The sequence below is a fragment of the Chelonoidis abingdonii genome, chromosome 5 (genome assembly GCF_003597395.2).
Source record: "Chelonoidis abingdonii isolate Lonesome George chromosome 5, CheloAbing_2.0, whole genome shotgun sequence".
Classification (NCBI taxonomy): domain Eukaryota; kingdom Metazoa; phylum Chordata; order Testudines; family Testudinidae; genus Chelonoidis; species Chelonoidis abingdonii.
In genome coordinates this window covers 83,970,710-84,031,860 of record NC_133773.1, presented here as the reverse complement: position 1 = coordinate 84,031,860, position 61,151 = coordinate 83,970,710, and the positions used below count along the sequence as shown (strand labels likewise).

At 43.4% G+C, this 61,151-nt stretch overlaps 1 protein-coding gene across 4 annotated transcripts; it reads right to left on the bottom strand.

Moving 5' to 3' along the window:
• Positions 1–4,338: 4,338 nt before the first annotated feature.
• Positions 4,339–27,843, bottom strand: TLR3 (toll like receptor 3). 4 transcript variants are annotated; one of them, XM_075066423.1, is made up of 5 exons: positions 27,621–27,843; positions 22,329–22,777; positions 11,837–12,028; positions 7,741–9,569; positions 4,339–7,063 (listed from the first exon to the last, which is right to left on the bottom strand). In XM_075066423.1, exons 2-5 carry the CDS (start codon positions 22,767–22,769, stop codon positions 6,835–6,837), a joined length of 2,691 nt encoding a protein of 896 aa, XP_074922524.1. In that variant the 5' UTR covers positions 22,770–22,777; positions 27,621–27,843; the 3' UTR covers positions 4,339–6,834. The 4 variants fall into 4 exon arrangements, with proteins under 4 accessions (XP_074922524.1, XP_032655078.1, XP_032655079.1 ...); XM_032799187.2 differs by lacking the exon at positions 27,621–27,843 and adding an exon at positions 26,803–27,071; XM_032799188.2 differs by lacking the exon at positions 27,621–27,843 and adding an exon at positions 26,961–27,025.
• Positions 27,844–61,151: the final 33,308 nt, after the last annotated feature.

The following is a 61,151-nucleotide window of genomic DNA, read 5'->3' as shown; positions in this document are numbered from 1 at the left end:
AGGGCCCTCATGGGGGAGGGTAAGAGGACCGGGAAACAGGCCACCGCGGCCTACCGGCGGGTCTGCCTCTTCTGTGACTCTTTACTCACCTACTGGGTAGGTCACGGATTGCTGCGCGGCCTGCCGGAGGCCGTGGGCGTGTCTGCCAGCGAGGATCCCCCCCAGCCCTCCTCATGGCGCTGATCATCTTTCCCACTTTAAACACCCGGGGCTGTAGGATGGGTCTACGCAGGAGCCAGGTGCTCTCCTTCCTCCGGGAGGGGGGGTACTCTGTGGTTTTCCTGCAGGAGACCCATACAGATCTGGCCGCTGAAGCTAGCTGGCGGCTGGAGTGGGGGAACGGGGCCTACTTTAGCCACTTCTCGGTTTGCGTGACTAGAGTGGTGCTGGGGGTCGCCGAGGCTATGCTGGGCCACTTGCTGCACCTCCGGGTCCGCCTGGAGGGGCTTGTGGTTAATCTTGTTAATGTTTACACCCCGACATCGGGCCCGGAGAGGTTGCGTTTTTATCAGCAGGCGTCCGCCTTCCTCGGCTCCCTGGATCCTCGTGAGTGCTTGGTCCTGGGGGGGGACTTTAACACCAACCTCGAGGAACGGGATCACTCGGGGACCGAGCAGTGCCCGTCTGTCACGGACATCCTCCGGGAGATCATCGAACGCCACTCTCTGGTGGACGTTTGGCGCGACCACCACCCGGCCGACGTCTTGACGTTCACCTTCGTCCGGCTGGAGGCCCATCTGTCGTGCCACTCCCGGCTGGACCGCATTTACCTGTCGCATTTCCACCTTTCACGGGCCCATTCCTCCAGCGTTCGGCTGGCCCCCTTTTCCGGATCACTATCTTGCCATCGTGACGGCCTCTCTCTGCGTGGAGAGGCCGGGGCCGGCCTATTGGCACTTAAATAATAGTTTGCTGGAGGATGCGGGCTTCGTGGCGTCCTTCCAGGAGTTCTGGCTGGCCTGGCGAAGGTAGAGGTGCGCCTTTTCCTCGGCACGGCGGTGGTGGGATCTGGGGAAGGGGCACACCAGGCTCTTCTGCTGTAACTACACCCGGGGCACCAGCCGACGGAGGGATGCGGCGATAGAGCAGCTGGAGCGGGAGGTCTTGGAGCTGGAGAGGCGTCTGGCCGCCAGCCCCGAGGATCCATCCCTCTGCGGAGCGTGCCGGGAGAAATGGGAGGAGCTCCGGGCCCTCGAGGACCATTGGGCCCGAGGTGCTTTTGTTCGATCCCGCATCCACCTCCTTCAGGCCAGGGCCTTCTACGCGACTCTTTTCTCCCCGGATCTGACCAATCCTAACGCTTGCAGAGTACTCTGGGACAGACTCCCGACGGTCAGCACGGGCGACCAGGGCCGGCTAGAGTTGCCTCTCACTCTGGCCAAGTTCTCGGAAGCCCTCCGTCGCATGCCCACCAATAAATCTCCGGGCATGGACGGGCTGACCGTGGAGTTCTACCGCGTGTTCTAGGACGTTCTCGGCCCAGACCTGGTCACCGTCTGGGCCGAGTCTTTGCAGAGCGGGGTCCTCCCTCTCTCGTGCAGGCGAGCCGTGCTCGCCTTATTGCCGAAGAGGGGGGACCTCCGCGACTTACGGAATTGGCGTCCCATCTCGCTCCTCAGCACGGACTACAAAATCATGCAAAGGCCATCTCGCTGCGGCTAGGGTCCGTGCTGGCGACGTGGTCCATCCAGACCAGACCTACACCGTCCCGGGCCGCACGATCTTTGATAACTTGTATCTGGTCCGGACCTTCTGGAATAGGGTGTAGGGATGTCTGTCGTTCGCCCTCTTGTCCCTGGATCAGGAGAAGGCGTTCGACAGGATGGATCACGGGTATCTCCTGGGCGCTACTCTGCGAGCGTTCGGCTTCGGACCCTGTTTTGTGGTTTTCTCCAGGTGCTGTACGCTTTCTGTGCGAGTGTCTGGTCAGGCTCAACTGGACCCTGACCGAGCCGGTCAGCTTCGGGGGAGTGCGGCAGGGGTGCCCCCTCTCGGGCCAGCTGTACGCTCTGGCGATCGAGCCCTTCTCTGTCTCCTCCGCGAAGAGTTGACGGGTTGGTGCTTCGGGAGCTGGAGCTGCGGCTGGTCCTGTCGGCGTATACGCTGACGATGTGCTCCTCGTGGTCCAGGACCCGGGCGACTTGGCGCGGGTGGAGCTTGCCAGGCTGTGTACTCGGCAGCCTCCTCCGCCCGGGTCAACTGGGTCAAGAGCTCTGGCTGGTGGTCGGGGACGGGTCAGTGAAGGTGGAGCACAAGCGTGACAGATGTCTTGCGGGCCCTGGAACAGAACTGCTGCAGGATGTGCAGCCGGCTCTCATGGTTGCAGTGAAGGGTGAGGGGCCGAGGGTCCAACGGGCAGGCACTTACACAAAAGCCCAGGCCTGGTGGAAGGTGGGAGGGGCCTCCCATGTGCAGAACCATCAAATAAGCCGAGAGCGCAGAGCGGCTCCCTCGAAGTACGCGCCGGAGACGAGCTGGAGAGCCCCATGCACTGAGCGAGCGTCCGGGACCAGCAGTCCTCCTGTCGGAGCCCAGAGGCCAACCCTGTGCCGCCAAGACCAGCCTCTGGCACCGTGGGAGACCCGCCACCGCACACAAAGCTGGGGATTGTGACAGGCCCGTGAGGAGGGCGCCCCCACGTGCCGCTATGACTGGTCGTTGAAAGAGAGTCCAGTCCGGAAAGTCTGGTAAAACCGAGCCCGAGAGACTCGCGAAGACCCTCGAGAAGGTAAAAGAGCTGCGCGACGAGCCTCGAAGCGCGGAGGAAGGCGTGCGCCAATACCCCACGCCGGACACCGCATCATACAGGAGCATCGCAGGCCTGAGGCGAAGACATGACAGATGAGTAGGCACTTCAGGCCCGCCCCTCCTCACAGCAGTGGAGACCCCTCAGAGACCCCAGCGCATCCGGCCACAAAGAACGCCAGAAAATCGCCGTCGAGGTGCCAGGAAATCCGGGCGGGACCAGGGGTGAGCCGTACCAGAGCAAGGAAAGGACATGATAAGCCCGTGCCCCCCCGAAGGGAGAGGCACCGAGTACCTGCCATTCCGGAGTCCCCTCCCCCACCGCTCCTCACACCTGCCCTCCAAACCTGCAGTGCTCCGGCGAGATGATGCATGGCGGAAAGGTAAACCCGAGATAGAGCAGCGGACCGCGCTCCAGGATGCCTGAGGTGGGGGAGCTCGCCTGCCACCGTCTTGACCCCAGGCCAGGCTCTGACCGTTACCTGGGCGAGGAGGCCCGCGAGTCACACCTGAGGCAACCTCCACCCGCGCCAGTCGCCCGGGTCCTGGACCACAAGGACAATCATGCATCTCGCTCCCTTACCCTTGCGTCCCGCCCCGATACCAAATGGCGGGACCTCCTGCCACTTCTCGAGGGTGAGAAGCCCCGGTGGGCCAGCTTTCACTCTGCCCTGGTCCCGCAGCCCGCCGGGGATGTCAGTTGGCGGCTCCTTCACGGGGCTGTGAGCACGGGCGTGTACTTGGTGTGGTTCACCCCTGTCCCTAACACCTGCCTTTTCTGTGGTGAGAAGGAGACCTTGGCGCACATTTATTTGGAGTGCGTCAGGTTGCAGCCCCTGTTCCGGCTCCTTTTGAATATCTTACTGCGTTTTTGGTTGCACTTTTCCCCTCACCTGCTTATCTATGCACTCCCCATCCCTGGCCCCACGAAGTTGCGGGATCTCTTTATCAGCCTCCTCTTGGCCCTGGCCAAACTAGCCATCTACAACACCAGGGAGAGGAGGTTGGCTGACGGGATTTTCTGCGACTGTGGGGCCTATTTCTGCTCCTCTGTCCATTCACGCATCCGGGCAGAGTTCCTCTGGGCGGCATCTACCGGATCCCTTGACGCCTTCGAGGAGCAGTGGTCGTTGTCCGGGGTCCTCTGCTTGGTGTCCCCATCAGGTTCCCTTCGTTTAGCCCTCTGACCTCACTCTCGATCCTGTTTTTTTCATTAGTTGTCCCACAGAATTACTTGGTGTCCTAGACCTCTGGATCCTCCCCTTAGGCTGGGGGAAGGTCCTTTAGAAGTGGGCGGGCTTTGCCCGCCCACCCGTTGGATACCAATAGGGCCAGACTCCTGCACTTCACTGGTCTGGGTCTGTCACAATATATAACTCAAGGCTGAATTAAATACATCTCAGTGTTAATTGTAAAACCATGAGGATTTGCAAAGCTCCAGTTTGCAACAGCTTACCAAGAAAAATAAATATCAGAAAACTACAAGGAAAAAGAGTTAAAAATCCCATGTAAAGTTGTAACAGGGTTCAAGTCCCACTCCTCTTCCTGGGGCCCGGTTGCTGCCTCCCAATAAGGCTCAAAGAGGCTTCAGGGTTGTGAAACACCCGTGTCTTTATTTATATAAGGTTCTCTCACCACTATCTATATACAAATCTTGCAGGATTAATCCCCTCTGTTACAGACAGATGGGCCGACCCACCTGCTCAATGGTTCCCCCCCCCCCACCTTCTGGCTCCCTCACAACCTTTATAGCTCTTGGCTTGTCAGGCCAGCAGGTGTTGCCAATCCTCAGGCTAGCATCAGGCCTTTTCCATCAGCCCCAATCTTTTCCCCCTGATTGGAGCTGACTGGGAAGGGGCTAATTAGGTGCTTCTGCACCAGCACCCTGCTACATAAGTCAACACATTTCAACCAGAGTCCATTTCTTAGTTCAGGGTTCCTCAAAGGTTCCCCCCTCCCCCCTAACAATCATCAAATTTCAATAGAAAGATTGTGATGTGGACCACCTCCTCTATCATTGGCTATCATACAAGCCACCTCCTTTGCTAGTCATAGCCCCATAGTTTCCCTGTCACAAACAAAGAAATTACACACTTAAATAGGAATGTATTTTTAGCTGCTATTTGATGGAAGCTGGCAGCCGGAGAAGGGGAGCTGACTGATGCTGTCATTCACACTACGATTTATGTGCATGTAAAATGTCATGCAAATCAGGATGCTCTGGTTTTCTTTCATTGGATATAATTGACAAGAATTTTCCTATGTTTAAGTAACAGATTTTTAGGTAAAGTGGCAACCTCTTAAAGAGACATTGCATTTTGAATAGTATATGGTTATGTCTGTACAAAAACACAAAGGCCCAATTTAGTGCACAGCACAACTAGCAGGCTGAATATCAGAGAAAGCCATGGAGACCAAGGCAGAAAGAATCCTCCCCACATGGCTAGGAAGCTGGACTCCTAGCACCACAGAAGGTTTATACTCCTTGCATAGACTTCCATGGTCTAGGCACCCAACACAGCAGAACCATACCAATTTCTCAGTTTATGGGGGACTTCATTATGGGAGAGGGAAGATTTGTCCCTAAAAGTGTTTAGAAGTTTTAGGGGCTGATTCTTCACTGCCTTGCAGTTTGTATAGTCATTTATACCTCTGTCAAATGAGTGTGAAACTTCACCAAATCAGAATAGTAGCCTGGTACAAGGGAGTGGGGAATCAGGGCCTCACTGTTTGATACTGTCAGAGCAATAGCCTGGTTCCTCCATCAAATTCTGTCCTACAGATAGCTGTGAGTGCACTCTAGTCAAGTCACTGGTAAGACTCTCATTTTCCCTTTGACCATTAATTGTACTGTTTACAGAACACATGGTACCAGTATGCCATTCTTATTTAAACACCGTTCTCCAAGTCATTTTAAGTGGAAAAACCAAAAGGTAGGACTAAAAATAAAAAAAAATACATAATATCTAAGAGACACTACAAATACATGCTATACAATAGAACCATCCATACTGCATACATGATACAAAAGATTAAAACAAATCACATTTCATTTCTTTGATCCATATCCGCTCCCACTGAATTGAAGCAAGATTAGACACTGTGGATGATGGCAATAGCAAAATGCCACTCACTTCAGGGGAGCCAGGATGTCCCCTCTTCTCTAATATTATTTGTTTTATATACAAAAAGTTCTGTGTAATCATAATATTTCAGGACTTAGAACTATATGCACTATACTTGTGGCAATTAGGTCCCAATTCTGTGATGTATTGAACTTAATGGGAGTTGAGGGTGCTTAGAACTTTGCAAGGTAAGGTTCTTATACCCAGAAAATGTATTTTGGATAATAGCTATCTGCTACGGAAGCAATATTTATCAGACTGCATCTTCCATTTGAAAAAAAATTAAGGGACTAGAAATATCAATTTACTGTTCTTGAATTTATAGAATACTAAAACATTTCCTTTAGGGATGCCCTAAATTCAAGCTATTTCAGAGGGAAGGTATCTAGATAGAAGACTATTAGAATTAGGAAGCAGGAGAGAAATTCTGGATCCTCACACATTGTTTAAAATTCACCTTAAGCCAGAAGACCTGCACACTGCCCTCTCCAACACTGAAGGAATTAACAAATGAGGTCTACATGTCCAGGTACATACTCCCACTCTAGCATTCATTAGTTTGTATATCTGTATCACATTTCCTCCTTCTTATTCATTTCCTCTCTAAAGTAAACAGTCCTAGTCTTTTCAGCACCCCTTCATGTGGAAATTTACCATGCCGCTACTCATTCTCACCACCCCTTTCTTCACTCTATTTCTGCTCTATTTTAAATAAGCTGATTCTTTAAGATCACAGTTTGAAAGAGTTGTCGGTCCTATTTTTTGTGACCATCATGACCATTTTATGAACTGAGAATACAGGTGAAACAACATAAAGGATAAGAACAATTACCAACTAAAAGCACATAATAGGAAAAATAGAGGAGTTGCTGTGGATTGGTTTAATTTTTCCCCATGAGAACGGTTATCCTTTAGTCAGTCTGAAATGAAGTGTCCTAACAGTTCAATATTATACTTTAGAAATTCAGTGTATGTTGCTGCTAGATTTAAGTGCCATTTTTAATTGCTGATGAAATGCATTGATACGTTCTTTCTGAGCTGGCCAATCCAAGATGCAGCGAGATTTGAACATTCCTCTTCTCAAGCAAAGTGCATGATTCAGTTTGTAATCTGGAATGTCATGAAGAAAGATCAGTATGATGGAATCCCGACTTTGCTCAATAGCTTGCTGGACAGCATGGTACACCTTGAACCTTAAGCAAAAAAATAAGGCAATTAAAAACTGGTGTCTTGAAAGTATAAGCTATATAACTACACAGAGCTTATGAATGATTTAATCAGCTGACTTATGTAGGGATGAGTGACATCAAATAATTTTCTGTGATAGCCCCACAAAGGTCAGTGCCAAATCAGGGCTTTAACTTGTATATGGTTTTTAACATTTAATCTTTATGATAATATTGGTATTACGTAAATAAATCACTCATTTTTTAATTTAACTAAAAAATAATAATTTGCCCTCCAAGAAATTAACGGTCTCAATTTTAGGCTCACTTAGTATACAGTCTTCTTTCTGTCAGGCACCCAAACTGGCAGTGGTAAGACCCTGGCTCAAAAAATGATCTTTGTATGTTAACAACCTCACCAATCACTGTGTTGTCTCAAACATCTATTTTCAGGGAAGATCATCTGAAGGGAAATGATGGTTTGATTGACTAGACAAGGAGGTAGATTATGAGCCAAATTCTGCTTTCAGTTACACTGGGATACATCTGGAGAATCTCCATTAAATGTCAGACAGTTACACTCATGTCACAAAGTGTAATTTGCCCTGGACTTTCTGTTTTGAAGAAAGTAGACCACTGTCTTAGAGATGACTGCATTAAAGATCTGCTGGACAAGTGTTATTCACACACATGCACATACTCACTTTTTGCACCAGGGATCTTTTAAGAGATGTTCAGTGACAACAAAGATAATCTTCCGACTTCTTTTTATACTATTAATAGTGGCTTCAAATTCAGATATGCCTGCTTCAAAGTCTCGTTCCTCTAAACAAAACCTAATTTGAGACTGATCATTTTCTTCCAGAGGAATGAAGTTCTTGGACACCCAATTACTGTCCCTTCTTGCATGAATAACATAGGCATCATAATCAAATTCTTCCTGTTGCCTGTCTATTTCTGTAAAACCAAGTACTCGATTTACTGACACATTCCAGTAAAATACTATCCTCCAGCCTTCAAAATGGATAAGAATAACAATAAAGATGAGGAGCATTATCACAGTGGTGCTTATTATATACAGTAATTTAAAAGGGGCACTATCTTTGCAGGGTGAAATGTCAAAATGCATCACCAGAGTACTATGATACTTAGGTGGGGTGTTGCAAAGGTAATGGGTATCTAATCCAGGTATGTTTGTTTGGGTCACATTAAGCCAATCAACAAACCAGGAGATACTTTCACAGGTGCAGTCAAATGGATTGGAATCCATCTCTAGTTCTTTCAGATTCTTGAAAGCTGTCCCAAACACTTTTTCTTCAACAGATGTTATAAGATTTTTCTGAAGGATCAATGAATTCAGAGATATCTGGTCATCAAACAAAGATGCTGGAAGCAAGTTCAAATTATTTGATCCTAAATCCAGGCTTCTTAATTGAAATAAGCCTTTGAAAACTTGTACTGGTATCTCATCCAAGCCATTAGACTTCAAAGTAAGTATATGCAGGTTAAGAAGATCTTTTAAAAAAAGGACAGGCCCACCTGGATTGGCATGTTTCCAAAGTCGAGCCAAATTATTATGTTGCAAATCCAGAATTTCAAGTTTGTGAAGTCCATCAAACAAATCATCTTTTACATTAGCTAGATTATTGTTGCTGATATCCAGGATGGTTAGATTCCGTAGAGGGTGAAAAGGTGAAGGGGAGAGATCCAGATTGGTACAAGCTACCTTCCGTAGCATCAATTTTTTAAGGCTAGGAACAAAAGCAAATGATTCGCTTGTCAAAGTCAGCCATTTGTTGTAGGAAAGGTAGATATTCTCAATATTTTGCAGACCTTTAAACTCATGACCTGTAAGCACCTGGTTTATTTCATTGAGTCCCAAATCAAGAATTTTTAGGTGTCCCAACCAAGAAAATGCTCCACTTTCTATTTTTGTGATTCTACATTTTGTAAGATTAAGAAACTGCAGAGTAGAATTAGCAAGTGATGAAAATGTTTTATTAGTTATTATTTGTAAGCCATTTGTCCAGTTACATAGACTCAAATATTTCAGATTGTCTAAGCCGGTGAACATATTAGGAGTAATTTCTTGAAAATTATTACTATCTATAAGAAGATACTCTAAATGGCTTAGCCAACGAAAGGAGAAATCATCAATTTTTCTGACACGTGACCTTCTCAGATTCAAATATTTGACACTGGACAATCCATACAATGAATGAGAAGATAAGTGAGAAATCCTATTATCCTCTAGGTGTAAATTCTCTAAGTTTGAAAGCCAGGTAAAAGAGTCATTTTTTATCACGCTCAAATAATTTTTGGAAAGGTTTAAAACTGTGATGTTTGTTGTTTGCAGTCCGTGGAAGGTTGACTTGTAAATACAAGAAAGCTGGACCTGGCTCAGTGACAGATTCTGAATTCTTGTGCCTGATAATTCCAAGCAAAGTTTCTCTGTGAGATTTTCGCCAAGCTTAACGTTGTTCAGCACAAGGCCATACAGATTTCCAATTGCATGTAAACAGCCTGTGTGAAACTAGAAGTGAAGAAAATTAACAATTTTCACATTAAAAGAAAAGAAAATCACCTAAGAAAGTTGTTCCATAAAGCCAAAACCTGGGAAGTTCTTCAAATCACAACCATAGACCAAGAACACAATTTAAATTAACTCATAGATTTTCACTAAATTCCACAGGACCTAACCAAACTTTGTTTTAAAATGTGTTATATTTCTATAGTAATGGTCCAAAACACTGTATAATAGCCTTGAAAATTAATATTTTGCATCAGTAATGAAAAAAACCTACTTTACTTTTACAGTAGATACATGAGAATGATTTGAAATTCTATGTCTAATTCTGATTTAACTCTGAATCTTTAGAGGTAACTTGGAAATATATATAACAAATCTCTCTGCCATGTATTTCCTGTGAGGTTTCATTTACTGATCTATTGTCAAGAAGTGTCAAAATGGCACCAAATGAAAGAGAACATGGACTACTTTGGCAAAAAAAAGAGGGGGGGGGGGGGAAGGGTATTTAGGCCTACAACAGTCAAGATGAACTCAGTCTCTTTTTTGTGGGCACAATATGCACTCATGAAACTAGAGCCCATACATTTGTTTCCACAAAATGAATGGCAGGTACAAATCAGAATATTTGCCCCTCTTCTTGATTCATTATCAAAACTGATGAATGATAGGCACAAGTACTCATTTGTGCCAGTACATGAGCCAGAAAAAACACAGTTTGACTTTCAGAGCTGACAGGGAGGTTGAAGGGAGAGAGACAACAACAAAACCAAACCAATGCCAATTTACTTGTGAAATGAGTACACTTATCCTGAAAGTCAGGGAGAGAAATTTTGAATTCAACAATGCCATTTTTGCAATCACTTTTCAGAGCAGAACCATATTTTAATGCTACATTGATTGGAGTGTGCATGTGTAGTACATAAAACAGCATGCAGGCAGTAAACTTGGACAGAGGACATCCACTTTTTAATCTATTTGTATGTTTTTCCATGTGCTCATTTCCATAGTATCTGAGCACTCTGCATACATGAATGAATTTAGCTTAACACCATCTATGTGAGCAAGGTAAAGGTTAAGAAATGAAGGGACAGACCAATAAACTAGTTTGTCCAAGATACCAGAGGACTGTTCATGGCAGAACTAGAAATAAAACCCAGATGTTGGCAATTCTTGTACAATGCACTGATAACCAGAGTCATTGGAACTTCAGTTAAAAGAGTCAGAGAGGTGATGTGATGCTAGGGAAGATGCCAAGGAGGGGAAAGAAATATGCAGGAGAGAGAAGAAAGGAAGACAAGAAACAGAAAAACAAAAATGGGCAATGGCACACAGGTAAGAAGCCAGGAATGAGAGTGACAGTGAACAAAGGAAGGGCAATGGGGAAGAGAATACATGCAAAGGAGAAAGAGGGAAAGGAAAATTGATGCTTCTTTTCAAGAAAAAACTAGAGAGAAACATGAAAAAAAGACAATATTGTGGGAAAAAAGAAGTTAGTACATTTATTTTTTGTTTTTGTAGTATTTTGCTGCATTTCCCTCGCCGACATCTCTAAGTCTGGGGGTGGGGGAAAGAGATGAAATGGCTATTTTGAGCAATCATAGTACATTAATGTTGCTGTTCTCTAGCTACCACCATTGAATGTATTTTCTTAGGATATATCTACACTACATTTTAAAATCCACAGTAGCAAGTTTCAGAGGCCTAGTCTATAGACTCAAGCTTACAGGCCTTGACCTATGGCACTAAAAACAGCAGTGCAGAAGCTGTGGCTTAGACTGGAGCTCAGCTCTGAAGCCCTCCCCAACCCAACCTTCAGAGTCTGAACCCTTTGTCCACACGTAGCTGTTTTTAGCACAAGTCTACAGACTTGGGCTCCGAGACTCACCGCCACAGGTTTTAAAATGCAGCGTAGATGTACTTTTGGTTATTAATTGTGACAAGATCCTGCTCCCATTTATTTCAGTGGAAGCTAGGTCATGCCCTTTACTACTAGTTAAGACTGAGTGATGACAATATCCCAAATCCCAAATGCTAAAATAAAAGGAAATGAGTAGTTAAGTGCATCAGAAATCTTACTTCACCTACATAATAAACCAACTCACAATATCAAGAATAAAGTAATGTGTATTTTATTACAACAGAACAATATTACCCGACCAAAATGAATACTATTCTTTTAGCAGTCATTGCAAAATAGAAAAATTATGGTCAGATCTTCAGCTGGTGTAAATGATTTATACCAGCTGAGGATGTGGTCTTGTATTTCTTACCTCTTTCAGTGGGTTTGATGATAAGTCAAGCCTATTTAAGGAAGTGTTGCTAAGAAAATCTAGTTCTTCCTTTTTTAACTCAGTGATTTTATTCTCTGACAGCACAAGCTCACGAAGGCTCTCCAACTGTTGGTGGGTTCCTAATTTTGTCGAAAGCAAACGATTATGAGATACATCCAGTATGTTCAAATTCTGGGGGTGGAAAAAACAGATGAAAATACATTAAGAAGTTAGATACCTTTGGAATTATTTTAGCCATTCTGAGGTTAAAAATTGGTCACATTATCACAATTAGAAGAGCAATAGAACAAAAATTGTAACAGGGAGAAACACATACATGGGAAGGCAATAGTCTATCTACATCAGATGTCACCCATTATAGGAATCTTTTAAGCTAGATGACCAACATGGCTGCAGGCTGCCAACCTCCAGTTTCCTGCAGGAGAAAGCCCCCTGACATCACACATAGTGAGCTACCTCCAGCCCCAACCACTGGATGATCTTGATCTGCCATGACATGGTAAAAAGCAAGCTCCTTATTTAAGACTCCTCCTCCTGCAAAGGCCTAAAGGACACCAAACAGTTAGCCCAGGACTTGAATTCTATTCTCTTCACTCCCTCTGAGTGGCCTTAATCCTTTTACTTAGTAAACATTATTTAGTTGCATTTCAACATTCCGATGAGATAAGTAAGTATCTACATTTTACAGAGCAGTTACCTGGAACACAGAGTTTAAGGGGGTTGCTCAGACTTGCCTAACGCAGCCAACCAACGAGAGAAAAGTGTTTAGAACCTACCCATTTGCCCAGTTCTCTTTTGTTCTAAGGCCCTTTTATGCAGCTCCCAGATTGATGCTGAGCTGGTGAAATAGCCCTATGTTCACTCTTATCACAGACCCCCCATGCTATAGTAAGGTGACGTTATGCAGCCAAGTCAGAACAGCAGGAACTAGCACAAAGGAGGCTTAGAACAATTTTGGCATTCCTCACTCTCTCCTGCAGGGCCAGCCCACAACATTTTGTCACCTGAGGTGGGGAGCTCAAATGACGTCTCCATTCCCCCTCACTTGGGCCAAAACTTTGAAAGGTCTCAATTCTGCCTTCTTCCTGTTCTACTCTTCTCATGGTACTGCTCTGCTACCTACCCCAATAAAGGAGATCTAACAACTTAAAATGCCTCATTCAAAAATGTTAAGTAACACTTAACTTTCAAACGCTTGAACAGCAAATGTAACTTTTATTGTCTGCATAGTAAACACCAGCATTTTTTTCTGTTTGAATAATCAAAGTGGTGTTTTCTGTGTCTTCTTGGTTGCAAAGATTTGAACTGCTTCCCGCTGAAGGTTCACAGTCTGGGCCAGCTCATGCTCTATTGAGATGATTGCAAGGCCAACCAGCCTCTCCTGTGTCATTGTGGAGCGTAGATATGTTTTTATTAACTTCAGCTTGGAGAAGCTGCGTTCTCCCCTGGCAACTGTTACAGGAATTGTTAGAAGTATGCGCAGAGCAACAAAAGCATTTGGAAAGAGGGTGGTCATCTTATTTGTGCACATATATTCCAGAACAAGCCTTTGGAGTTAATCCTTTGAAATGTATCTTGAAAGGGCTTTCAGTTCATCACCTAAATCACTCACATCAATATTGCGCATGTCATCATGTGTCATCACTGTCTCTAGTGCCCTGCATTGCTGGTGTAGGTCTTCTTCAGGTATAGTGAGGAGTTTTGGAATATCGTACAACATCCCAAATACACTGCTGTGTTCCTTGAGCTGAACGAAATGTGCTTCAACTGACTGTATTGCACAATCTAGCACCTGGTTAAAGAATTTAACTTTGAATTGTTGTTTGGGGTTTCTTATGGGATTATCCTGAGCCTCGTAATCAAAATGTCTTCTTCAGTGACTCTTATATTCTTGAATGGGTGGGAAAATAGCTTCAGTGTGAAGTTCCTCTGCCAACTTCTGTGCACTCTTCAGAATGTTTTGAAATCCCTCATCTGACCGGTAAGACTGTAGGTATGACTTTGCTTCATTGTTGTTGTTCCATTGCTCCAGATATATCAAGGTCAACACCTTGGAGTCTCTTTGTTGCAAACTGTTGTTTGTAAGCAAAAAACATTATGCAGCATTCCGGGTTTTTGAGTACATAAGCCATGGCCTCTTCGCTTTGTCACCATTGAGGATTTCATGCCAGTAACGTGTTGGATGGAAACTTCTGTTTTCATTGTCTTTGGGGAACATGAAGTTTTCCATTTGCTACAGCCTATGCAGTACAAGGAAGTCTCTCAGGCTACTGCTCAACTGGGTCCACAGTCCTGGATCATCTAGACTTAAGGAACTAAACTCAGAAGCAGCTGTTTCTTGCACCTCCACCACACTCTTTCTGATCTACACTTTTCTTCAGGAATGTGCATGGTTACATCCATTTGAGATGGAGATATGGATGCTGCAGTAGCTGCCAGATCACCTGCACACTAACTGGAAGATCAGGCATCTCCTCATCACTCACATCCTCACTGAGGCCAGAAGGCTCACTGTGAACATTTGTGTCTATGCATCTCAGGAAAGCTCCTTCCTGTTTAGATAGAAAAGCTTCCTTTGCTTGCTTTCTTTTTCTGAATGCTGCCCCAGAGGGGCGTTTTCTTCTTTCACGCATGACTGCTGTTCTATGCCAGCTATAGTGGCTCTCAACACTCAGTTGAAGGGGACAAATAAGCAGGCGGGTAGCAGGGCCTGAGTGAGGGAAGATATCAGCGTCTTAAGGGCCTAACCGGCTCCTACTACTTCAGTTGACTGCCTGTTCTCCTCAAGTGGGTTCAGGGAAGCAGCAGGAAACAAGAAGCTCCCTGAGAAGCTAGTGTTAATCAGTCCAGGCTCCTCGGGTTGCTAGAGAGGTACATAAGAAGCTCCTCCTCCTCTTTTTCCCTGAAGCTCCTGCTGCTTTCTGTTATTCCCCTCTCACCTTTTCTTTTGCCTGCCTATTATGCCTCTTGTGCCCTCCTTCCTCCAGCACAGCACTCCACCATCTCTGTGCATCTAGAGCACAGAGAATGCATGTGCACCAGCAGCAGACACAATTTTCTACATGCTGGGTCCTAATGGCGCTCCCCCCAAGTCTGGCACCTGAGGCGGCCACCTCAGTTTGCCTCATGGTAAGGCCAGCCTTGCTCCCCTGTGCTGCGTCAAACAAATGAAATGGAGAATAAAGTCTTTTGTTTTCTACACAGTAGGCCATAGCTTATAAAAACTATCTGATTTAGTTGGGGATTAGGTCCTGCTTTGAGCAAGAGGCTGGACCAGATGACCTCCTGAGGTCGCTTCCAACCCTGATATTCTAGGATTCTATAAGAACAGCCATACTGGGTCAGACCAAAGATCCATCCAGCCCAGTATTCCGTCTCCTGACAGTGGCCAATGCCAGGTGTCCCAAAGGCAATGAACAGAACAGGTAATAATCAAGTGATCCATCCCCTGTCGCCCATTCCCAGCTTCTGGCAAACAGAGGCTAGGGACACTATCCTGGCTACTAACCATTGATGGATCTATCCTCCATGAACTTATCTAGTTCTTTTTTGAACCCTAGTATAGTCTTGGCCTTCACAACGTTCCTCTGGCAAGAGTTCCACAAGTTGATTGTGCATTGTGTGAAGAATACTTCTCTTTGTTTTTTTTAACCTGCTGCCTATTAATTTCATTTGGTGACCCCTAGTTCTTGTGTTACAAGAGGAGTAAATAACACTTCCTTATTTACCTTCTCCATACCAGTCATGATTTATAGACTTCTATCATATTTCTCTTAGTCGTCTCTTTTCAAGCGAAAAGTCTCAGTCTTATTAATCTCTCCTCATATGGCAGCTGTTCCATACCCCTAATCATTTGTTGCCTTTTGTCTAACTTTCCTATTCCTTACAATCCAATATATATCTTTTTTGAGATGGGGCAACCACACTGCATGCAGTATTCAGATGTGGGCATACCACGGATTTATAGAGAGGCAATATGATATTTTATTCTTATTACAATCTGTTTTTAATGATTCCCAACATCTGTTCGCTTTTTGACTGCTGCTGCACATTGAGTGGATGTTTTCAGAGAACTATCTACAGTGATTCCAAGATCTCTTTCTTGAGTGATAACAGCTAATTTAGACACCATCATTTTATATGTATAGTTGAGATTATGTTTTCCAATATGCATTACTTTGCATTTATCAACATTGAATTTCATCTGCCATTTGTTGCCCAGTCACCCAGTTTTGAGAGACCATTTTGTAGCTCTTTGCAGTCTTGATAACTGTCTTGAGTAATTTTGTATCATCTGCAAATTTTACCACCTCACGTTTACCCCTTTTCCAGATGATTTATGAATATGTTGAAAGGACAAGGCTCAGTGCGGACACCAACTATTTACCTCTCTCCATTCTGAAAACTATCCATTTATTCCTACCCTTTGTTTCCTATATTTTAATCAGTTACCAATCCATGAGAGAACCTTCCCTCTTATCCCATGACAGCTTACTTTGCTTAAGAGCCTTTGGTGAGGGACTTTGTCAAAGGCTTTCTGAAAATTTAAGTATACTATATCCACTGGATCCTCCATTTCTACATGCTTGTTGACCTACTCAAGAATTCTAGTAGATTGGTGAGGCATGATTTCCCTTTACATGTTGACTCTTCCCCAACAAGTTATGTTCATCTATGTGTCTGACAGTTTTGCTCATTACTATAGTTTCAACCAGTTTGCCCATTATTGACGTCAGGCTTACAGGCCTGTAATTGTTGGGATCACCTCTGAAGCCCTTTTAAAAATTGGCATCACATCAGCTATCCTCCAGTCATTTGCTACAGAAGTGGATTTTGATGATAGGTTACAGCCTACAGTTAGTAGTTCTGCACTTTCACATTTGAGTTCCTTCAGAACTCTTGGGTGAATACCATCTGGTCCTGGTGACTTATTACTGTTTAGTTTATCAATTTGTTCCAAAACCTCCTCTAATGACACCTCAATCTGGGACAGTTCCTCAGATTTGTCACCTAAAAAGAATGGTTCAGGTTTGAGAATCTCTCTCACATCCTCAGCCATGAAGACCGATGTAAAGAATTAATTTAGTTTTTTCCACAATGGCCTTAACATCCTTGAGTGCTCCTTTAGCATCTTGATCGTACAGTGGCCCCACTGGTTGTTTAGTAGGCTTCCTGCTTCTGATGTACTCAAAAAGTAATAGCAAAATTTTTTTTGTCTTTAGCTATCTGTTCTTCAAATTCTCTTTTGGCCTTCTAATTATATTTTTACATTTCATTTGCCAGAGTTTATGCTCCTTTCTATTTTCCTCACTAGGATTTAGCTTCCCACTTTTAAAGATGCCTTTTTGCCTCTCACTGCTTCTTCTACTTTGTTGTTTAGCCACGGTGGCACTTTTTTGATTTTCTTACTATGTTTTTTTCATTTGGGGTATACATTTAAGTTGAGCCTCTATTATGGTGTCTTTAAAAAGTTTCCATGCAGCTTGCAGGGGTTTCATTTTTGGCACTGTACCTTTTAATTTCTGTTTAGCCAATATCCTCATTTTTTATAAGTCTCTCTTTCTGAAATTAAATGCTTCAGTGTTGGGTTGCTGTGTTGTTTTGCCCACCATAAGGATGTTAAATTTAATTATATTATGGTCACAATTACCAAGTGGTCCAGCTGTATTCACCTCTTGGACTGGATCCTGTGCCCCACTTAGGACTAAATCAAGAATTGCCTCTCGTCTTGTGGGTTCCAGGACTAGCTGCTCCAAGAATCAGTCATTTAACGTGTCAAGAAACTTTATCTCTGCATTGTGTCCTGAGGTGACATGTAGCCAGACAATATGGGGATAATTGAAATCCTTCATTATTATTACTGAGTTTTTAAATTTTAATAGCCTCTCTAATCTTCCTCATTATTTCACAGTCACTATCACCATCCCGGTCAGGTGGTCGGTAATATATCCCTACTGCTATATTCTTATTATTAGAGCATAGACTTACTATCCATAGAGATTCTATGGTACAGTTTGATTCATTTAAGAATTTTACTTCATTTGATTCACACTTTTTTTCACATATAGAGCCCTTCCCCCACCAGCACAACCTGTTCTGTCCTTCCAATATATTTTGTGGTCAAGTATTACTGTGTCCTACTGACCATCTTAATTCCACCAAGTTTCTGTGATGCCTGTTATATCAAGATCCTCATTTAATATGAGACACTCTAGTTCACCCACCTTATTATTTAGACTTCTAACATTTGTATACAAGCACTTTAAAAACTTGTCACTTTTTAACTGTCTGCCATTACATGATGTAATTGAATGGGACTTTTCTTCATTTGACTGTTTCTCATCAAATCCTACCTGCATTTTATCTTCTCCCATCCTCTCCTCCTTACTAGGATATAGAGTATCTCCATTAGTAGATCCTCCTCTAAGTATATCGCTGTCCAAACCATGTACTGCTCTGCACCTGTCGGCTTTCCCCTAGCCCTTATTTTAAAATCTGCCCTACAATCTTTGTAATTTTAAATGCCAGCAATCTGGTTCCATTTTGGTTTAGGTGGAGCCCATCCTTCCTATATAGGATCCCCCTTTCCCAAAAGTTTCCTCAGTTCCTAATAAATCTAAACCCCTCCCTCTTACCTACAACATTGTCTCATCCATGCATTGAGACCCTGCAGTTCTGCCTGTCTAAGTGGCCCTGCGCGCAGAACTGGAAGCATTTCAGGGAATGCTACCATCAAGGTTCTGGACTTCTATCTCTTACGTAGCAGCCTAAATTTGGCCTCCAGAACCTCTCTCCTTTCCTTCTCTATGTTGTTGGTACTACATGTACCATGACCACGAGTTCCTTCCCAGCACTACACATAAGTCTGTCTAGATGCCTTGAGAGATCCGCAACCTTCGCACCAGGCAGGCAAGTCACCATGCGGTTCTCCCGGTCATCTCAAACCCAGTTATCTATGTTTCTAATGATTGAATCCCCCAAAACTATTACTTGTCTCTTCCTATTAACTGGAGTTCCCTGCCATGGAGAGGTATCTTCAGTGTGTGAGACTACCACAACATCATCTGAAACGAGGGTCCCAACTATGGGATCATTACCCTCTGCTCCAGTTAGATATTCTCCTTCCCTGAGACTTTCATCCTTCTCCGCAGCACAGAGGCTGTCAGACTAGGGGGTGGGACCGTTCTACTGTGTCCCAGAAAGTCTTGTCTCTATACCTCTCTGTCTCCCTTAGCTCTTCCAGTTCAGTCACTCTGGTCTCCAAAGCTTATATATGGTCTCCTTGCACCAAATGCACACTTACACCACCTGCCCACAGGGCAGGTAATCATACATGCTGCATTGGGTACAATAAACTGGACAGCCCCCAGACTTGTGCCTCTAATATCTTTTTACTCCTGCAGCTAGTTTCTTTGTTGTTGTTTTGTTATTATCAGGGGGTTCTTGGCTTTAAGTTTAAAGAACGTTAAGCATATCTAGCCCCCCAGTTCACACTTCCTCCTCTAAAAACTCCCTCGTGAAACTCCGTTAGCTGCTCCTGGTCACTGGCTCCTCTGGACGCTTGGGAGCAGGCTTTTTAAAGTCCTGGTCTTCCTGAGTAGCCCCGCCCCATGGTTAAGGGTTGATGGGTGCTAAAGTGCTTAGGAATCAAAGCCTCGTTAAGAAGCTCTCAGCTTTGCCTAGCAGGCCGCTAGGCTCATCACACACACACACGGTCAGTACACAGTCCCCCAAACAGACAGACACATGGAATAGTTAAGTCAAGCAGCAAGTACACTACATGCACAAACACACACGCTACAGACAACAAACTTACCCAAACCGTAATCACTCATCCTTCACCTGGAGGACTCCCTCGCAAAACTCTCCTTATTGTGTCACTTAGCCCACATGTAAAATGTAGCTAATAATTATTACTCCCTTTTGCTATGTCCTTTGAGATTACAAATGAAGTATTACCACAGTCCTATTTTTATAAGTGGTCAAACAGAGAGACAAAGTAAACTGGGAAGCACTATATGTTAGTACATTAAACATTGGTCTTCACAGTTAGACTTGAATTCTAATAACTTGTATCTTTGGGCAAGCTTGTTAATATTTTTGAGGCTCTATTTCCTCAAATAAAAAATGAGAATTATAATACTATTTTACCAGCCTCACAGTATTAGCTAAGGCTAGACCACGGGTTGGCAACCTGCAGCACGTGTGCCAAAGACGGCACACGAGCCAATTTTTAATGGCACGCTGCTGCTTGCTGCCTGCCAGGGTCCCGGCCCCACTCAGCCCCTCCACCCACTACTCTCTCCTGCAGGGGCAGAAGGCAGAAGCTTGGTCTTGCCAGCAGCCAAGCTCCCCCATCCCCTGCTTCTTCCCCCAGTGTGATGCTTTCCTGCCCCTTCCCCTCCCACTCCCATTCCCTCTCCCTGCTGCCGATCAGCTGATCGCCCTTGCAAGGGGGAAGGGGAGGAGGAGCAGAGTCACAGCATGCTCGCTGCTCTGCGGAGGAGGCAGAGAAGAGGTGGGGATGGACCCTGGGGAAAGGGGTAGAATTGGAGCATATCCCCTCCAGCCCACTGCCCTGAGCACCCCAGTCCTCTGCCCTGACACCCCCCACACACACCCAGCCCTCTGCCCTGACCCATGCACCCCTCCCACACCTCCAGCCCTCTTCTCTGACCCCTGCACTCCCCACACACATTCCCACCCCCACCCTGAGCACCCAACGGGAGCTCCTGCACTCCCCCCCCACACACACATTCCCACTTGCATCCCCAGTCTGGGGTCCCAGCTGTTGGCCCCGCTCAGCCTGCTGCCAGCCCGGGGTCCTGGCTGCCGGCCTCTTGCCAGCTGAGGTCCCGCAGGCCATGCTCAGACCACCGTCGAACTAGGTGAATGGAACCCCAGGCCGGCAGCGGGCTGAGTGGGCCGGCAGCATAAGATCAGCATTTTAATTCAATTTTAAATTAAGCTTCTTAAACATTTTGAAAACCTTGTTTACTTTACATACAACAATAGTTTAGTTATATAATATAGACTTGTAGAGAGACCTTCTAAAAAACATTAAAATGTATGACCGGCATGCGAAACCTTAAGTTAAAGTGAATAAGCAAAGACTCGGCACACCACTTCTGAAAGGTTGCCAACCCCTGGGCTAGAGTGCTTATCTAAATAATCATATATCCCCACACTCTGGGGTAATCACCAAGTAGCATGGGGGAATGCCAGGAGCACAGCCACAGCAATTCTGTGTTCTGGTGATTCTCCAACTGCTAGAAGAGAGCTTAGCTGGTCAGGGTAACCACAACACTCACTTGAGCTGCTGAAGATCGGTTTACTGATAAATAAACTATGGCTACTTTGACAACCGCTCAAGGCAGAAGAATGCTGACAAATTCTAAGCAGATGAAAATGTTGGCTAGCAGCTACAAATTCATATAGGCCTCAAAAGCTCATACAGGCCTGAAAAAGGAAAGAATGTACCTCTCAGCTTGATAAAGAAAGTCACAAATGTGTGTGCTTGGAATATGAAAAGTTGACACACAAAACATACTACTGTCTAGACTTGGCCAAAAAGGAGAAAAACTTGCAGTAAATTTAGGAGATTTTAAGTCATTCTACATTTTGCTGTTTTTCCTATCTGATTTTTCGTTTTCCTCAGGTTGTATTATCTTCTCTTATTTCCACAGGGGCTGAGAGGGAATGATATGGAACCTCAAACTCTGTATCCACCTCACCCACCTCTCCAGAGCTACCCACTTGCCACTCTTCCCCTGTCACAGACCATGGACCCTGTATACAGAGAGGCCTCAGAAGAGGAAGAAGGGGATAGAGGGAAGGACCCCACAGAGGTGGCAGAGACCCCATTCTGCTCTAATCCAGTGGGCCTTGTCTGGAACATTCTTTGGGAAAATAAAAGGGCTAAAGAAGTTAATAGTAACAATAGGTTGCTTCTTCTCCAGAGAATGAAGAAGAGTATATTTAGGCTTAGAAGGTATAGCTATTTATAGGTAAATGTCGATAAACATCAATTTCACTGTACACACAGTGAAATAGTTCCATCAATTATAATAAAAATGTACAGATACACAAAGTAAGAATAATGCTGCTCGAGTTTGATTTAAGATTATTTACCTTGTATATTTTGACATATGATGTTAACAACTTGTGTTTTAACAGTTATAAAGTTTAAATTTTTTGAATATCAACATCTACTGCCATTAAATAATTGTCTGGCCTCACCCATAATTTCCCATAGCTGTGAACATTCAAACTGATAAAAATAATAAAACACTTAAAAATAAACATCAGTATTAGTTGACAAAAATATAAAAATTAAAAATTGGATTTTAAGCGTATTGGACCTTCCCAGATGAGGGACCATGACCTGCTCTGGAGATGCACTGGATTCTAATTCAGTAATTGCTTTTCATTTTCTAAAAGGGAAGAGAAGAAATATTTTTATATATCTTACCTTCAGGTTTTTGAAAGGATTGCTTTTGATCTCTATTATGTTGTACCCTAAATTGAGCTCAGTCAGGCTGGAACAGGAAGCAAAAACACTGTCAGTGAGCTCATGCAACTGATTATGTTGCAGCTTCAAAACTTTCAGTAGGGGCAAAGTTTGGCACAGTTCTGGCTGAAGTTTAGAGAGGGTGTTGGATCCTGCATCCAAGTAAATAAGCTGGCTGTACTTAGTTAAATTTGCAGGTGGTAGTTTATTTAGCTGGTTATGAGAAATGTCCAACGCTGTTATATTAATTGGGAGATCTGAAGGAATTTGTTTCAGCTTTAGATGACTGCAGTCAGCCACTTGATTTCTGATCTTACATTGGTTCTCAGCTGTTACACAAAGCAAGGAGAAACTGAACAGGCTGTAAGACAAGCAGGCCCAGCTGGGAAGGGGATCTCTCATTGTTCTATCTACAAAAGAAAAATGAACACATACAGTACCAGTTATAATCATTTTGATAAAGTATGTACATAAACATTTACTGTAAAGTAAGACAGACTTATAATCAAGTACTCTCACCTATGCTATGTACACTACAACACAATTTGATAATTTTAAATTATCTAAAACATTTAATCCACCTCTCCCATACAGTAGCACTACCTTGTTGAAAAAATTAAATTCAATCACATTCCAAAAAATTAGGTTTTGTTTAAACTTTGTTTTTGTTGTTTAAAGTCTGACTGGAAATGTGTGAACTTTTTTATTTCAATGAAAACGGGGTGTGTTTTTTTTTTAAACACTTATTTAAACTTGGCCCAAAATTAAAATTTTGTAAAATCAAGGTGTCAGAGTGGTACCATCCCTAAAGAAGGAAGAAGCCAGTGTGCCAGTGATTCACCAGCTGCCTCCTAAGTGAAGCTTAAGAGAGGGCACCTAGGTCCTAGAAATAGGAGGTCCTTGAAAGGTCTGTCAGGACAGGTGAGAGTTGCTAGGGTCTGTGAAGGAAGCTTTAGGTAGCTCCTGAAGGTAGGTAAGTAACAAGAGGGGTGAATTCCCAAGCCAAAGACCCAGGACTGGAGAGGGTTGAAGGCCAGAGGGACTTGCTTGTGACTTCTAAGCCAGAAGGTGAAAGGCCAGGGAACAGCAGAGGGTCTTACTGGTGTCTCCATGCCTGGGCAGCTGGGCCCAGATGACCAATGAGAAGGTTAGGGGAAGTGAGGGATGCTACCTTAGTGAGGATGAACTCCCAGCAGAGAGGCTCTGGGGATTCCTCCAAAGAATAGTAGGGTTTAACTTTAGCTAGAAGGGCTAGGGTGACTGTTGTGGTAAAAGGACAGGAGATGACTGAAGAAGAGCCCCTGTGTGGTATGTGTTATGGGGATGGACTACTAGAGCCTATAGGATTTTACTAACTATATCACTGGGTGTGAGAAATGGACTGCTTGGGGCTTTTGCTATAGATTATTTCATTTAGGTTTTAGTAAATTGTCCCCTGCCTGCCCCTGGAGGGGATTAGTGAATCAGAGAAACTTGTGTGGTGTACTAGGGTCTCTGATGGACGAATGCTGAAGTAGGGGTGCCTGTTCTGCTGCAACCTGATGCTGGAGGATGCTTCAGAAGAGGTCACCTTGTCACAGGGGGATTTTTAATAAAACCTAACACCAATTGAAATGTTCCAACACTTTAAATATCACTCTTAAAACAGCTGTTTTTACAAACAAAAAATAAACACTTCTTTGTAGTCTTTGAAACCTCAATCTTAAGAATCCAGTAGTGAAACTGACTAAATTCTCTCTTTCCAAGTTGAGAGAAATATAAAAAGCAAGTCAGTGATGGGTATATTGGATTTTTAACATTTTTCCATTTCCAATATTCTAATGTATTAGTAAGATTTATTTACACTTAGTCTTTTAAACTAAGAATGTTTCTTTAAACATCCCCTTTTGGAACCCAAACATTGCAGCATTGTCCTAACTGCATCAGGATTGGAAAAAGATGCTACTAAGAAACAGATAAATGAAAGTGAAACTAAATAGTCAAAACCTAAGTTAAGAGCACCAGAAAGGGCAAATAAAATGCAGAAGTGGTAACTTTTATCTTTAAATAAAATTCATCTGACTAACCAGTGATGTTACTAGTGATAGAGATAAGAACATTTGTGATCTTGCAAGTATATCAGACCAAATCATGCAATTAGGTAGACCCATGTATCCACAATGATTTTAGGTCCAGATTCAGTAAGGTGCTTAAGCACCTGCCTCACTTTAAACACAAGTAGTCCCATTGGTTTGATTGCTCATGCACTTAGTTACCATGTGCTTGTGTGCCATACTGATTAGGGATTGATTAAAATACATAATGCTTTGTAGAATCAGGGGCTAAATAAAGTCACAGATAGACCTCAGGGCAGAATTTTGTCCATTTAAACACTTTCCAATTTAGAGTGTTTCCAATGCTTTATTAGGATAGGTATTCTGAAGTCATATCTTTTTGATTCTTGTTCTCAATACAACAGAACATTCTTTTTTTAAAAGTCTTTTTGAAAGACTACCAATAAATGGTCAGTTTCTATAGAATATTCAGTTAGTTCATTTGAAGAGATACTATATTAAAAATAAATTTGTTTAAACATGTTAGACAAAGTTGTAGTGGGTTTGTTTGTTTGTTTTTTATAATACAAATAAGTCTTTCAAAAAGGTTTCAGAGTAGCAGCCATGTTAATCTGTATTCGCAAAAAGAACAAGAGTATTTGTGGCACTTTAGAAACTATCAAATTTGTTAGTCTCTAAGGTGCCACAAGTACTCCTGTTCTTTCAAAAAGCAAATTAAGTTACAGGTACAGCTTCTATACCTATGTTCTGCTGCCAAATTGTTTTACAATAATATTTTAAATCTTTCTCTCTCTTGTTGCTCCATGAAAGCTCTGATTTTCTTGAAGTTAAACAAGAATAAGCTCTCATAGATCTTATTACAGGCCTAATTCAATGGAATACTTCTGTGTTTACACTGCTATAAAGGAGAACTTGACCCATTATGACCATTGGTTCAATTAACGTATTGATACATTGTATGAACCATTAACAGATTTTTGCATTGAGTTTTTAAATTCTTCCATTGCCCATATTCCCACCATGTGATATAGCTAAATATTATATATTGTTGGATTATGGACTAATTTAAAATCTACCATAAGTAGACCACACACCTACAGTCCTACTCCTTTAAACAGATATGGTGGGGGACCCTTGAACCCAAGCACAGCTCCATTAAATTGAGTGGGACTTCATGTAATTGCAAGGATCTGACCACAAAGATCCTACTGCAGAATCTGAGCCTGTGTTTGCTGCCAGCCTAACAGAAGTACCATTCTGCTAAGCGCAACACAACTTCTGTTGAATGTGCTATTTCTGCTTTCCTCTGCCCATGTTACATTGTATTTGTTTTTTTTAATTTTTTCATCAGATCTATTATGTAAGAATATATGGTCCCATGTGACAAGAATACATTCTGTATACACACACTGCAGAACACAGCAATCCAGTTGGAATCAAGCCCTTACTTGTGCAAAACAGTCCTTTGATGTCGCTAGCACAGCTCCCTGACTACAGGATTCCGCTTGTACATTTCACAATACCACAAGAAAATGATGATCCTCTTCCTAATAAGACTACAATACAACTCTAAAGATTGCTGTAAGCCCTGTGGAGCACATCCTTATTGCTGTACGTAACCTTTGCTCATGGATGTATCCCCATTATGTAAGGTTACTCTTATAATAAGGGTCTGATCTTGCAAACCCTAACTTCCTCTCCTTTTAAAAATATAGGGTGAAATCCTGGCTCCACTGAAAGCATTGGCAAACTCCCCTGGACTTCAAGAGGATCAGGATTTTAACAAAGCAAACCTCACCAAAATCACCTAACATCCACTCAGTCTGCTCTAGGGCCCAATCCTGCATGGTCATGAGCACCATCTGGAAGGTAGTGAACATTCTCAACTTCCAGTGACATTTAGAACTAAGGATGCTTAGTGCTTCCCAAGCAGCAATTCACATCTTATAGGATTGGCCCCACTGTCTTAAAGATCCCTTGAAACATGATACAGGAGGAAAGTGCATATGCTCTGGGTGTTTACTGCTATAACAAATATGATTTTTTTTAAAGAATAGGTTGAGAGTAGTTTCTCAATTTATTATATTATCTCACAGACTCTTTGGAGATTTGAAAATTTACATTATTTGTATGAAAAATTGAATTATTAGCCATTAACTCTGTGGAGTCAGAGAGAAAAATCAGCATAACACCTGGTGCTAACAAATATAGCGTTTTAAGATTAAAAACTGCATTGCTTATGCATATCCTCATCCGGATTTTTAAGTCTGTAATTGCTGCACACTTGTCAACATTTTATTGCTAACTTCTGTTTATTGAGAACCCACTCTAGTTTTTCCTTCATTTAATGTTGTTAAAAATAGGATTTTTTTTCCACTCACCAGACTCCAGCAGACAATGTCTGCTTTAGGATATAAAGTTCCTCCTTTTTTGGTTTCCCTTCTTTTTTTCTGCTGGCTTGTTCTTAGGAAAGGGGACTTCACCACGATAAACCTTCTAACTAAAATCTGTGTCATACAGTAAAAGCTGAAGAAAGTACCAAAAGGAGAAGCTACACTGTCCTATTTGTAGCTATATAGAATGCTCTCCCTCTTCCCACTTCTCTGATCCTTCATTGTTTGCTTTTAAGAAACTCTTCCTGTTTCAGTGCATCTTGCAAGGTCATTCCATTTAAAGAGACAGCAGCCTCCGTAAGCCTTAATGTTATCCTGGATTCATTTCCAACAACTACTCCAAGACATTAAGCTTATTACTCTTTTCAACCTGCAGTAGTTTCCAATCCCCATTATCTTTCCAAGGTATTTCAAAATTGCCTGGTTTCTTAATCCTTTCTTTTTGCCCTGTTCTCCCTCTCCTTTTGCTCAGTTCTGCTTAATTTTCACATCTTTCCATTAAGAGTGTGTCTGCACTGCACCAGAAAAATGTATACCCTTATTCTGGCAATGTGCAGTTCAGCTAGTGCTGAGTGCTATGCAGACAAGGCACTACCCTGGTCACAACAAGTTTTCATGATAAAACAATAAAAATGCCAGCACCCAGATCACACTAGTGCTTACATGATTGCTAGCACTGGTGCAGCTCCATTGGTGCTGGAATACTAGTTTGCATATTTCCAGTGTAGACAATGCCTTAAGGGGCAGCAGAACAATGTATCCAGCTTCTAAACCTGAACCATGTTAAAAATAAAAGTTGTACTCACATTAAATTTCCAGCTTGATCCCTCAGTTCAGTGAAATAGAAAAGCAATAATTACATCCCCACACTTTAGCCATTTACAAACTTTCTTTCTGCGCCATTCAATGTGTGGTGAAGGCCTGGAGGAATCTAACTTTCTTGGAGCCCACAGAATATAACAGTGGCAAGGACAGCAGAAAGAATGTGAACAAGTACAAGCACTTTCCCTCCCTTCCCCCACACACTGCGCAGCACCTTGGCTGTGCTGCCAACTAATTAGAGAGCAGAAGGAACTCCTCTAGCGAGCATGAACTGCACCCTTTCCTTATGCCCTTTGATTTCTTTCTACCATTACCACATAAGCAAACACAGAGCAGCCTATGGAACAACAGAGCTTTGCCTCAGACAGTTCTTTTCTATGGTAAAATAAACAGAACTGCCAAGTCTCATCCATAGGGAGGGATACTCCCTCATTTTCCTTTCATTGTAACACAGTTTCTGGGATTCTGTGCTTCAGCTGCAAACAGTTGCCATCTCTACTTCCAGCTATGGGAGAAACCAACAAATCAGAACAAGCTGATAAATATACTTGAATATGCCTCAATCACTGGACTACAGATTCATTCTTACACTCTTACATGCTCTTGCTTTCTCTGCTGCTGGTCCAATGACAGTTATATTTATCCTCAAAGGGTTAGAGAGCGAGTGAGAATGACTCTGTAATCCAGTGGGGTTAGGGCTAGGGTTGCCAACTTTCTACTCACACAAAACCGAGCACACTTGCCCTGTCCCATTCCCTGCTCCTTCTCCAGAGCCCTGCCTCCTGCTCACTCCATTCCTCACCCTCACTCTCTTGCTCATTTTCACCAGGCTGGCTCAGGGGGCTGCGATGTGGGAGGAAGGGCTCTGGCTGGGGCCAGAAATGAAGAGTTCAGAATGCAGGAGGGGGCTACAGGCTGAAGCAGTGGGTTGGGATGTAAGAGGGGGTGAGGGCTCTGGCTGGGGGTGCAGGTTCTGGGGTGGTGCCAAGGATGAGGGGTTTGGAGTGCAGGAAGAGGCTGGGGGTGGAGATGAGGTGTTCAGAGTATGAGGGGGTCTGGGCTGAGGCAGCGGGTTGGGGTGTGGGTGGATATATGGACTCTGAGCTGGGGGTACAGGTTGCAGGGTAGGGCCAGAAATGAGGGGTTCAAGGTGCAGGAGGGGGCTCTGGGCGGGGGGTTGGAGGGGCAGGGGGTGTGAGGGCTCTGGCTGAGGATTCTGGAGTGGGGCTAGGGATGAGAAGTTTGGGGTGTAGGAGGGTGCTCTGGGCTGGGAGTAAGGGATTTGGAGGGCACGAAGGGGATAAGGGCTGGGCGGGGGAGTGAGGGCTCTGACTGGGGATGTGGGCTCTGGGGTGGGGATGAAGGGTTTGGGGTACAGGAGGGTGCTCTGAGCTGGGATCAAGGGGGTTGGAGGGCAGGAAAGGGATGAGAGCAGGGGGTTGGGGGTCAGGATCTGGGCAGTGCTTGCCTCAAGCTGTTCCCAGAAGCAGTGACATGTCCCCCCTCTGGTGCCTACGTGGAGGCGTTGCCAGACAACTCTGTATGCTGTCCCATCTGCAGGCACCACCCCCGCAGCTCCCATTGGCTGGGAACCATGGTCAATGGGAGTTGTGGGGGTGGCATGCAGAGTCCCCTGGCTACCCCTATGTGTAGGAGCCAGAATGGGGACATGCCAGCTGCTTCCTGGGAGCCATGTGTCACAGAGACTAGCAGGGAGCCTGCCAACCCTGCTATGCGGCACTGCAGTGCTGACTGGAGCTGCCAGGATCCCTTTTCAGCCGGGTGCTCCAGTTGAAAACCGGACATCTGGTCACCCTAGTAAGGGCACAAGTGGGAGACCTGGGATCCAGTCTCCCTGATCCAGTGACTCTTTTATTAGTTATTCACCATGCAACAACATCAACATCAGAGACTGAGGGAGCCATGCATTAGAATGCTCCCTGGCTCAGTGGTTAGAGCACTCTCCTGTTCAGATCCTTTCTCCCATTCTGACAGAGTGGAGGGAACTGAATCAGGGTCCTTCCCTATCTTAGATGATTGCTCTGATCACTGGGCTAAAAGTATAAGTTGAGTGGCAGCACTTTCTCCTCCTTCTATGTGGAGTACCTAACTGGATCCCACAACAAATGATTTAATCTGACTTCAGGTGTCTGGCTTCTACTCATGGATGGCTATGCAGAGCTACATACCTAACCACAGCCCAGTCTTGGGCACCTGTCTCATCTGCATCTCCCTTGGGCTAATTTAGGCAGCTCCCCACCTATTCTGCTGGCTTTTTTGGATTATGTTCTTAGATGCCTATCGCTCCGCATTTATTGGCTAGGAGTCTAGGTGCCTAACTGGGCTTTGTGGATCCTATAGTTGTTTCTGTGATTTTCTAGGTGCCTAACAGTTAGGTGCTGTGATGCTCAGCATTGCAATGCCTAAGTCCCTTTGTGGATTCCATCTGAAGTATCCAACCGGTAATCAGAGACTAAATGAAGCTGGCCTATTTTGTCCCTGTTAGGTCTTGTGCCAGCTGAATTCCAACAATGATGCCTTAGACATTTGCTAATTGTTCATGTTCAAAGCTGAAAATATCTGCTGCCAAATGCAAGTTTAAGACTGTGCAACGCTCTCAATCTATAAACATCTTTCAATTCCTTCTCCTGACCAAAATAGCAGAGGCTCAAAATAGGGAAGTTTGTCTTAGTACAACTACAACAAAATCATATTGATTTTAGTATTAAATAAAGATGAGCCCACTCAAGTCAGAGCCCTTCTGTTACACTCAAAGCGTTCTAGACTGGGTCCCTACTTACAAGATATAAAGGGCCTAATTTTTCACCTGGGGTCCAGTGCCTAATCCGACAAAAATGCATATGAAAACATCTCTGTGCATGCAACATGGTATTTGCATATGAAAATTGAATAGTTCCATGCACAGAGATAGTTAAGTGCTCAGTTAGCCAAAATGTGCTCTTATGCATGCCAATACTGGGGTTTGAAATCACAACCATTGCACCCATGGCTCAAAATTTTCCCCAATGGGTAACAGAAAGAGAAAGTTAAAAAGCTAAATATATGTGGCTTGACTAAGCAAAGACAAATGGGGAAAATGCTAATTGTCTAACAGAGACCTATAACAGTTGTAGATACAGTGTTGCCAGCTCTTGTAATATTATTGAGAGTCTTTCATTATTGGTGTTTTCTTAAAGCCCTAGCTCCTAGGGTCATTTTATTTAGTGAGAATCACAGTATTCTTTTTTTAAGCATTTTTTCAGTCCTTGTGATTGTAGAGAAAGGCTTGGAAATGTATACCAAAAAGGCTCAAAAAACAGAAGTAAAAAGGATCTCAATTTTTTTTAAGGTCTCTCGATTTTTAAACCAATCTCATGATTCTGGGGGGCCTGGCTCATTTTTGAAAGCTTGGAGTTAGCAATACCAAAATACCAAGGAAGGAGAAGAGTTATTTAGTGTGGTTGAAACTCTGACAGAAGTTGTGATAAATTAAGAAAGGGAAAACTTTGTTCCCCAGCCTAATAGATCTCACTGAAACTATCTCCCGAGGAAAGGGATAGACGAAGCCTCATCATGTGGGATATTTAAAATGAGACTAGAGAAGGGAGAGGGATAGTTCAGTGGTTTGAGCATTGGCCTGCTAAATGCAGGCTTGTGAGTTCAATCCTTGAGGGGGCCACTTAGAGAGCTAGCACAAAATATCAGTACTTGGTCCTGCCTAGTGAAGGCAGGGGGCTGGACTTGATGACCTTTCAAGGTCCCTTCCAGTTCTAGGAGATGGGTATATCATATATATATAAAAAAAACACTGGCAAATGTACTGCAAGGGACAGTCATGCATTTAGAGTCAGATAGACTAGATGACAGAAAGGTCTTTAGCTTTTGATATGCATCCTTGTATGTACATACCCCACATAGAGTAAACTGGAGACAGAGAGCAGTTAGTGCACCTGGAGGGTGGGCCAGCCCTATCTGAACATGAAGCCCACTGTGGGAGGAGCTGAGCATAAAGGGACAGACCCAGGAAAGGGGAAGCTTGGGTGTCTCTGCTCTCTGCAGATGGTCTGATAGCAATCAAGTGAATTGAGAAAAAGCCAGAGGAGGGGAGTTAGCTCTTGTGGTGGGTCTCAAAATAAGGGCAAGATTCTGGGAAGGCAGTCTGAGGATGCTGATGTTCATCCAAGGCTGCCCAGGGGGAGGGCAAGTGGGGCAATTTGCCCCAGACCCCGGGCCCCACAGGGGCCCTCACAAGAATATAGTATTCTACAGTATTGCGACATTTTTTTATGGAAGGAGCCCCCAAAATTGCTTTGCCCAAGGCCCCCTGAATCCTCTGGGTGGCCCTGTGTTCAACTAAGGAGCAGAGTACTTGGGAAGGGTTAAAGTTCAAACCTGGGGAGAGCAGAAGTTATTTACATTTACACTTTTGGTTGGGGACTTATTGGAGAACTCTAAAGGAAATCCTTTAAGTTGTAGCCCTGAAGGAAGGGTGAAGGCTGAGACCTTATGAAGTTTGACAGGAGTGTTGCTACATAGTGAGCCTGGAAAGGGGGCTGTTGGGAAGGTGGACAAATGGCTGAGGTAGGAAGTCTCACAAGGAGGAAGAAGGGGGTCTGAGCAGATAGACCTTGCATGCTAAATGCTAAGTGCATGAGCTGGGTCCCTAAGAAGATGGGGAGCCTTGATCCCCTACTGGCAAAAACGGTGGTGTGAAGATTCTGCAGCCAGTGGTTGAAGGATTACCATGCTGGGACCTGGTTTAAAGCCATAGGGATTATTGTTTGTTGGGATTTTGTGCTCCTCTGGTACAGGGGTGACTCTAAATGACCTGGATGAAGAGCTAATGAGAAGAGGCAGATAACACAGGGTTGAAGCGGCTGTCAGTAGGGGATGCTAGCTGAGCATCCAGCCATCCCATGAGCATGGACATGCCAGTAGTGAGTCACGCTTCTACATTGTCGGATACAATGGGCATATAGGAGAGATGGTTACTGTGTAAGGTTTATCACCTTCCTTGGCTCATCCCCCAGTCCCCTCCATCATTAAATAATATAAGTTCACTAGTAAGAACTTGAAGCATGTATTTCAGGAAATGACTTATGATTTCAGCCTTCATGAGTACAAGCCCTGAAAACCTGATTCTTGTCCTCACAAAAACAAGCCCTGTGAACTCTGCCTAATCAAAGCAGCTCCCATTTTGCATATGGAATACTTGCCACTAGCTGCCTGCAAGGGAGCTGCTGAGTGAGGCATTTTCACTGAAATTATTAATTGAATGATTCTAAAGTCAGAAGAAATTGTGGACTCTCAATCTAGTGGCTGAAAACTGACAAACAGAACAAAAGAAAATAAACAGCTTGTTATTAAATCTCTTGTTCCTCAGCAATAAATCAAATGATAAAATACTCACATACTGGCATTCATATTACAAACAGCAAAAGATTATGTACATGTAATAGCTTATTACAGAAGAGTGCTTTACATTAACATTAGAGTATTCCTCAATATGTACCCTTGTACACTTGGAAGATAAATAGAATATTCAACCCAATGTGATATACTGCCATCTCGTGGTTTCAAAATGTTGCTGCAGCATGTGCTTTGCACATATGCATCTCTGACCTCAAAGAGTGCGCCTATGCTGCCCTGCCCCAAGAAAAGGCAATAAGTCTCAGAGCGCAGGCCAAATGACTCTGCTCAGGTGATTCATGGTATGGGGCTACAATCAGAGTGTAGACATTCTCGTTCAGGTTGCAACCCGGGCTCTGACACCCATTCCCCTAGCTGGGTTTCAGAGTCTGGTCTGTAGCCTAAGAAGAAATGTCTAAATTGTAATCTTTAGCCTCATAGTGTGAGCTGGAGTCAGTTGACTCAGGTTCTGAGACATACTGCCACAGTGTGTGTTTTTACAGTGTAGACATATTCAAAGAAATTCACATGCAGGATCTGTCGTGGTCAGATGTTGGGCCATGTATTCTATCTGTTCTGCTATTAATTATTTATGTTACCATAGTGGTTAGGAGCCCCAAATATGGACTGGGCCCTCATTGTGCTAGGTCCTGTACAAACAGAACAAAAAGACCATCCCTGCTTCAAAGGTCTCACAATCTAAGCATTAAAAGGGATAACTCTTTTTTGCTGCTTGTAGAGTAACTTATAAATAACCAAATAAACTGGAAGCTCTTTTTTGATTGCAGGGAAGGGAATTGGACCACTTGTTTAAGAAAGGATTTAGGTGTCCAGCTGTGGGCAACCAAGTTTGAAAATGTTGTTCTTCACTTTAGCCATCTGTAAAACCATGTTAATACTTAGCTATCTCACAGAGTATGCTGAGAAATAATTATGTATAAAGAATTGCAGATAATTCTTATTTCCTCTTGGCAGAGATCTTTCACAAAAGATCTAAATCATGACAAGTCAGAAAAACAGTAGATGACTCAAACATTTTTAGGGTCAGGGTTGTTTCTTAACATTCACCAATCACTCCTTAATTTCATCTGAAAGGTTCCTATGCTTAGGCCTGGTCTACACTACAAGTTTAGGTCGAATTTAGCAGTGTTAAATTGAATTAACCCTGCACCCGTCCACACAATTAAGCCATTTTTGTCAACATAAAGGGATCTTAAAATCGATGTCTGTAATCCTCCCTGATGAGGGGAGTAGCGCTGAAATCGACATTGACGGTTCAAATTAGGGTTAGTATGGACACAATTAGATGGTATTGGCCTCCGGGAGCTATCCCACAGTGCACAATTGTGACCGCTCTCGACAGCAATCTGAACTCGGAAGCACTGGCCAAGTAGACAAGAAAAGCCCTGCGAACTTTTGAATTTCATTTCCTGTTTGCCCAGTGTGGAGAGCTGATCAGAACAGGTGACCACGCAGAGCTCATCAGCACAGGTGACCATGCAGTCCCAGAATCGAAAAAGAGCTCCAGCATGGACCATACAAAAGGTACTGGATCTGATCGCTGTAAGGGGGGGCGAATCCGTGCTATCAGAACTCCGTTCCAAAAGACAAAATGCCAAAATATTTGAAAAAATCTCCAAGGCCATGATGGACAGAGGCCACAACAGGGACTCAACACAGTGCCACATGAAACTTAAGGAGCTGAGACAAGTGTACCAGAAAGCCAAAGGATCAAATGGATGCTCCAGGACAGAGCTGCAGACATGCCGCTTCTACGCTGAGCTGCAGGCAGTTCTAGGAGGGGGCTGCCACCACTACCCCACCCCTGTCCGTGGACTCCAATGATGGGGTACTCTCAGTAGCCATGCCTGAGGATTTTGCGGATGGGGAAGATGAGGAAGAGGAGGACGAGGTTGAGGAGAGCACACAACACATCTCCCCGACAGCCAGGATCTTTTTCTCACCCTGATTGAAATATCCTCCCAACCCTCCCAGGCGGTATCCCAGATCATGAAGCCGTAGAAGGGACCTCTGGTGAGTGTACCTTTGTAAATATAAAACATGGTTTAAAAGCAAGCGTTTTTTAATTACTAATTTGCCCTGAGGACTTGGGATGCATTCATGGCCATTACAGCTACTGGAAAAGTCTGTTAACATGTCTGGGGATGGAGCGGAAATCCTCCAGGGACATCTCCGTGAAGCTCTCCTGGAGGTACTCCAAAAGCCTTTGCAGAAGGTTTCTGGGGAGAGCAGCCTTATTCCGTCCTCCATGGTAGGCCACTTTACCATGCCATGCTAGTAGCAAGTAATCTGGTATCATTGCATGACAAAGCCTGTCAGCATATGGTCCCAGTGTTTTCTGGCATTCAAGTAACATCTGTTCTTTATCTTGCTGTGTTATCCTCAGGAGAGTGATATCATTCATGGTAACCTGGTCGAAATACAGGAATTTAATTAAGAGGACTTTCATAGGTGGCCATTCCTACTGGGCTGTTAGCCTCTGGCTGAAAAGAAATCCTCCCCACAGTTAGCCAAGTGGGAGGGGGTACGGGGGGCATTGGCACTGAGCTGTTCGTGTTTGGCTAGCAGGGATCTTCCCTGATACCAGCCATGAGGTTGGGGGATGATTAAAACGATCATCGCAGAGAAAAGGATGGGGGGGGGCTTCACGCTGAGCTGTTCACGTTTGGCTAGCAGGGATCTTCCCTGATATCAGCCACACAGTGGGGGGAGGGGTAAAGAGATCATCCAAGAGAAAAGGATGGGTGGAGTTAGTTTGGTTTCTGCTGCTGCACGTTAACATGAAAACCACAGCCCTAAATGGACAACTCAACGGGCTTTGCTTGGTATGGGAAAGGAGGGTGCTGCTGTTATGAAGGTTGCAGAAGCCGAAAGACTATGGCTTACCAAGGCCACCTGCAAGCCAAATTCTGTTGCCCAGCATGTTTGATCTCTAACACTCAATATAAGATGCAAAAAAATGACCTTGTACTGAAATCACATGTGCTATGTAATGTGAATAATGTTGTTCAGCATTAAAGAGTATACTCATTGTTCTGTAAAATATATCTTTTTAAATACTTCTCTCCCTTTTTTCCCTCCCGCAGCTGCAAATGTTTCAAGCCTCCCTTCTCCATCCCAAAGACGATCTCAGATAAGGCTGTGAAAAAAATGCACACGCGATGAAATGTTCTCTGAGCTCATGCAGGCATCCCGCACTGAAAGAGCTCAGCAGAAAGTGTGGAGGGACACAATAGCACAGGACAGGAAAGCAGCTAGTGAATGTGAGGAGAGGTGGTTGCAGGAAGATCAGAGGAGGCAGGATGCAATGCTGGAGCTACTGCGGGAACAAACAGACATGATCTGGTGTCTGGTGGAGGTTCAGGAACGTCAGCTGGAGAGACTGCAGTTGCAGCCTCTATTTAACTGCCCTCCCTCCTCCCTAAGTTTCATAGCCGCCTTCTCACCCAGACGCCCAAGAACGTGAGGGGGGGGAGGCGGCTCCAGGCACCCAAACACTCCACCCCAGTGGACAGAAGGCTGTCATTCAACACGTTTTGAAGTGGCCTTTTCCTTCCTTCCTCCCCTCCTCCCACACCCCACCTGGGCTACCTTGTGAGTTATCTCCCTATTTTTATAATCAATTAATAAAGAATACATGGTTTTTAAATGATAGTGACTTTATTTCCAAGCTGTGATTGAAGGGGGGAGGGCAGTTGGCTTACAGAGAATTAGAGTCAACCAACAGGGTTTTCATCAAGGAGAAACAAATAGAATTGTCACACGGTACCATGGCCAGTCATGAAACTGGTTTTCAAAACTTCTCTGATGCACAGCGCTTCCTGATGTGCTCTTCTAATTGCCCTGGTGTCTGGCTGTGCATAATCAGCGGCCAGGCGATTTGCCTCAACCTCCCACCCTGACATAAACGTCCCCCTCTTACTCTCACAGAGATTGTGGAGCACACAGCAAGCAGCAGTAAGAATGAGGATATGGATTTTGCTGTGGTCTGAGCGAGTCAGTATACTGCGCCAGTGCCCCTTCAAACGTCCAAATGCACACTCCACCACCATTCCGCACTTGCTCAGCCTATAGTTGAACAGCTCCTTATGACTGTCCAGGGTACCTGTATACGGCTTCATGAGCCAGGGCATTAAGTGGTAGGCTCGGTCCCCAAGGATAACTATAGACATTTCAACATCCCCAACAGTTATTTTCTGGTTTGGGAAGTAAATCCCTTCCTGCAGCAGTTTAAACAGACCAGAGTTCCTGAAGACGCAAGCGTTATGAACCTTTCCTGGCCATCCCACGTTGATGTTGGTGAAACATCCCTTGTGATCCACTAGTGCTTGCAGCACCATTGAAAAGTACCGCTTGCGGTATATGTACGGGCTGCCTTCGTGGTCCGGTCCCAAGATAAGGATATGGGTTCTGTCTATCGCCCCATCACAGTTAGGGAATCCCATTGCAGCAAAGCCATCTACTATGACCTGAACATTTCCCAGAGTCACTACCTTTGATAGCAGCAGCTCAGTGATTGCATTGGCTACTTGCATGACAGCAACCCTCACAGTAGATTTGCCCACTCCAAATTGATTCCCGACTAACCGGTAGCTGTCTGGCATTGCAAGCTTCCAGAGGGCTATCACCACTCGCTTGTGAACTGTGAGAGCTGCTCTCATCTTGGTATTCTTGTGGTTCAGGGCAGGGGAAAGCAAGACACAAAGTTCCATGAAAGTGCCCTTACGCCTGCGAAAGTTTCGGAGCCACTGGGAATCATCCCAGACCTGCAATACTATGTGGTCCCACCAGTGTGTGCTTGTTTCCCAGGCCCAGAATCGGTGTTCCAAGGCATGAACCTGCCCCATTAACACCATGATGTTCACATTGCTGGAGCCCGCACTTTGAGAGAAGTTTGTGTCCATGTCCTCATTGCTCTCGTCACCGCACTGCCGTCGCTGCCTCGCCTGGTTTTTCAGCTTCTGGTTCTGCATAAACTGCATGATAATGCGCAAGTCAACGGCCCAGTCAGCGGTGCTGATTGGAGCCACCAGGATCCTTTTTCAACCAGGTGTTCTAGTAAAAAAACGGACACCTGGTCACCATAACTGGCCAAAGGGGCTATCTATAAAACCAGGAAGAGGATGCTGGATGGGGAGGTGCTGTGTGACTTTGGGGCCTATTTCTGCAGCCAGGAAGAGTTTCTCTGGGATCCTCAGACACTTTTGAGGAGCAGCGGGCACTGTCCAGGGTTCTTTGTTCCCTGTCCCCTTCCAGTTCCTTGTTTATGGCCCCAAAACTTCGCTCCTGTCACTGTTTTCTTATGGTACCCCAAAATCATTTGGGCCTTGGGTTTAGTCACTTCTCCCCTTAGGTTGGGGGGAGGGCTTCAGACAAGGGCAAGCTTGTGTCCGCCCACCTCTGGAATTCAATAAGTACTCAGTCCCTGCACTCTGTCACAATGGCTCATCTGAAATTCCTTTAATTATGGGACATTAGAGACTTCTACCAGCCATTGCTCTGATATTGCTTATAGTTTGCAGCCATTGTACTGACAATGACAAAATTTGTGTTATATTTAAAAATAAAAAAAGCTAACATGTCTAGAATTTTTCAAAATCCTTTTGTGTTTAAAAAATGACAAGACCTACAGTCGGTCAAAAAATGCCAATTATTTTTTTCATTGGAAACTGTAATTTTTTAATTTTGTTTTTATTGAAATTTCCCCTGGAAATACTTTGGTGTTTGTAATGAAAAACAAAACCAAAAAGATTCATTTTCTAAAAATATATTTTTTGGGAACAAAATCTTTTTTTTAAACAAAAACTTGTACCCAAACCTGATTATTTACCCAGATATCTTGTAGGCTTTGGTGCGCAGTTTCCCAACAAAAATAAGTTTTGTTAAAATTTTGATTTTTAACAAATTCTATTTTCATTAAATTATTTTTTCATGAATATATTTTGACCAAGACTACACAATATGAAACCATGTGGAAGAGACAGCCTTGTTATTGGTCCCAGTATTAATATTGCTCTATTCTTCACACAATAATTTCTTATAGAAAATGTCACATATTATCTGTTTCTGGAAAGTGAATTCTCTGTGCAGTGTTAGTGGTAACAGTTCGGCTTTTTAATTAAGAAAGCAGGCATTTCTTTGACAGGCAAGCCACTATTCAGACAAACTACCACTAGATGGCATTCTTAACTTCGCATACAATATGGATGGCCAATATGATTAGAACAAATGAGCACTGATGAGGTTTATATATAATTAAAGTCCAAAAGACAACTGAAAAATCCCAAACGAACAATAACCAAGTTAGCTGAGAGTCTGAGGCCTTGGTCTTGCAACTGGCTCAACATTGGGCCAGTTGCAGGATTAGGGCCTTAATTTTTTGAAATATTAGTGAAATTACAAAGAAAATCCATGTGAATATTTTCAGTAACTATGCATTTAACATATAGAAAAGCAGAAGAGATTGTAGTCAACCACAGCTGAGAATAAAAGACAATCCTCAAATCAATAGACTCTGGGCCTAATATTGCACTCCTCACTCACACAACTCTTACTGGAGTCAATGGGAGCAGTCTCTGAATGACATCAGGGGCAGGTGTCTGAATCTGACTCTGCTCCATTTTAACAGCTTTATGCCAGTGTAATTCCACTGTAATCAATGGAGTTATACCAGTATTATGACAGTGGCAAAGCTCATTATCCAGTGTGTTGGGGTGTACTCCCCACAGTGGCCCTGCAGGAGCTGAATTAGGCCAAATGAGCCCAATGAGCCAATTCAGCTGAAAACAGTGGAGATTTAGGCTGTGTGGAGGGAGCTAATTAGAAGGAAGCTCACCTGTGAGGGAACAAACCAGGCTTCTATAAAGCCAGGAAGCTGACAAGAGAGTGGAGGGCAGCCTGAGGTAAGGGAGAAGTATCACTCTAGGAAGGTGTCCAGGGGTAAGAGCAGTATGGCTGGTGTAAGTGGAGACCTTATCTCTTCCCTGCAGGGCACTGGACTGGGCTGTTCCAGAGTTCCCCCCTACTAGCCAGTGGTATTGCTAAGGGTCATGGATACAAAGGCTGTTGGAGTCATTTCTAGAAAGACATAGTTAGGGCAGCAGGTACAAGGGCTGCCTGATGCTGCTTGTGGAGAGAGATTTTGAAAGACCACCCTGAAAGTGAAACTGCTGAGTGACTTGGCTGGAGGGTCAAGTTATGAAGACGAAGCAGTAGCTCCTGCTGCATGAGAGAGGCTGCAGGGCAGACACAGCTATATATTTAGATAGCGAGAGAGATGGCGAGCCAAGGGTGAAAGTAACTTAAAGGTCTTACTGGTATGCTGCAGTCTGAGAAGAGGTGGGGTCTTTCAAGATTTAAAGGCTCTGGCTGTGGCTGGGAGCCCCAGGGCCTCTAAATCAATCCGGAGCTATCAGCTGCATAGGTGGCTGGGAGCCCTGGGGCTCAGGGATGAATTAAAGGGCCTGAGGCTCCAGCAGCCATGGAGCTCTGGGCCCTCTAAATCACCACAGGAGCCCTGCTGTCACTACCCTGGGTGGCAGGGTTAGGGTAGCGGTGGCAGGGCTCTGGTGGTGATTTAAAGGGCCAGGGGCTCTGGTGGCTGTGAGGATCCCTTTAAATCCTCACTGGAGTCAGGCTCCTGGGGCTCCAGTAGCTGGGCTTGGGTGGGGATTTAAAGGGCCAGAGGCTCTGGCTGCTTTAAGGAGCCCCGGGCCCTTTAAAGTGCTGCTGGAGCTCTGGCAGCAGGGTTCAGGCAGTGCTTTAAAGGGCCTGGGACTTTAAAGGCCCTGCAGTGGCTTGAGCCCTGGGCCCTTTAAATCACCACCGGAGAAGTCAGTCCAGTCCGGCATGGCATACCGGCTCTTGCTGGTACATTGTACCAGCTTACTTTCACCTCTCTGGAATGCACCTGCAGGAAGGGGTGTTGGCCTGGCATAGCTAATCCCCAGAACCAGCGGGAGGTGATGCCATCCAGTCAGGGCTGGCTCCAGGGGTTTTGCTGCCCCAAGCAGTCTCCCCTTCCCCCTCCCCCCAAAAAAGCCACAGTTGTGATCTGCGGCAATTCAGCAGGAGGTCCTTCACTCCGACCGGGAGTTAGGGACCCTCTGCCGAATTGCTGCCAAATAGCTGGACGTGCTGCCCCTCTCCAGAGTGGCTGCCCCTAGCACCTGCTTGCTAAGCTGGTGCCTGGAGCCAGCCCTGCATCCAGTGGTGAGTAGAACACCCCATTACACTAGGAGATATGTTTCTTGACAACTTCCTGCAGGTTGCCCTCCTATTGAAACTTTTTCTTAGCATGCCTTTCTTGGGCTTGCCCTTTAAATTTGGCACAGACAGCTGCAGCCCAAAAGCAACCACCTTGAAACTAGCAAGCTATTAGAGAAAGCATTCTCCCTTTCAGCTGGCAATGTTTTTCCCCCAAACATTTTCCTTTGCTTCTTGCTGAAAAGATGAGTCTCAAATTCCTGGGATCTGGGTTCAGTTCTGGGTTGCTTGCTCAAAGCCAGTTCCAAGCACCAGCTTAGCAAGCAGGTGCTTGGGCGGCCACTCAGGAGAGGGACACCAGGTCCAGTTATTTGGCAGCACTGTCTCGTCAGCTGCCTTTTGCTGACAAAATTGTGTAGTATAGACAAGGCCTTAGGCTACTTACATTTCAGTACTAGCTTTGGACCTGGGTCTGTCTTAGGTCCTCAGCACACAGATAAGTGATAAATGCCTTAGAAATACCTCAGATAGATTTGTTGCCTAGCCAGGATGAGGGATGTGTGTGTCTAACAGAAACAGCAAAAGGTAAAATTATTGCCGATTTTCTTCTCCTCTGGCTATACATATTTTTGGGGCTAAATGGGATAGCTGTCAGGGTACATTAATTTCAAGGCTTGTAACCTTGATGGTCTCCTTTAAAAGGCTGCTGGCATCATTTTTGCTTATTTTCTTATTACTGTTTTCTTCATCTTCTCTCTCTTTCCTTCCAATTGTTTTATCCAGTTGGGATTTGTCTGAGTTAGATCATAAGCTGTTTGGGACAGGACTGTATCTTCATGTGTTTGTACAGCACCTGGCACACTGGGGCTTCATCTTGATTGGTGCTTAATACTAGCATTGTTTGCATGTAAAAGAAAGGGGATAGCATGATGCAACAAAGCCTGAAATGATGGGAAAGGTGCCACAATTGGAACTGATGAGAAATGGTTTTCCCAACCTATGAACATTTTTCCAAGTTTTCAATATCTTTTTTCCATCCTGTACCAGTACAAAACAGATCTTTCCAGGCTTTGGTGGTTTCTTTTGTCAAAATGAGTGCTAAAGGGCTATAATCATTCTCTCCAAATCGATATTTGATTTATACAGAGTTGAACAGCTTCAATATGAGGGACTGAAAGGGACCCATCCAATAGCTTGGTGGGTAGGGTGCACACCCTGGGATGTGATACCTGGGCTCCAATCCTTCCTCCAAATCAAGCAAAGTAGGGATTTGATTCTGGGTCTCCTGCATCCTGGGTGACCTCTCTAACAACTAAGTTAGTAGTTGGTCTCTCTTTTTCTTCATCTCATTTTGATCTGACAGCCCATCCTGACCTTGAGAAATATTTCCTGATGAAAATTCTGTCAAAACTAGTACATTCCCACAAAATTTTTGACAAATTCCCAATGATTTCTAGCCACTATGCACAAGTACAGTGATGCTTGGAGGGACTGCTGTGTATGGACACTGCATTAGTTTAAACAAAGCAAAATGATCAGTCCACACCCACTGAATGCTTGGAGTGACAGTGTTGCTTGCAGCTGCAGTGCTTAGCCTTGCAAGGCCATCTCCTGCTGCGGCCGCCAATGCTATACTTCCTAAGGAAAGAATGGGATAAAGTGTGAATCTTCAAATTACAGATAACTCTCTTCCCCTCCTTCAGGAATTACTGAATGGATTTGTAGTGCAACTCTAAAGCTGTTTTACCCATACCTCCAAAGCAGGCAACAGGGCAGGCACAGGCATACCAAGCTGGTGCTTGGGGCTGCAATCTGCAAGGGGCGGAAGTCCCTGTGTTTTTGCCGCCCCAGGCAGCATGCCGAATTGCCGCCGGCCGGTGGGGGCAGTCCATGTGCCCTTAGGGAGGCAGGCATGTTTCCACAGTGGCGACAATTCAGCAACAGCTTCTATATTTAGCTGTCCGCTGCAGCTTCAGCTAAACATAGAAGCTGCCACTGAATTGCTGCTGCCATGGAAACACACCTGCCACCCTAAGGGCCCACGCTGCCACCACGGCAATTTGGCGTGCTGCGTGGGGCGGCGAAAACTGTAGAGCCAGCCCTGGCAGGCAATGCCCAAATGTAGGACACAATGAGATACAAAGACCCAAAATGAGGGTGGGGGGTGACAAACTATTCATGCAAGAGACTTTAAAGGCTTTGGATTCAAATGTTTGCTATAAATTACTGTCTATAAACTGAGTTTCATAATTCTTTATTGCCTATGTACATTTTCAACAATAAAAGTGAGGGGGACACAAACTTGTGTGGAACCTGAGGCGCTTTGGGACTAAGATGGGTGATATCCTTTGAAATGAGGTATTAAGATAAATGGATGCCAAAAAAACCTCCAGCTGCTAACACTGGATGTTGCTGCAAGAGTGGAAGCAGGGTAGAGTTTTCCTGTCAATTGTCATAGGATTGCCAACCCCAACCATTCAAAAATCATGAGTCAGATCCCCCTAAAATCACAAGTCTGGCTTTAAATCATTGGATTTTATTTGGGGAGGCGGGGCAGGTATTGTCTTCTGGTTTTTGAGGTACTAGTGTTCATACTTTCAAGTTCTTCTCCATGAAGGCTAGTACCTTTCTTTAAATAAAATACCAATTTCATGTAATCCTGTGGCTCTAGGAGATGGGGCTTTAGGAAAAAAACACCAAATATTGTCATTAAAATCATGAGTCAACAACACCAGAGCCATAATAAATACTCTTGACAGGTATTCAGGCCTCCAGTTAGGCACAGATTAACTTCTCCCTAATTTTTAGGGAAAATGTTCAAGAGCAATTCTTTCATGTAGCTCTCTAACTCCTTGTTAGTGCCAACAGAGAAGTGACTTGGTGAGTAAGTGCTGGTCAGGCAATTTACAGCTGCCTGGATGGGCTGTTTCAACTGTGTTCCCAATTTTTCTAAGTTGTCAACACGCTTTAGGGAAGAAAATACATGAAACCTCATATTAGTTGTTTTCTTCCCTTCACTTTGCATATGCTACCCACCACTATGTTCCAGATTTCCTGTGATGCAGTGTGTACTGGGAACTGTAGCAGGAAGAATAGAGCAAAATATATATTCTAGTCACATTAAAATGTGAGATACCAGGGTCATATATAGACATCCAGGGCAGTAACTCAGGGAACGATTAATGTTGCTACACAGAAAAGGCTTTTGGAATCAACTGGACACCAGGTCAGTTCTTCTTAAAATAAACTACAAGTGTTTTTAAATGCTGTTCTCTGCCTGTACCACCCTGCCCCACTCCACAGAAGTTTTAAATGAACAACTTTTAAAAGGTGACAAGAGAAAAGGTCAAGGAATATTGGAGTGACTTGTTATGTCACATGAACAAAACCTTCAATGTGCACAAACACATTCTCTTAAAAATACAGTATAGACCCTGGAAACACCTCATAGAAGACCTCTCTAATAAAGTGATCATATTATTCATTAACATTTAAGAACTACTGCTTCAAACTTTTCTCCATGGTGTTTTCTCTGCTTGCATCGCAGTAGCTAAGCAGAAGGTACAAGGTTCATAGAGGAGGGCTTGTAAGCAGCTCCCAAACAACATGCTTGAAATTCCTTCTTTTTGTAAGAGGAGTACAAAACTACAGTTGAATAATTAAGCTATTGAGCTAGGGTTTATGCAGAAAAGACTGTAATTTGTAAGCTGTGCCTTAAGTGTCTGGTTTTGAAGTGATTTGCATATTTTTCCCTGACATTGTAGGAATGCTATGAGAATTTGCTACCCAGGTTTCACAGTACGTGTTTCTCACGGATACCTTTCCAAGTTTATCTTTAGAAACCCTGAAGTAGTGTTTGACAAGCACCAGTATTTTAATGTCTGTATGGCTTATGAATACAGGTATTAATGCAACAGTAAGTCAACTTGTGCTTCATTACAACATACAATGTAATTTTGTTTATGTTACATTAAAAATTAATCATAATGATTTATGCAGGAAAATGATAACAGCTCTGATAAATACAAGTAACTAAATCCAGCCACAGAAATGTTTTTGCCAATTTAAATAGAGCATTTAGAATGCAGTTCATCCCTGGCAATTATTTCCCTGTTTATTATATAGCACTCTAGTTGTTTTCAGCTCTTCTTGTAATTACATCTCAGACAGTACAACTTGTTTGTGAGTAACACAATCTTTGATTGACCTGGTACTCACATGCTGTTAGTTTTTTTTTTTGTTTTTTTTTTTAACTAAAGGAAAAAAACTAATACTTTTTTCAAGTAAAAAAAAAATCAAATGTCAGCTTTAACTACTTATATCAATGTAAAAATACTTTGTAAAAATCCCCTGAACTGCTTGTTCAGGACTTTTGGAGCTCATCTACATTCAAATATAGATAAAAAGCATTGATTTGGATAAACTTTCAACTCATTAAATATTATTTCAGAATATAGAGCAGTATATAGAGCATAGCTTCAGATTCATTTGAGTGCAGTGAAAGTTGTGATGAGTGAACAACAAATGTCAGCAGGGGCGGCTCTGTTTTTTGCTGCCCCAAGCACAGTCACATGGATTCAGCGGTGGTTCTGTGGGTGATCGTCCGGGTCCTGTGCCTTCGGCATATCTGCTGCCAAATTGCCACTGAAGCCGTGGGACTGGTGGACCTCCAGCAGAAACACCGCCGAAGGCAGCCTGACTGCCGCCCTCACGTTGCCTGGCATGCCATCCCCCTGTACCCCCAAGGCTTGCTGTCCCAGGCACGCGCTTGCTGCTCTGGTGCCTGGAGCCACTCCTGAAAGTTAGTTATCTACTAGACCTGGTCTCAGTACTTTCAGATGGTCACTGTAAATTGGGTATGTTACATATGGACAATGTACAGGGCCTACTGGATATCCGACTCTTTTTATACTGGAAAAGTACAACCTAGTCAGTGAAGTCACTGGTGTTACATTGATCTAACTTCAGTATAGAATGTGGTCAATCAACAATGAGTTTTGACTGTAAAATTTGCATCCAGCTCTGAACTTCCCAGAATCTGGATTGTATGGATCTGGAATTGCAGTTTGGGCCCATCTCTAATACATATAGATCCAAAGGGGCCAGATAAAGATGGGGACAATAGTTCTTTTTGTGAGTACTATTTTGATCTCACATACACACACAGTGCTAAATGTATGTCAGAAATCTTAGTCTCTCTTTCTTTCCTTTTCTGACCATAATTTGTAAGATAGAGATGGAAAGAAAAGGAGGGAGGTGAACTTTGGCCGTTTGTCCTGGCCTTTGTTCACCTTACCTAATAAAACTATATGCATCTGTCTAAATGCTGGCCTTTTGTTTTCAATTTGAAATAACTGAAGGCATAGTGAGACAGTGAAGATGAAAAAGCAAAATTCTCTTGCAAATCTTAAAGCAGGCTCCATTATGCAGAACTTTAAAGGCCTCTATTCTCAGCAGAAGGTGAGTGGGAGGTAACTACTTGTTATAGGCTCAGCGGTATCCCAGAATGTATATGAGCTATAGTCTACCCTACTACACAACTCTGTGGAAATATTGCACAAAGATCATTAAAATATGGCAGGTACTGGGCATTTGCCAGAAGGTTCTGGCAAGTTTGAAACTTAGTCCTAGCTTGATACAAAATAAATATGATGACTGCACACTGCAAGGCTCATCTATATTTTTCTACAGGTTTGGTGCAGGAGGGAATAGCGTTTGTGGTGATATGGATATCGTTTGGGTTTTCATTCTGTTTCTGCTTTGCAAAATGAAGACAGGCTATTTGTTCTGTGTGACCTGGTTTTTAACTTATGGTAAAGCTATCTGGCTCCCAGAGTAGGGACTCATATCCTCACTGAAAATGTACAAACTGATACAGTACTCTGCACATACTATGCACAGGAATGATGTACCACCTCTGGGCTGGAACATAACAGGAGCCCAAACATTCTCTGTCATGCTGGCAAACAGTACTTTCAGAGCAGCAAAATATCTGATAGTTTAGATTACACTAATTCCGTTGCACCTCCACGATCGTGTTTGGAAAGCCAGAGCCATAGGCATGTACAAGGCTTACATGAGTCCTGTGCTGGGCAGCAATGGTGGTGTGTTGCACAAAGGAAGCATATATGGGGCGGCTTCATGTGCTGAATCACGCCCCCATAGGCCATATAAAACAGGTGCATTCACAGGCCCATTATAGCAGCTTCCACCAGTTGTAACTTGTGCACATTCCCGTGCATCTGCAGCTCAGTCTCAGATGTACATGGCAGATTATATGCAACATGAAGAGGATAAGGAAACATGGGCACTTTAGATAATATGCAATGGCCAAGTCACAGGATTGGAGCCCATGATAGAGTAGATCCCCTGTTGCCAAAATTGGCTGCATAGAGGAGACCCTGATAGCCACTATGTCTCGTGCAGTACCAACCTGCCAGATTTGCTAATAGCAATGATTCTAGCTAGTACCCACTTAAGTGTGGTAGAATGGATGCGATGCAATACAATGCAATGCAATCATCTTTGGAAAGCTGCTGTCACTTGCTGAACGGAGGCACCGTTACTCCTCAGTGAATGTCCATGTTATGCTGGTGTAGTAACCCTACTGCTGCAGACTGTCAGGGGAGAGGAATTCTAGGCCTTTACCTCCAAAGTACAGGTCTCTTCCATTTGAGCTAAACCCATAATTCCCTTAGCTAGTTGTAGCTATGAGCCAACACAGGGGATAATAGCCTAGAGGGAAACATGGCAGTGGTGTGTTACCACAAGAGCAGTTCCTTTACTCTTGCAGCTAACTTTTGCTTAATAGTCTGAGTTCTTTCCTCAGCAGTGTACCCTGCCTGTCAATGGTGCTTCTTCTTTGTGGGTTAATGAGGACTTTTCAGAAGTTCAGACTGTCCCCCTCATCTGCAGTAAATCACAAATCCTGCAGCAGACCATGCCCATTACAGCCTCCAGTCTTTCCAGGAACCTTAGTTGTGGGGGAAAAGGGTTGCTGATGTGTTCTGTGGACTGCAATTAAAATATATTGGGTGTGCATCATTTAGTCTGAGGTCTGTTTTCTAGACAGAGGGAAGAATAGGGTCTGTAATACAGGGGCTACCCCTTTAAGAGTCAGGAAGCCTTGGGCCACTCTGCCCTGTTCAGTGAGTGCTGCCCTGTGATACCAGTTAAGGGCTGGCTCAGGAGGAGGCTGTTTTGATGGAAAGCAAAAAGCTGGGCTAGAACTAGGAACTGGCTGAGGGTGGGTAGACCTGACTTTGATCATTAGAGCTCAGGAGCTGATGCTGAGACAATAAGAAGCCACTGCTGCTGGGAACCCACCTCCAAGAAAAGGGCTGAAGTCTAAAACCTGTGGGCTGAAGATGTGTTGATGATGTTTCAGACTTGGACTAAGACACTGTTCTCCTGAGAAGGGGTGGACCACTTTAAAGTTGTTTAGTCAGAGGCCAAGTCACCTCTGTGGCTGGAGCAGGCCAAAGGTTCTTGAGGGGAGACTGAGGCAGTGCACCACAACCTCAGGCCTTGCTGCAAGGGGATGCACTTCAATGTGGCGAGTCTTATAATGGGGCCCTCTCTCTTTAACATTGTGACGATGTGGTTCTGGCGGGACCCAACTGAGGGTGCGAAATCAGGACCAATTGCTTAAACAGGGCAGTCACAGCCCAAGGCTGGGGTTTTTCCACCTCTAAGGCAAACCAAACCAGCCAGACAAAAATGACTTTGGTTTCACCCCACTGGCTAACCACAAGTCACACAAGCAATTTCCTTAGACACTCCAGTCTCCCAGTATCACCACCAGCGCCACCCATCCTGGGGATGAATGGTTATGAAAACCAACACCCCAGTAAGAGAAAAAGTTTCTCTCGATCCCAAAAGGACCAAGCCCCAGACCCAGGTCAATATACACATCAGATCTTACCCACAAATCACACTGGTGCCAATCCTTTATAATCTAAAATCTAAAGGTTTATTCATAAAAGGAAAAAGATAGAGATGAGAGCTAGAATTGGTTAAATGGAATCAATTACATACAGTAATGGCAAAGTTCTTAGTTCAGGCTTGTAGCAGTGATGGAGTAAACTGCAGGTTTAAATTAAGTCTCTGGAGAACATCCCCGGCTGGAATGGGTCATCAGTTCTTTGTGCAGAGCTTCAGCTTGTAGCAAAGTCCCTCCAGAGGTAAGAAGCAGGATTGAAGACAAGATGGAGATGAGGCCTCCGCCTTATATAGGCTTTTCCAGGTGTAAGAACACTTTGTTCCTACTGTGGAAAGTTACAGCAAAATGGAGTCTGCAGTCACATGGGCCAGTTTCTGCACACCCTGCTGAGTCACAAGACTATCTGCCTCCTCTGAATGGGTCAACTGTGTAGCTGATGGTCCTTAATGGGCCATCAAGCAGGCTAAACAGAGCTGACACCAACTTGTCTGGGATCATTCCCAGTAACACAACACAAGTTTGAAATACAGACTGCATACAGCCAATATTCATAACTTCAACTACAAAATGATACAGACATACAGACAGCATAATCATAACCAGTAACCCGTAACCGGGTCTTAGACACCTTATATGACCCACTTTACATAGGATTTGGTGCCACTACAGGACTTTGGTTGCAACCCATGTTCTATATGGTCCCAGTTTATATCAATAACATCACAAACATGACGTTCTGTTCAGCACATAACTTGTGAAACAGTGAGATGAGAGATGACCAAAAATGCTTTCACTCATAATGCTAATGCAATGTGTACTTGGTACCAAGCAGATGAATTCTGCCCTGCCTCAAGTACTAATACAAGAAAAAGCTAAATAAAACTCTACAAGTGTGTGTAGACAATATAGAAAACAACCAGAAGTCAGCACATACGAATATGGAAGGTGAAGATTGGAATAACTTTCCAGCTAAGTCTGAATGGAAATATATCCTAACCTGATGACAGGACAGCTGCATGAAAAATGACTTGCAAGAACATTCCCAAAGAAAAAGATTAATTCTCACTTTACAAAATGTAATTCTTTAAAAAGCTGAAGGAATGAGAACCTGATTATACCAGCGTTTGTACATGAAAACAACACCGGAAAGAAACTCAGCAATCCATTCTAAGAGGAGAGGACTTTTTAGGAAATATTGAGCCACTGCAATTCTACTTGTTAAAAGCTTCATTATTTATTTGGAAGCAGAACACCATGCATCAAAAACTGATTTTAATATTGTCCAAAAAGATCTGATTAGTTTGCATGAGAGAGGTTTAAACTGGTGTTAGAGCCACAGTTTACAATCTCCACAGGAATTGTACAGGGGAAGTAGTAATTAACTGAAGGGTTTTCCTCTAATCCTGCTGCTTGAAAGGATTTCCCAAAAACTAAGGCAAGAATTGGAACACAATAATACCACCAATGCTGTCCACTTGTTGGATTGTCCAAATTTGATTTCAGAAAATGAAGTGACAGAGGCTTCTTACTTACAATTGGTGTAAGACCTTAAGTCAGCACCCAAATATCTCATCCTAGGGGAGTAGAGCTGGATGAATAAAAGTATAAAGGGAGGATGATGCAACTGTTGAGATGCATTGATTAGATGCACAATAAATTTAGTTGCACATCCACTCTATGCTCAAACCCACAAGCTTAGATTCTATACAACTGTATATAGAGGGTCAGCAATTGGCTGATCTATTCTTTTCAGTCTCTGATTTTGTCCAAAGCTGAAGGTTTTTTGGCCTAGTAAACATGATCCTATCATTCCATCTTGATGTACCTGGGGCCAGATCAATTGTTGTTACTCTGATTATTTATTTCGTCTAAAGTGTAGTTTCTAACTTTTCCTCTAACAAAAATACCATGTCAGTTCTTGACTTCTGCTTAGGACTAGAGGAAACAAGCTGTTTAGAGGTTTTCTCCTTAGCATATCCACAACGTGACTCATGTGGCACGTGACCAGAATTCATCACTGAATTTGGTCCACTGGTTGGATCACTTGCTTCCCCCATCTGGGCCAGGTACTGATGGGAGTGCGATAGCTCTCCTCTCCAAGTCAGAGCAAACCAATTACTTTCACTGTTAGTGCAACTGGAAATCATTCACTATGTCTGAGCCCCAGCCAAAGGAAATTTAGTTCAAATACATTTATCACTCAATAGCTATATGAGAAGAGAACAGAAGGGTGTTTTCTTTAATCAACATTACTCTGAAGTGGGGCCAGGGGAAGGAGAGAAAAAACACTGACCTTCAGTTTGTCCATTTTGGGAACTCCTGCCAACTCCTTTTCTCCACAAAACAATCCCATCCAGTTACATCTGACTGTACTGCTTAAAGAAAACCACTGATACATTTCAAATGAGAGTTGAATTCAAGCTTGCCTTTATATTGTACAGTACAATCCATGAACTGAGAAGCTCTCCTATTACTTTGAGGTCTGCACAGGGCCACTGTAAGCTAAAGAAGCCCCAGCAAGTAAAGGAACCTATTATAAACCTAAGTAGGTCTGAGGCAAAGGATATGTATTGCTGTAGACTAAAGTGGTGCAAACAGTATATTGTTTATTTCTACACCAGATTTCAATTAGGGATATATATTGGTTTCTGATGCATCATTTCTGTGTTTTCAGACCCGGAATAAAGAACTTGAATCTAAATATAGAGAGCCAGACCCTCCGCTGGTGTAAAGTGTCATAGCTCCACTGAAGTCAAGCAATGACACTATGCCTGTTGATAAGCTGTTCAAGGGGACTGACGCTGTTGCATTCCAGTGGCCTAAAGAGAAAAATGCCCCCTGTGATAGGGCTAGGCTACTGGTTCCCTCTAGTGTATCTGAGAGGGTGGTTATGGGGAGCCCAGCCTTCATCCCTATTAACCTGCCTGGAAGTTTATGGAACTCTTGGACAACGTGGTAGAGGATGAGCCAGTGGGACTATCTACTGGGTCTGGGGATTTCTAGGTGGGGAAGGAGTCAAGTCTGTCTCTACCTCTTACTCCTGTTCAATCCCCCTGCTCAGTCGCTCTGGCCGCTCACTGGTGTTCCTATTGCAGTCGGTGGTGGTGTGAGCCTGGCCTTGGAGTGTTCAGTGACTTTTTATTTGGACAAAAAGCCAACATCTTCTCAAACTCTATTGAGAGGTGAAAGTGGCAATTTTTAATTTTTATAACTCACCCAAATCTGAATGGAATTTCATGGGACAAAGGAAAGGCACTGTTGTTGTAGCTCAGGGGATTCCACTTGCTGAATATCAAAGGCCTTGTCAAGGTATTATTCCCCACTTTGAACTTTAGCGTCCAGAAAGTAGGGACCTGCATGTACCCCTCTAAACTTAATTCGTAGCTTAGATCTGATAGCGCTGCCACCAACCAGAAATTCCAGTGTCTGGTACACTCCCTTTCCCCCCCAAAACCTTCCCTGGGGAGCCCAAGACCCAAACCCCTTGGGTCTTAAAACAAAGAGGAATAAACCATTCCCCCTCCTTTCCCCCCTCCCAGATTTTCCCATCTCTGGGTTACCCTGAGAGATCACTGTGATTCAACTCCTTGAATCTTAAAACAGAGAGGAATTAACCTTTTCTCCCCCTCCTTTCCCCCCCCAACACTCCCTGGTGAGTTCAGACCCAATCCCCTTGAGTTTTACACAAGGAAAAAAAATCAATCAGGTTCTTAAAAAAGAAAGCTTTTAATTAAAGAAAGAAAAAGTAAAAAAAACTCTGTAAAACCAAGATGGAAAATGTTTACAGGGTCTTCAGCTTATATAGACTAGAGGAAATCCCTCCCCCCTAGCCTAAGATCCAAGTACAGCAAACAGAGGAAAAAATATCCTTCCACAAAATACACATTTGCAAATAAAGAAAACAAACATAAATCTAATCCGCCATTTCTAGCTAATACTTACTATTTGGAATATGAAAGACTGTTTCAGAAAGATTGGAGAAACCTGGTTGCACGTCTGGCCTCTCTTAGCCCCAAGAGAGAACAACGAACAAAACAAACAGCACAAAACAAAGACTTCCCTCCACCAAGATTTGAAAGTATTGGTCCTTTGGTCAGGTGTCAGCCAGGTTCACTGAGCTTGTTAACCCTTTACAGGTAAAAGAGAGACATTAACCCTTAACCATCTATTTATGGCAGGCCTGCTGCACACAATACTGATGTGAAAGCTTCTCTAATGGAAAGTATTAGGCAACCAAATTATAGGGGCTGCTATCAGCTCCCCCTTTCATATTTTATATATTAAAGGCCAGATCCTTAGCTGGTGTAATTCAGCATACTCTGTGGCATTATGCTAGCCAAGGATTTGGCTCCAAATAATTAGCTAGCAACAACAACTGAGCACTTTCTCAAGGGTCTATTTTGTTTTTTTGTTCTCCTGACTAGTCTAGACTAAATTGTTCAGTTCAAGTCTAGAAATCTTGTATACGTCTCAAGACCAAATCTACTTCCTCGTGGTGACTCACTCCGTTGCTGCACACAACATATAAGGTAGAATGAACAGAATTGAAGTTAATTCCATTTTAACAAACACAGTGGCAGATTTGAGGACTAAAAGGCTCACTGGTGTCATACGATTAAGTCCTAGAAATGACTCTCTCATGCTGCTGTCAGAGACTAAGATTCCTTCTTTTTTTAATCTCACTTTTTGCTGTTGTCCAATTTCTCTGATTCATCTCTCAAATTTGTAGCCTTTGTCAAGCTTTTTGGGGGTGGGAGGAAGGAGGGAGAGAAAGGAAGTCCTTCAATTTTTTTTTTCTTCCTTATTTGTTACCAGGGATTCTGTTTGAAAAGCTTAATTGTTTGATTTCCAGGAATTTGAGGAACTGTAGAATAGAGATGTAATACAAAGTGCTTCGGAAATACAGGTACCTCCAAACATGGAGATATCTGATAATCTACCATAGAGAGAAATGATTGTCCTACAGATATGCCATTTTATTTATCTATTTGCAGAAATATTTGTATTATAGAAACTTACTTGTAAGCAGATGAGTCTAAAAACTTCATTATTGAACAATGAAATCTCATGCAGACAAAGCATTTTATTGAATGTTGTTAGATACAACAAATATAAACCAGGTCATCTCCCAAACTAAACTTGTTTTAGAAGTTGAAAAAGAAGCTGTAACCAGAAACTGCACTGTAACCAAAAGCTTGCCCTAAAAATGCATTAGGATTTAGTGCCAAGAGCTTTTGGGGAAGCTGTCACTGTTATCTGTCATGGATATATCCACAACGTGGTTGCTCATATAATAACATTTAGCAAACTTCTAAACTTAAATCTGTAACTAGCAATATAATTTGGAAACATCAAATTGAACCAAAGGCATGAAGAAATCCTAACCAAAACAACCCAAGAATCATTTCAGTTACTACTACTACTGCTGTGTAGTGTCTGAACTCCAGCACACTGAGCAGAAAGACCCTAAGGCATTTTTAGCCTTAAATGGTGGTCTTCTATACAGCAAGCAGTGTTGTTGTCATCAAGGTACCAGCTGCACAAAAATTATTTATTTTTCAATACTACACCTGCACTGGAATGTCCTTGCAAGAGAAATTCTTCTTATTATGCTAGTGTCTGCAACAAGGAACCTGGCACATAGTGATTTCTCAGCTTCACTACTTTCAGTTACCTATTTGAAAACTTTGCAGTCTATTCTGAATCATACTCTGGTTATGGCCCAGTTCAGCTGCTTCTACTCAAGTTGATTTCACTGGGATTAGAGGCAAGGTAAATTACTGCTCAGCAGAAAGCCAAGCTCAACACACACACTTACTACTGATATAACTATTTCAGTTTGATTTGTATGGGTTTTTTTAAAAAAAAAAAAAATCGAAGTAGTAATACAGGCACAACCTCTAGCATGGATGCAGTTTAGCTTAATCCCGTTTGTGTACAGGAACATAGATGCCAACTTTCCTCGGCACCGGTGAGTGTTCGTGCCCCCCTAGCCCTGCCCCAACTCCACCCTTTCCCTGTCCCTGCCCTGCCCCCATTCCAACCCCTTCCCTGAAGTCCCTACCTCAACTCCGCCCCATCCCTGCCCCTATTGGACCCCTTCCCCAAATCCCCAGCCCTGCCTCTTCGGTGAATGTGCCACATTCTCCCTCATCCTCCCAGTCACGCAAAACAGCTGTTTCACGGTGCAAGTGCTGAGAGCTAGTGGGGAAAACCGGGCATGCGGCGTGCTCAGAGGAGGAGGCAGAGCAGAGGTGAGCTGGGGCAGGGAGCTGCTGGTGAGTGCTGAGCACCCACCAATTTTTCCCTGGGGTGCTCCAGCCTAGCATTGGAAATGCAAACATCAGGGCAGTCTGCAAAAAGGAGAGCAGATATCCACCAGTCTTAGGAGTAACATTGAAGTTAAACAAACCGTGCTTCTGATCCTCCCTCCCCGACCTGCCCCCACTGGTTATCAAGAAGCAAAAAAGAAATCTCACAGACTCCTTTATTGGATTCCAGTTCTCTGGTCCCCAGTCAGCACCTAAGTCCAGCACAGTGAGAAGTTATTTAAAAAACCCTGCTCATGTATACAAAATGTTCTGACTCCAAAGAGTCAGCCACATTACCAGGTCAGTATAGGTTTGAATTTTACCAAAAATACCACACTGCCAGCCAATCCTTTACTGTCTAAAACTAAAGGTTTATTATAAAGAGAGACAAAGAAGAGAGCTGTTAAATAGTAAAGCAGTTACATACATACATACATACTTCAAAGTCCATATATCAGGTTCCTAGCAGTATTGGTGAGATTGCTGAAAGTCCCTCTGGAATACATCCACAGCTTGCATGGGTCATTCAGTCCTTTGTTCAGAGCTTCAGTTTGTAGCAAAGTTCCTCCAGAGGTAAGAACAGGACTGAAAACAAAATGGAGAAGATGCAGCTGCCTTTTATAGCCTTTTGCCATGGCACCTGTGCTTCCTTTGTTTCAAACACAAGCTGCTCACACATGGGTTGGAGGTAGGGTGACCAGATGTCCTGATTTTATAGGGACAGTCCCTATATTTAGGGCTTTGTCTTATATAGGCATCTATTACCCCCTCACCCCCATCCCCATCCTGATTTTTTCCCATTGGCTTTCTGGTCACCCTACTTGGAGGCCTTGGAGTTCTGTCCATAGGCATCCCCATGCATGCCTTGCTGAGTCATAAGGTATATCTGCCTTCTCTCAATAGGTCAGTTGTATAGCTGAAGGTTCTTAATGGGACATCTAGCATGCTAGGCAGTGCTGATGCCAAACTCTCTGGGGGTGTCACCCAGAAGCATAGCCCAAGTTTGAAATAGACATACATATCTATAACCCAAAATACAAAGGTGATAAACACATAAATAAGATTATCATATCTGGCAAATTATAACATTTTTGCAGATACCTTACATGGCATATACGGCATAACTCATTGTTATTTTATAATATTGATGTTGATAATATCCTCAGGTGTCCCCCAGATTCCATACAGCATCACAAGAAGTATCCTGGTATAATTGTGTCCACACTAGAAGGGTTGTCTACCTTACTTATACAAGTTATACTGGTATAATTAAAGCAATAGAACCTTCTTGTGTAGACAAGGCTTAAGAGTAACAGAATTGGACCCCTCATAAACTTCATGTTTCCCCATTATTTGTAAAACTAGTTAGATTATTCCTGAATTTAATACTTTTTGATCAGCTCTACTAATTATTTTCTGTGTGACTTTAATTTTTTAATGTCCAGTGAATCCTCAGGGTGGCTTTGTCGAAAAGACTAAGCAGAAAATTTCAGTTTTCAAAAAACTTTTGGGGATTTAGTTTTTGAAAATCAATATTATTTTTTCTTTCTCCTCCCCTCTGTCAGACCCCCACTTTTTCTTTCAGAATAAAATTCTACCAAAGCAAATTTTCTGCCAAAAATGTTCTTGAGGAAAAATTGCCCATCCTTTGTCAAATGTTTAGATGAAAAATTGCAACCAGCTCTAATAGTAGGGTTTAAAATGTTAACTATTAACTTCAAGTTACCTGCAGTACTGATTCAGATTGGTTGATATTAGACCAAACCATGCTTGAGTACTTCCATGGAAGTCAATGGAACGCATGTGAGCAGAGCTCAGAAACAACTGTATACATCCACATACCATATGGGCACTTCTCTGAAGACACCCTTGTTCTGTAGAATATCAACTTTCATTTTTTTTAAAGTGTCTAGCTGTTATGGTGAAGCATATTTTTTTTCCAATTGGAAAAAACATTCCGGGGCGGGGGGACACTAGAGATGAGCTGCTCTTGAGACAAAAGGTCCCCTCCAGGGAGTCAGTCCTGCAAGCTGCTGAGTACCAACTTCTGCTGACTTGTCTCTATTGGGAGCTGAGACATTTGATACCTTGCAGAATCAGGCCTCTAATGAAAGAAGGCAGTGAGGGAAGGACAGGGAAGCTCAGAGAAAATCTTTGGGCTTGTAAATACACAAAGTAGCATGGCTTTGTGGATGCAGTTATGCTACTATAACAGCGCTTTATATAGGTATAGCTATTTCTGTACAAGAAAGGAAATAAGATATACTGGTATAACTGCATCCCTACTAGGAGCTGTATTTCTGTGTTAAAAAAACAAACAAACAAACAAAAAACAACAACCCAAGCCCCAAGTGATAGTGATATCACTTCAAAAACTGTGTACACTGCTTGATGTGTCACAGAGTAGGGCATGCTCTTCCTATAAGGGGATCTCTCAGCAGCCATGAATTTCAGTTTAGGAAACTGTGCCACCACTCACCCTCACCTCACCTCACCCCATCCCACCCACAGCAGGACTGGACCTGGAATTCTGTTTGTGTTTAGATGAGTTGGGGTTCATCTTAACCCACAACCTGCTTCAAGTGAACTTATTTCACATTGTCTTGCAACTCATCTGCTATTTTAATTAATTTTAAACTTTAACTCATTTTGAAAGCAGGCTTACTGAGATACAGGATGAGTTTACACACAACAGAGTTGGTGTGGATGCATCCTTAATCTCAATTGTCTTTGGAAATGGGGCATGAGTCTGAGGGTTTAAAAAAAAATCTGACTTGTAAAACTTGACAGCACTTTGTTTTGTATAGGGTCCTTTGCTGCAATATAGGACGGAAGCAAGGGATGCAAAGAGAGCACCAGGGAAAATTCAGTTCCAATAAATAAATCAGGTTAGCTCAGTGGATCACTGAAAAGCAAATAATGACCTCACATAACTTGTGACATGCATAAATTCCATTCACTGTGCTTGGCAGCATTAAGAAAAGTGGCTTGTGAGCAACATTATTCTCTCTCTAGTGTAAGGAAAGCTATGAATTACTGGTATGGGAATGAATTTCAAATAAATACTATCTATACTTTTATTCCACATCCGCAAATGATGCAGAATTGGTATAGGACTAACAGTATTAATCCTTCTGTTTAGCCTCAGACCTGGATGGCTTCTAGAAAGTTGAAAAGACTCAAGTCTGAACTGAATGCGCATGCATTTAATCGAGTGTTGTGCCTTCTTTTCTAACAAACCTCCTTGCTGAGTCCTTACTAAATATTACTTCTTGCATATCCTTCGTTTACCCTTTCCCCTTAAGCTCATCTTTCTGCCTTTGCATTTCGCTGCTTAAATTAACATCGTTTTCATATTAGTTAAATATGGCACATTCTGAACAGTAATCCACTCCATATCCTTCAAAAGAACAAAACCCAGACCTTCAAGTAATACAGAAATCATTCACTTTTTTTGCAGAACACCAATCTCTGTCTCTTGAGCCTCGACCCTGCAGAGTCGTGTGTACACTTCACACCGCTGCTTCTAGACTCTCAAACTGCTCCAGAGTTTTCCTGAGAGGCAATTTTTTTTCTATCCACAGGATTTGAAGCAGAAGTGGAGAAAATGTTTTTTTTTAATTGAGTTTTATATTTTGGCTTGATATTGTGGCAGCCATTAATATGAATTTTTCAGTGCAATCTTGAGACATTTTTCCTGGTGTTCTGGGCCACACACATTTGGGAAAGTATGACAGTTTCAGAATTTCCACAAATCTTGCCAAAAACAAACTTAAACTTTGGGTTTTAGTTATTTATTTATTTTGCTTGTAGCAGTAAGGGGTTGGGGGAAAACATAGGCATCCTCAGAGCAAGCATTAGTGTTCACCAGGGATCCTAGAAATCCAGTTGCCATGGGGGGAATATGTGGAATTTGCTGGTTTGTGTTTGATTCATAGAGAATCGGAGAATCCAGGCACCCAGCTCTGAAGGCAACATAGCTACCAGTGCAGTGCAAAAGTAAGGGTGGCATAGTACAGTATTGCCACCCTTATTTCTCCACTGATGCTGGAGCTGGGCACCCAGCCAGCAGCTGCCACTCCCCAGCTGCCCAGCTCTGGAAGGATAGGGAAACTAAGTTGAGTGTTGTATTTTAATTGTGGGAAAATGGATATTTTTGTTTTTATCTCAGAATTTTGTCGGTTTTATCACAGGGAAAACTAAAATCCCTGCTGTTCACTAGTCAATGGACAAGGACAGAAATTAACCCAAAAAGGCCACTGTAAGGGAGGGAAGTGTGGGGGGGGAGAGTTGTCAGCTGGATACCTTTAAACTAGGGCTGTCAATCGCAATTAACTCAAAAAATTCTCAGTTTTAAGCACACTGTTAAACAACAGAAGACCAACTGAAATTTAGAAAAACATCCAAAATATTTAATACATTTTCATATATATTGTATTCTGTATTGTAACTGAAATCAGTATATCTGAAAATGTAGAAAACATCCAAAAATATTTATATAAATGGTATTCTATTTAACAGTGCGATTAATCACAATTAATTTTTTTAATTACTTGACAGCCCTACTTTAAACTATATGGTATTTGGTAAAAGACTGCCTGTAGTGATGCTAGCTAACGGCTACAATGGAGGTTGTTACTCAGGGGCTTGGGGAAGAATGCCAAGGAATAAGAACACAGAACATGAAAGAAGGAAGCTTGTGAAGTGATTTCTATATACTGAGATATTTGCTACCAGAAATACATCAGTGAACTATGTTTTGGTAGTCTGGAGAGATTAGTATCCATTTAGGGTTTGATTTTCCCATAAGGGGCCAATGCTGCAAGCCTTCTGCACAGGGGAATCAACGCAGTTATACTGGCATAAAACTGGAGTCAGGTCCTAGGCTTGCTTTTATCCTCCTGTAGCAAAAAAGCAAGCAAATAAAAAAAATCAAGAATAAACTTACCAGCTTCTTGTCAGATATTATTTGACTAGTGAGGGAGGATATTATCTTCTAGTGATATTGTGAGTCAGGCAGAAGGGAATGTAGGTGAAAAAGCAATCAGAAATATAAAAAACCTAGCAGTAGTATGAAGAGCAGAGGATAGACCCCTCTCTTGATCTTATCATTAAGGTGGAACAATCCTGACAAATGTGTGGGAGTTTGTATTTCCACTGCCAATGCTCTACCACTCCTTGCCAATGGTACCAGTTTCACTGATTGCAGTAGTGGCAGGATTGGATTGGTGGTTAAATGGAGGACTTCTATCTTGAGCTATCCGTACCGCTTGTGGCTTCTTGTGCCCATTTTTAAGCTTGCTCTGGTTTTTTTTTTCAGAACTGAATTGTTTGTACCAGAAATATAATTACAATCTAAAACAGCCTAAAAAAACTATAACTAACCCTATTCTTCAGATTCCTCACCCTACTGTCTTAGCAACACTGCAAGTAGTAATACATCATATACTAATGAGAGAAATTGGCAGAATATTTGGAATTAGGCCTTTATGCTAATTCTAATATCCTGATGAATATTAATAAATAATTCTGAGTGTTAAACAAATGGGCAATGCCACAGCCACTTTCATCTTCCACCATGACAGCACATTCATCTTCTACAGATAGAGTATCAGTGGTAGAGATGT

Bases quoted from the DNA above. Each gene is read 5' to 3' on its own strand.
- TLR3 (XM_075066423.1), bottom strand. From the start codon at position 22,769: ATGAGAGATCCCCTTCCCAGCTGGGCCTGCTTGTCTTACAGCCTGTTC. The intron at 12,029-22,328 runs GTAAGATATATA...TTCCACCCCCAG, and splicing joins ATCCTTTCAAAAACCTGAAG to AATTTGAACATACTGGATGT. The intron at 9,570-11,836 runs GTAAGAAATACA...CTTCACTTCTAG, and splicing joins CATCAAACCCACTGAAAGAG to TTTCACACAGGCTGTTTACA.